Source organism: Humulus lupulus, chromosome 7 (assembly GCF_963169125.1).
Source record: "Humulus lupulus chromosome 7, drHumLupu1.1, whole genome shotgun sequence".
In the NCBI taxonomy this organism is placed as follows: Eukaryota; Viridiplantae; Streptophyta; class Magnoliopsida; order Rosales; family Cannabaceae; genus Humulus; species Humulus lupulus.
The window spans coordinates 75922372-75994270 of record NC_084799.1 but is presented as its reverse complement, the minus strand read 5'-3'; the positions used below and the strand labels follow the sequence as shown (position 1 = coordinate 75994270).

The 71899-nt window shown below is 39.0% G+C and overlaps 6 protein-coding genes across 7 annotated transcripts; 3 read left to right on the top strand and 3 right to left on the bottom strand.

Moving 5' to 3' along the window:
- Positions 1 to 17951: 17951 nt before the first annotated feature.
- On the top strand, positions 17952 to 19514 carry LOC133791863 (uncharacterized). The gene is made up of 2 exons (XM_062229772.1): positions 17952 to 18562; positions 18842 to 19514. The coding sequence occupies exons 1-2, from the start codon at positions 17952 to 17954 to the stop codon at positions 19512 to 19514; spliced, it is 1284 nt and encodes a 427-aa protein (XP_062085756.1).
- A 17096-nt stretch (positions 19515 to 36610) lies between these two features.
- Positions 36611 to 38540, top strand: LOC133788315 (uncharacterized). The gene is made up of 2 exons (XM_062225749.1): positions 36611 to 37745; positions 38205 to 38540. Exons 1-2 carry the CDS (start codon positions 37674 to 37676, stop codon positions 38538 to 38540), a joined length of 408 nt encoding a protein of 135 aa, XP_062081733.1. The 5' UTR covers positions 36611 to 37673.
- A 5913-nt stretch (positions 38541 to 44453) lies between these two features.
- On the top strand, positions 44454 to 46598 carry LOC133788312 (succinate dehydrogenase subunit 5, mitochondrial). The gene is made up of 4 exons (XM_062225745.1): positions 44454 to 44714; positions 45401 to 45711; positions 45805 to 45990; positions 46334 to 46598. Exons 1-4 carry the CDS (start codon positions 44543 to 44545, stop codon positions 46388 to 46390), a joined length of 726 nt encoding a protein of 241 aa, XP_062081729.1. The 5' UTR covers positions 44454 to 44542; the 3' UTR covers positions 46391 to 46598.
- A 589-nt stretch (positions 46599 to 47187) lies between these two features.
- LOC133788313 (uncharacterized) lies at positions 47188 to 48315 on the bottom strand. The gene is made up of 2 exons (XM_062225746.1): positions 47968 to 48315; positions 47188 to 47884 (listed from the first exon to the last, which is right to left on the bottom strand). The coding sequence occupies exons 1-2, from the start codon at positions 48133 to 48135 to the stop codon at positions 47432 to 47434; spliced, it is 621 nt and encodes a 206-aa protein (XP_062081730.1). The 5' UTR covers positions 48136 to 48315; the 3' UTR covers positions 47188 to 47431.
- A 1487-nt stretch (positions 48316 to 49802) lies between these two features.
- On the bottom strand, positions 49803 to 50847 carry LOC133788314 (uncharacterized). 2 transcript variants are annotated; one of them, XM_062225747.1, is made up of 2 exons: positions 50612 to 50847; positions 49803 to 50485 (listed from the first exon to the last, which is right to left on the bottom strand). In XM_062225747.1, the coding sequence occupies exon 2, from the start codon at positions 50394 to 50396 to the stop codon at positions 49962 to 49964; it is 435 nt and encodes a 144-aa protein (XP_062081731.1). In that variant the 5' UTR covers positions 50397 to 50485; positions 50612 to 50847; the 3' UTR covers positions 49803 to 49961. The 2 variants fall into 2 exon arrangements, with proteins under 2 accessions (XP_062081731.1, XP_062081732.1); XM_062225748.1 differs by having other exon boundaries at positions 49803 to 50408; positions 50612 to 50843.
- Positions 50848 to 53708: 2861 nt separating this feature from the next.
- LOC133788311 (probable L-cysteine desulfhydrase, chloroplastic) lies at positions 53709 to 56560 on the bottom strand. The gene is made up of 2 exons (XM_062225744.1): positions 55022 to 56560; positions 53709 to 54053 (listed from the first exon to the last, which is right to left on the bottom strand). The coding sequence occupies exon 1, from the start codon at positions 56397 to 56399 to the stop codon at positions 55026 to 55028; it is 1374 nt and encodes a 457-aa protein (XP_062081728.1). The 5' UTR covers positions 56400 to 56560; the 3' UTR covers positions 53709 to 54053; positions 55022 to 55025.
- Positions 56561 to 71899: the final 15339 nt, after the last annotated feature.

Sequence of the window (71899 nt, the reverse complement as noted above, 5' to 3'; positions counted from 1 at the left end):
TTGATCAAACTCGAAAAGAAGCCCTCAAGGCCAAAGTGGACAAGCAACTCTCCAATGGTTTTATCCGAGAAGGCCAATATCCCAGTGGCTATCCAATCTTGTCCTCGTGCCAAAGCCAAATGGCACTTGGAGGACATGCATCGATTTTTCGGACCTTAACAAGGCCTGTTCGAAGGACTGCTTTCCGCTCCCCAAGATAGACCAGATGGTCGATGCCTCCTTCGGTTACAAGTTGCTGTTGTTCATGGACACATACTTAGGATATAACCAGATATCCATGCACGTCGCCGATCAGGAGCACACTAGCTTTCGAACTGAAAAAGATGTCTATTGTTACATCGTGATGCCTTTTGGGTTAAATAATGTTGGGGTCACTTACCAAAGGCTGTTCAACAAGATGTTCAAACACCAGTTGGGGCGGAACATGGAGGTCTATGTGGATGATATGTTGGTCAAGTCTAGGACCGCCCCAGACCATGTCGGCAACCTGATTGAGGTGTTCGCGGTGCTTCGATGGTTTGGGATGAAGCTCAACCCCCAAAAATGCATATTTGGGGTAGCTTCTGGCAAGTTCCTAAGCTTCATCGTAAGTGCTCGGGGGATTGAGGCGAATCCCGAGAAGATCAAGGCTGTCTCCTCAGAAACATAAATATGTTCAAAGCCTAACAGGAAGAATTGCAACTTTGAGTCGTTTTGTCTCCAAGGCAATGGAGCATCATTTTCTTCAATGTTCTCCGAGGGAGTCGGAGGTTTGAATGGACGGAGGAGTGTGAACAAGCATTCCAACAGCTTAAGGCACACATGGAAAACCCTTCGATCCTGTCCAAGACAGTAGACGGAGAGCCTCTCCTACTCTACATGGCTGTTTTGGAAGATTCCATCAGTGCCGCTTTGGTAAGGGAAGAAAGTCGTGTTCAGCACCCCGTCTATTATGTCAGCAAAAGACTCCTCAGGGCAGAGTCTAGATACCCGTTAATGGAGAAGTTAACCTTTTGCTTAATGGTTGCCTCTCGAAAGCTAAGTCCCTACTTCCAGGCACATCCAATTAAGGTCTTCATGAACCATCCCCTCAAACAAGTCCTTCAGAAGCTTGAGTCATCAGGAAGGCTCTTAAAGTGGTCAGTGGAGCTGAGTCAGTTTGATATCACCTATCATCTAAGGATTGCCATAAAGGGTCAGGCACTCGTTGATTTCATTACTGAGTGCACCGGGAATCAGGAGAGGACTGAGTGCACCCTAGTGGTTGGACCAGCCTGGAAGTTGTTCATGGATGGGACTTTGAAAGAAAATGGCGCTGGGGTGGGACTTTTTTTGGTTTCCCTCGAGGGACATAGGGTGCATAGCACCCTGCGCTTTGGGTTTTGCACCTCTAACAGAGAAGAGGAGTATGAAGCCTTAATCGCTGGTCTCTGCATGGCACTGTAGCTTAAGGCCGAAGGACTCAAGATGTTTAGCAATTCCCAACTCGTGGTGAACTAAGTTCTCGAAGAGTACCAGGCATAGGGAACAAAGATGGCAGCGTACTTGGCAAAGGCTCAAGAAATGCTGCATAACATCCGAAGATTCACAATTTGGCAAGTACCGCGGGAGCAAAATTCCAATGCGGACGCCCTGGCTAAACTGGCCACGACCAAAGATGTTGAATTAATCAATGTAGTCCCCATTGACTACTTGAAGTCTCCGAGTATCTCGGCACCAGACAAGGTGGAGTCAATACAACCCCAGGATGGGTGAATGGAGCCAATAGTTAAATACCTTGTCTCTGGGAAATTTTCCCAAGATAAGAAGGCCCCTCGGAAGTTGCTATACCAAGTACCGAGGTACACAATTATGGATGATAGGCTTTACAGGCGAGGTTATTCTTTGCCTTTACTTCGGTGTGTATCCAAGCATGAGGCCGGTTTAATACTACGAGAGGCACACGAAGGTTTTTGTGGAGATCACGCTGGGGGGCAGAGTCTATCCAAGAAAATCTTAAGACAAGAGTATTTTTGGCCCACCATGAATGGAGATGCGATGAATTACATCAAGAAATGCGACAAATGCCAATGCTTCACCAACATCCCCCGAGCACCTTCAAATGAGCTTACTCAGATGACTAGCCCATGGCCTTTTGCTGTTTGGGGCATCGACCTTATCGGGTCCCTGCCTACAAGGAAGGGGGGGTGAAATATGCCATAGTGGTCGTTGACTACTTCACGAAGTGGGTTGAGTCCGAGCCGCTCGTCACAATCACATCCAAAAAGACTTTGGATTTTGTCATAAAAAATATCGTTTGCCGGTATGGGCTTCCAAGGAAGATAGTCTCCGACAACGAATTGCAGTTCGACAGTGAAGTGTTCACAAACTTCTGTCAACGACATGGTGTCGTCAAGAGCTTCTCTTCCGTGGCCCATCCGTAGGCCAATGGCCAAGTGGAAGCAGTTAATAAGACACTCAAGTCCACTTTGAAGAAAAGGCTAGAATAGGAAAAATGAGCTTGGCCCGAGGAGCTGCCTAGAGCATTATGGAGCTACCACACCACTGCCCGGACCTCCACCGGCCATTCTCCCTTCTTGATGGCCTATGGGTATGAGGCGATGCTCCCAGTTGAAGCAGTAATATCCACACACCGATGGGATACGTATGATTCGACCATGAACCATGCTTTACTTCGAGAGTCCCTGTACCTCGTGGAGGAGCTACGCGAAGCTTCTCAGCTTCGAGTAGTGGAACGACCCAAAATCACTAATAAGGCTTAAGGGCCTTGATTAGTATGCCGGAAGGGCATAATTGGTTTATGTGTGATTTATATGGTTTAATGCATGATTATGTGATAAGCATTCTTATATGATTATATGGATATGTGAAATGCATGTTTACGAGTATTAATATGCATGTGAGCCCTGTTTAGCTTATAAGGGTATATTTGTAATTTTGACCCGTTGAGGGTATGATTTTGATGTTATGTGCGGTGTTTCCGGCATGAAGCGATCCTATTCCACGGTTCTAGTTGAGAGTCACGACTGTGGTAAGTAGTGTTTAGCTGAGGTGGTAACTATTAGTAACCTTAGTGTTAGTGGTATTGGTGAAATAAGAAAGGAAAAGTGGTTTTTTGCAAAGGGTGGAATGACTAGGCTACCTTTGAGGTTTAGGAAGGAAGTGTTTAGAAGGAGGGGTAGAAAGGTCATTTAGGTTTTAAATGAGATAAACATGGCTGAAATTATCTTTTACGTTTTAGGCTTTTCTAGAGGAGTTTGGTCATTTGGTTCAAGGGTTCAAAGGGGAAAGGAGGAGCTGAATTTGAGCAGCTGAATTTCTTGAGGAATTTCGGAGTAGAATCAAACTTTGGAGGAGGATTTACAGCTAGCAATCCTTAGGAATTTCGAAATCAAGAAGAGGTAAGAAATTCAATTTCTGGTTTTGAATACTACTTAATGTTCTTGAGAGTTTTGGATTTTGATTTCTGAAATCTGGGTTTGGGATGAAGTTCTGAGGAACCTAAGCTTGAGAATATGAGAATTAAAGCTTGGAAGGACATTGAAGCAACCTAGGGTCGGATTCTTTCATCAGAGGTAACAATTTTTTACCTTAATTGTCTGGATTTTCTAGTTTTAGATGGTGTTCTTGAACTTTAGAGCTCAAGTTTGGGTTTCTGTGTTTGATGATGCTTTTAGCTAAGTTTTTGATTTTGTTAGGTTGTATTGGGTGAGCTATAGTGGTTTAAGGACTTGATTTTGAGTTTGGTGGAAAATTGGGAAGGATTTTTGGAGCTTTGGCTCGGGGAAGTTCGATGGAAAACCCAGAAAATATTGCATGTGCTGGCTGTAGCGCTAGGTAGGGAGTGCTACAACGCTAGGCCACATTTTCTGGGGGGCTTGAGTCTCTGACTTTAGCGCTGTAGCACCCACCATGTAGCGCTGTAGTGCTGCCCTGCCTGCAGAAATGGGTTTTGGGTATTTTTCTTAGGGTTTTTGCTTGGGGGCTCGGGGGTCGATTCCACCACCCCGTTTGGTGGAATTGGGCTTCCCGAGAGCTTGGGATTGGTTCCAAAGTTGGGTTACGGAATTGAATGTTAATAAGGATTCTATTTTATGGTTGTGACTAGGTGTACGCTAGGGCTCAGACGGGATCGTCTCGAGGGTCATCTCTATTAACTAAAGCACTCGAAATCAAAGGCAAGAAAATTGCACCCAGTTATGTGGTTACATTGGGACTAAGAGTTCCCTATGCTTGTATGTAATGTTGTATGATGGTATTATGCCATGTGAACATGAAATAAACGGCCTAAGAGTGCCAAAAATAATATTTGCTCACAAGGACGCAGCTCGGCCATTGGTAGCTAAGGTTAAATATATAATCACTCAGCTCGGCCTAAGCGAGCCGGAGTCAGTGGGATAAAAAGAGGGTGCGACCTAAGGGCGTCGACCTTGGATATTGTGTGATATGTTTATTGTTATTAATCTGATGATTATTGCATGTTTATTACCTGGATGATTGATTATTGGTTTGCAGATTGATGTCATTGATTATGTGAACAATGTGGTTTGTTGAGTATCTGGTTGATGATTTGTGAACTATTTGACTATTGTTTATCATTTATGCTCTGCATTATGGTTTTCTTGTTGGGCCTTGGCTCACAGTTGCTACGTGGTGTAGGTAAAGGCAAGGGCAAGGTGGACCAGTCCTGAGTTGGAGAGCTCTGGGGCAGAATGTACATAGTTAGCTGATCGGCCGCCACGGCCGAGGGATGGTACAGGGACAAGAGAACCTATAGTGTGTATTTTTCCATTAGAGTTGCTTGTGGTTGTACATAAACTTTGAAATTTTGTAAACTATCCTTTAAAACCTATTTTGGGATCCCATGTATTAAACGTTTATTTTAATGAGAAATTTTCTATTTATGACCAAAATATTTTAACCCTAACCTAACTACGACTTTAGGGTCACGTTTTCAACTATATGACTTGATTAGCAAGTTTTGCACCTTTATAATCACATTGTGTAATGACCTTGGTTATCCAGGGTGTTACAACTTGGTATCAGAGCATCCTAGGTTTAAGGGTTCCTAAAGACTAGCTGGACATGTACATTCGTTGCTAAAGACAAGCTCGACTCAGGGTTGGGTAATTGTGTATACATGTTTATATGCTTAAGTGATGGGAAAGAACCATGATTGTTGTTATCTATTTGATTAATAGGGAGCATGCGATACTAATAGGGCCTGGCCCTTGACTGTTGTGTGATGATATTGAGGTGTGCTTATTAGCTGCTGTTGTATGTGAATGAATATTTGGACAAACTGTTATATCTTGATTGCTTGTGATTGGTTGTGTTCCAATGGTGGATTATGGAAGGATTATTACCATGTCATCATAGTCTGATCACCGAGTCATTGATTGTAGATTAACTTGGATAGCTATGCGTCCAAGACGATCTACACGACTAGTCGAAAATAGGTCAGAGACAAGAGATGATGACCAGGGCCAGAACCCTCCGCCAATCCCTGAGAACTGGCATTAGATTATGGCAGATATGCAAGCCCGGCTCCAGAGCCAAGATGAGCAGATCCGACTTCTGAGACAACAGGCTCCATCAGGGAGTGCTGCATCCATTGTGCCACCTACAGTGGCACCTGTTATACAACCAGTGGAGGTTGGGAATAAATGGGAGTCGTTGTATGAGCGGTTCAGGAGACAGCTTCCTCCAACTTTTGAGGGGGGACCAGATCCACTAAAGGCAGAGCAGTGGATGAGTATGATTACCGCTATCCTGGACTTCATGAGGGTAGAGGGTCATGACAGGGTGGCATGTGCCGCATATATGCTGAGAGAGGATGCCTGCATTTGATTCCTCACGCCTGGAATGTCGAGCATCTTCGCTGGTATTACCAATAGTATGAGCAGCAAATATTGTCTATTTCTGTAATACCCCCTATAGCCTTCAGGCACATATAATGGAAACCGTGTATGTAAAACACGGTAAGAAATTTATTGTTTGCTTATATTCTTTGTTTTCCTTTACTTTCTATTAATGTTGTGTAAGAGCACCCGCTCACCTGGACAAGTGATTGCAGACTAGTCTTCGATCACTTGGGGGGCATGGAGTTAGGGCAGCACTACGCCTCATGTTTAACGCCCAAAATGTGACAACCACTAAGTGGTAGTTGTAGTAAAATCGGACGGTCGATCCGCAAGGAGGTAACCTAAAACCAAAAGATTAGTAGAAAATAACACAAAAAGTCAGTAACATGAAATAAATAAAAATGGAAATGAAAGAAGATTTGAGATTTTAGTGTTTCTTTTTTGATGAAATGATAAAATGAGACAAGTGAAATAAAAGTAAGGTGTAATCAAGAGTTTGAGAAATAGAAAGGTTTCAAGAATTATCCATATGCTTATTTGGTTACTTAGTTACTTGATTTACAAAAATACACAAGTAAATAGTTCACATTCCAACATTTACTTGGAAAATCTGACATTAAAGTCCATATTTTTTTCAAACAAAAGTCCATTTGAGTTATAAAGTTCTTTACTTTAAGAACACAATGTTAATCTTATGAAAAATCTAAAAATGACAGAATACCCAAGGACAATAATGCAATGGAAGATTAGACATAAAATTATGTATCAATATTACTTTTACTAATTAGAAGCACATAGAAAGAGCATGACTAATCCTATATACTATTGGCACAAGTAAATAGAAATAACAAAATAGATATGAGGATGAAAGAACATAAATAACTCAAATACATTATATTAAGAACATAGTAAATCAAAGTAGCAAAATAACATCACTAGCATATGGAATCATCCCTAACCTTCCTAGGAAGATTAGACTATTATGCTCATGATTCTCACAAAATTCTAAGAAGAAAATATGAGAAGAAAGTGAGTAGAAATTTTGCTATAGTTACTTTACTCTAAAAATTACATTTGCATGTGAAAGAAAGAGTCCCTATTTATAGAAGGAGAAAATGACTAAAAAGAAATTAAACAATAAATGAGGTTTACACAATAAATCTGAAATATTAATAATAAAATATGGTTTTGAAAAATCAAATCTTATTATTAATATTAACCTAGCTATTTTGGTGAATAATCAATTTGCCATTTTTCTAAAACACAAAAAAAAAAAGAGCTTTAAAGCTCAAAATGGGAGGTTCAAGGCCTAAAGTGCATAAAAGATTGGGCTGGAAGCACTATGGTAGTTGGAACACTTTCCCCCCCACCCTTTTTATTTATTTCCTCTTTTTTTTTTCTTTTTGACAAGAGGCAACACAAAAATAAAAGGAAATTACAAATAAAATAAATAGAACACAAATTTAAACTTTATTACAAAGACTCATTCTTATATGAAAAACATCTCTCTAGTAAATGTCATGTTTTAAATTCCAAAGATGAGACTTTACCAACTCAAATGATCAATAAAAGTTCAAAAAGTTGTTTTCTCAACTCTCACATCTCACCAAGAAATGAAAAACTTTAAACTTGAAATTTCTCTCAACTATTTGTGTTAACAACAAATTTATCACATGTTTGGAAAATGCACAAAAGAACTCTGAAAATCACTTCTTAATAGCTAAACATAGTAAAAACTGACTCAAACCAACAAGTTGTACTCATGCTTGGATAATTTAGAAAAAAATTGACTTAAAAATTCAACACGACAATAAGGTTTTCCAAATGAATGCTAATGAATAATCACCACCCCCAACCAAAAATCAGACAGTGTCCCCAATGTCAAAATGAATAATCAATGAAAAAGGTAGGAAAAGAGAACACCTGGATGATGACCATGTCCATGAGGCGAGAGCGTAAATAGCCTAATAACAATACCCCAAAACAAACAAAATACAAAAAACATACAAAAATAAAGAATGATGGAAAAATAAAAAACACAAACAAACCATTAAGAACTTCAGAGTGTATAAATTAGGTCCTTAAGAAGGACCTCCAACATGACACACTCTCAATGTAATGCTTCAGTCTTTGGCCATTGACTCGAAAAATTCTCCCATCGGTTGGATCCTCGACCTCAACAGAACCGTTGGGAAATACTTGCTTCACTACAAATGGACCAGTCCATCGCGATCGCAGTTTACCAGGGTGCAAATGCAAGTGCAAGCGAGAATCATACAGATGCACTTTCTGATTTGGCTCAAAGTGTTTTCATAGGATTTATTTATCGTGAGCAATTTTTAATTTCGCTTTATAAATCCTGGAATTGTCATATGCATCATTTCTTAACTCCTCAATTTCGGACAATTGGAGTTTGCAATTGATACCTGTGACATTTAGATCAAAGTTTAGGACTTTGATAGCCTAATAAGCTTTATGCTCGAGCTCGATAGGTAAATGACAGGATTTTCCAAAGACAAGACGATAGGGAGACATCCCAAGAGTGAGTTGAAAGCAGTGCGGTATGCCTAAAGAGCGTCTAGAAGATGTGTAGACCAATCTTTACGGTCGGGATTTACCGTCTTTTCCAGAATGTATTTTATATCCCTATTGGCTAACTCAGCTTGACCATTAGTCTGTGGATGATATGTATTTGCAACTTTATGAAGTACACTATACTTGCGAATAAGAGCTTCAAAAGACCTGTTGCAAAAATGAGTGTCTTCATCATTGATGATAGCGCAAGGAGTACCAAACCTTGATAACACATTTTCTTTCAAGAATTTGACAACTGTAGCGTTATCATTGGTTCGATAGGGGACAGCCTCAACCCATTTGGAGACATAATCCACAGCGAGAAGAATGTAAATGTAGCCAAAAGAAGGTAGAAATGGCCCCATAAAGTCTATCCCCCAACAATCAAATATATCGATAACAAGAATTGGGTTCAAGGGCATCATGTGCCGACGGGACAAGGAACCTAACTTTTGGCACCTTATACAAGAACGATAGAAATCATTGGTGTCTTTGAACAAAATGGGCCAGTAAATACCGCATTGTAGGATTTTTGCAGCGGTTTTCTTCACATAGAAGTGACCAACACAAGCATCATTGATGCATCTTCGCATGATTTTGTCAGGGCAATACTTGAATAAGTATGGGTCATCCCAAAAGAAATTGTGCATCTCGACCAGAAATTTATGTTTGTCTTATGAACTCCATTTAGATGGGAGTTCACTTGTTACTAAGTAATTCACAATGTGAGCATACCATGGTAACTTAGCAACAGAAAGCAATTTTTCATTGGGGAAATCATCATGAATAGGTAGACCATCAGAGGGATCGCTGAATTCAAGTCGGGACAAGTGGTCCGCGATGACATTTTCAATACCTTTCTTGTCTTTGATCGTTATATCAAATTCTTGCAAGAGAAGGATCCACCGTATTAATTGCGCCTTAGCATCCTTTTGGAAAAGAGATACTTAAGGGTGGAGTGATCTGTGAAGATCGTAATAGGTGATCCAATCAAATAAGATTGGAATTTGTCAAGGGCAAAGACGACGGTAAGTAACTCTTTTTCAGTAGTGGAATAATTCATTTGAGCACTATTGAGAGTTCAGCTTGCATAATAAACAACAAAGGGTTTCCCCTCCCTTCGTTGTCATAGCACAGCTGCCACAGCAAAGTTACTGGCGTCACACATGATCTCGAAAGGAAGACTCTAATCGGGTGACTGAATGATGGGAGCGGAAGTGAGTGAATTGACAAGCGTTCGAAATGATTCCTCACACTTAGGTGTCCATTCAAAAGTGACATCTTTGGCTAGGAGGTTGCTTAGCAGACGAGCAATCATTGAAATTTTTTGTATGAACCTCCAATAGAAACCAACATGAACAAGGAATGACCTAACGTCTTTGACAGTCTTAGGAGTAGGCAGGTTGGAGATAAGGTCAACTTTGGATTGATCAACCTTAATTCCTCTTTCAGAAACAATGTGGCCTAAGAATATGCTAGAAGATACCATGAAGTGGCATTTCTCCCAATTGAGCACAAGTCCTTTCTCAATAGACCGTTTTAAAACAGCTTCAAGATGAAGAAGACATGCATCAAAGGAGTTTCCAAAAATGCTTAGGTCATCCATGAATACTTCCATTGATTTTTCAATCATGTCACTAAAGATGCTCATCATGCATCTTTGGAATGTAGCTGGTGCATTACACAAGCCAAATGACATGCGTCGGAAAGCAAAGGTGCCAAAGGGACAAGTAAAAGTGGTCTTATCTTGATCTTCTAATGCAATCTCGATTTGATAATAGCCATCAAGAAAGCAATAGAATGGATGGCCAGCTACACGTTCAAGGATTTGATCTATGAATAGGAGTGGAAAATGATCTTTGCGGGAGGCGACATTTAATTTTCGATAATCAATGAACATGCACCACCCTGTCACCGTTTTTGTGGGGACAAGGACCCCTTTTTTGTTTTGAACCACAATGACACCCGATTTCTTGGGTACTACCTAAGTGGGACTAACCCACTTGTTGTCGGCCACTGGATAGATAATACTAGCGTCTAGCAATTTCATAACTTCATTTTTTACAACTTCTTTCATTGTGAGGTTCAGTTGCCTTTGAGGATCTCTTCGAGGGATAGCCTCATCTTCCAGATTGATTTGATGGGAGCAAATTAAAGGGCTAATACCTTTGATATCAGCAAGCGTCCAACCTATTGTAGATTTATACGTTCGCAATAACTCGAGTAATTGCAAATTCTTGAGAATTTTGCAGGTTTGACAAGATGATAACTGGAAAGGTTTCACCATCTCCCAAGAAGATATGTTTCAAACCCTTGGGAAGTTGGGTCAATTGAACAATTGGAACCTCTTCGGCTAAAGTTCTTGGCTGTGCTTTCTCACAGGTAGCTCTTCAAAGTGAGGTTGCCAAAACTGAGTCCTTCTATTGCGTGAGTCTATGTGATCTGATATTGCGTGAGTAGACTCAATAGAACCGGGACTTTCATTTTGAGACAAAAGGAGGAGTTCATCAATATTATCGAAGTTGCTTCGCAATTGAACCTCCTCGGGAATTAAAGTGTCAATCATGAATGTTTGATAACATTCATCATCTTCTCGAGGTTGTTTCCTAATGTGGAAGATATTGACTTCAAGAGTCATGTTTCCAAACGATATCTTCATTAGGTCATTCCAACAATTGATCAAAGCATTTGTAGTAGCAAGGAATGGTCTTCTGAGGATAATAGGAATTTTTGACTCCATGTTTACCACAGATTGGGTATCAAGAATAAGAAAGTCCATGGGGTAATAGAATTTTTCAATTTGAACTAAAACATCCTCAACAATACCCCTAGGCTATTTGGTGGAACGATCAGCAAGTTGTAGCACAACAGATGTTGGCTTCATTTTTCCAAGACCGAGTTGCGAGTATATAGAGTAAGGCATGAGATTTACACTCACACCAAGAACAAGTAAGGCTTGGCTGACTTCATGGGTCCTAATTTGGCAAGAAATGGTGGGACAATCGAGATCTTTGTATTTGGCGGTGTCTTTTGTTCAATCACCACACTTACTTGCTTAGTTAAGAAAGCAGTCTTCCTGACATGGTGCTTCCTTTTTGCAGTGCATAGATCCTTGATGATTTTGGCATAAGCCGACACTTATTTTATGATGTGAAGGAAAGGAAGATTAATCTTCACTTGTGTCAAGTGCTTAAGGATTTCAGCTCGATTATCAGGAAGTTTCCCAACAGGTTTCAAAGCCTGGGGAAATGGTACTTTTGGAGAGGCATTGAGTGGTGGATTATCGAGAATAACTTTTGGAGTACTGAGAGAGTTGGATTTTATGGGTGGGTCTTGCAAAGTTTTACCGCTTCTAGTCGTGATGACATTTACTTCCTTAACATTTCGATCATTAGAATTTGAAGATTGGGCCATGTGTTGGCCTTGCACATTGAATTTTGGTTGGGAAGGAAGTTTGCCTTTTTCCGGAATGGCCAAGGATTCAGTCAATTTTGAGAATTGACATTTCATTTCCTTGATTTCTTCCATCATTTGGCAATTTAGTTTGGATTGTTCCTCTATGAATGCATGAAGGGTATTCTCGAGAGAATTTTTTTGTGTATGAACATTGTATTGAGATGCATAATACGCCTTTGATGGTTGAACTTGTTGCTCATTTCTCCATTGCCCTATAGACAATTGAGCTTGGTTGGAGTTCTCCAACTGAAATTTGGGTGGTTTCTCCAACCAGGGTTGTACGTATGGGAGAATGGCTTGTTATATGCCCCAAAGGCATTGAATTGCTCCTCATAAACCCCCCCTCATTTCATTAAAAGCTAAGCAGTCCTTAACTAAATGCTTCGTCCCTCCACAAACAAAGCAAGGTTCTTGTGGTTTCGCTTGAGCAATCATGTGTGGTTTTTGGCCATTTTTCATCATTAAGACCTCAAAATTATTTTTCAAAGCTTTGAGTTGGGCCTTAATACTATCCTCTTCTCGAAGTTGATAGATCACAGATGGTTTGTGTCGGTTGGTGTTATCAATAGCACTTGGACCAGTTCAGGTGTGAGATTTTTTTTGCGGTTTCTTCGAGATATTCAAGAGCACCGTCTGGCTCTTTTTCGAGGAATTCACCATTGCATAGCATTTCTACAAACTGGCACTCACGACTCGTGAGGCCTTCATAAAAGTAACAGACCAAATGCCAGTTCTCATAGCCATGGAGCCGGCACTGATTCAACAGATCTTTAATTCTTTCCCATGCTTGATCAAACGTTTCATTGTCCTTTTGGGAAAATGTGGAAATATATCGTTTTAGACTGTTGGTCTTATGGCTTGGAAAGTGTTTCAGAAAGAAGGATTTGGTCATTTCCTCCCATGTTCCAATAGACCTAGGTCTCAAAGAGTATAACCAGCTTTTGCCTTTGTCCTTCAAGGAGAAAGGGAAGAACTTTAGTTGCACAGAATCAACATTTTTGGCTCGGTTATAGAACATGGCTACTACCTCCTCGAATTCTCTAATATGCACGTATGGGCTTTCGTTTTCCATTCCATGAAATGTGGGCAAGAGTTTAATCATGCCAGGTTTAAAGTCTAATGCGAGCATATTAGGAGGGAAGATAATGCATGAAGGTGTGGAAGTGCGAGTAGGATGGAGGTAGTAATTGAGAGTTCTTGGTTGGATTTCATCATTGCGAGCCATTGCGAATGGATTATTATCAACTAAGGTTTGTGGAGAAACATGATTGGTGGAAGGAGTTCCGGAAGGAGTGGTGGATGAATTGGAAGAAGTGTCACTAGAAGTTTCGTGATGATTCATCCACTCTCGGAAATCATAATTAAATTTATTTTATGTTTTTATTTTTTTTACTTTTTTGTTGAACTTGTTCCCAGGTAGATTTGGAGGTTTTTGGGTGATCTCTAACGCCTTACTAGAACTCCCCGAGGTTACTGAGTATGTATGGTGGATCACAAGTTAACCTTTTCGACCAAACAACCTTTAAGCAGAGTGAAATTGTTTATTTTGACAGAACAAGCTTTATTTTCTTATAGTAATCAGTTCAACAACGTAATAGTGCAAAGGTATATGCTCGAAATATTCCCAGGCTGATTGGGAAGGTTGCCAAGGTACCGCTTTAGACCCACACTTGTCTAGACAGAACTCCCCGGGGCTCCCATGTAAGTGTGAGGGGTAATGCCATCACAAACCTTATTTAACAACCAATCTTTCTAGACAAAACAATATCGGTTTCTACCATTTGTAATATTACACAATTGTTCCCAATACTAAGCGTTTTATGATTGAAATTTTATGAACAATTTTATGCAATTTCATTTATTTATTTTGGAAAACCTAAATTCTAAGGAAAACTAAGGCAAAGAAAAAGAAAAGCCTAAACTAAGGAACCTAAAGCAACAAAATAATCAACACAAAAATAAAATAAAGAATAGAGAATTGAAGTGACAATAACATAGCAAGTTTAATCTCTTTTTTTTTTTTACAAATATTTATTAAACTAAAAAAAATAAAAAAATAGAAAAGAAATAAAAAAAGAGAAATGGAATAAGAATTAACTAAAAAGAAAAAAAAAATATATATTTATATAATTCTCTTTTTATTTTTATGTAATAAAAAGAAAGGAAAAGAAAAAATAAAAATAAATATATATATTTACCTTTGTCTCTATTTTTTTTTGTTATATATATATATATGAATATTAATATATATATATAATTTTCTTTTTTTTTTGTTTTACCGAAAGAGATAAGAGATGTATAACTATTTTTTTTATTTGTTTTTTTTAATAATAATATTCAAATTAACTAAAAATTAGTAAATAAAAAGAATACAACCCACAAATACAAGAACACTATGCTAACACAATATTCATACTAACAAAAATACAGATAAAGTTACAAACCTTTTGATAAAAATTTCACTAACTTTTGAAAACTACCTCCCCGGCAACGGCGTCAAAATTTGTTTAACGCCCAAAATGTGACAACCACTAAGCGGTAGTTGTAGTAAACTCGGGCGGTCGATCCACAAGGAGGTAAACTAAAACCAAAAGATTAGTAGAAAATAACATAAAAAGTTAGTAACATGAAATAAATAAAAATGGAAATGAAAAGAGATTTGAGATTTTGGTGTTGTCTTTTATATGAAATGATAAAATAAGACAAGTGAAATAGAAGTAAGGTGTAATCAAGAGTTTGAGAAATAGAAAGGTTTCAAGAATCATCCATATGCTTGTTTGGTTACTTAGTTACTTGATTTAGAAAAATACACAAGTAAATAGTTCAGATCCCAACATTTACTTGGAAAATCTAACATTAAAGTCCATATTTTTTTTCTAACAAAAGTCCATTTGAGTTATAAAGTTCTTTACTTTAAGAACACAATGTTAATCTAATGAAAAATCTAAAAGTGACAAAATACCCTAGGGCAATAATGCAATGGAAGATTAGACATAAAATTATATATCAATATTACTTTTACTAATTAGAAGCACATAGAAAGAGCATGACTAATCCTATATACTATTAGCACAAGTAAATAGAAACAACAAAAGAGAGATGAGGATGAAAGAACATAAATAACTCAGACACATTATATTAAGAACATAGTAAATCAAAATAGCAAAATAACATCACTAGCATATGGAATCATCCCAGACCTTCCTAGGAAGATTAGGACATTATGCTCATGATTCTCACAAAATTCTAAGAAGAAAATATGAGAAGAAAGTGAGTAGAAATTTCGCTATAGTTTCTTTACTTTAAAAATTACATTTGCGTGTGAAAGAAAGAGTCCCTATTTATAGAGGGAGAAAATGACTAAAAAGAAATTAAACAACAAATGGGGTTTACACAATAAATCTGAAATATTAATAATAAAATATAATTTTTAAAAATAAAATCTTATTATTAATATTAACCTAGCTATTTTGGTGAATGCTCAATTTGCCCTTTTTCTAAAACACAAAAAAAAAAAAAGAGCTTTAAGGCTCAAAATGGGAGATTCAAGGCCCAAAGTGCACAAAAGATTGGGCTGGAAGCACTATGGCAGCTGGACCATTAACCCAACCGTGGCCAATAGAGGCGCGCCACGTGTCCAGGCTAGATGAAGGAAAGGGGCAATCGAACCGGATCAGGCGCGGGTCGCTAGGCTGGGGTGCGCGACGTGTGGCGCTCCAGGAGCGTCCTAGGTGGCACGGGTCAGGTAGGCCTCCAGGCGGCTAGACTGGGCTTCTCCTTCGGACTGGGCTTCGACTACTAAGGACAAACAACAAATTACTCCTTAAAATTGCCATCTTTAATTAATTCTTTGCATTTTTCCTTTTTTTTTCTTTTGCTTTTATTAAGTCAAAATGCAACATACTTTATGAAAATTAAATTAAAATTAATATTTTCCATTAAAAAAATATAACGAAATAAATTCAAGGAAATATTAATTAAAACTTAATTTATTTTATACTTTAAGCTTAGTAAAATGCCATTTTTAAGCACTAATCACCTCACAAGGAACGACCTATGAAACTAAACTTGTCAATTGTCAAGAGTAAGCCTAGCGTCGCCATCCCAAGAGTAGAAAATCCTAAGAAACTAGTAACGTCTAGCCTAGAAGGCAACTTGTTCAAGGTAGAACTAAGCTTAACACCTAGGAGATAGATAACTCAAGTAGTGCGAGAGTAGACTATTCTCACCTCCCGTGGACACTGGGCCTGAGGAGCTCTGGCTAAGTCTTTTGGTCTCGAGGTGCGAACGGAAGGCCGAGTACCCTGTACTGGGCCTCGGGATATCTATGACAGGGGAAGCTTGGCTAGTCGACGAGCGAGGAGCCCCAAATGTCACTATATCCCATATCTAGAAAACCCCGTGTAGCACAGACTAAGAATTTAGGTTACCTCTCGAGGACAGCGCGCGCCCGAAGAGTAGTAACCAAATCCTAATTTGTGCAACACGAACGGATACCCAGGCAGCCTACGCCTGGGCGCTTCATTAACATCACCTCCCGAGGAGGTGTAAGGTGGTATGTGTTGACGGTGAGAACTCGTCAACAATGTTAGGTCGGAAAACTCAAAGGTAAGTATGGAGATTGCTATATCAGAACTTAGAATAGACTTAAGGAAAAATAAATGCATATCAACAATGGGGTAAACATTCGTATATTGCTTAATAGCCTGAATATATAATGAATTTTTCCAACCCCTTATTCTGAGGAATGAAGATCTATTTATAGTTGGGCTCTAATGGCCCCTTATACATGGTGGTCCTTGGGGACAAAATAGTTCACGGGTACACCGTCAGAGTAGTAGCACAAGTGATAGTGGTGTCGGAGGAGTGGTGGTCAGCTTTAGTACGTGTCAGGGGTCTACAAAAGTACTTCTGCCTTGGTACCATATTATACCTCCACTACTTGTCGGGTACGGACCTCATAAGCGTGTTGAGGAAGTCCTTACCATGTACCCCTCTATTACTGCCACTACTTGTCTGGCGTGGACATCGTGTCCGTACTCTAACTCCTCTTGGTTTATAAATGTATTCCGTACCATTCTTGACTTTATACCGTATCATTGTGAGGCCTTCCCTAACCTTCCTTGAACACATGTTCAAGAGGTCCTTGACTCTACATCTCATGAGACCCACAAGGAAAGAGGTGCCTCGTTGGTGGTACTTATCTCAGGGAGAGAGATAAGACCTCTTCAACGAGGCTTGCTGCATATGCGATGAGACATGGTGCCCATGTGTGAGATGAGAGTCTCACTTTGCGAAACCATTGCCCTGCAACCCCCATGCGCGAGACCCTCTTGGCGCGAGGCCCCTCTGAGACGCGGGACACCCTCTAGGCGTGAGGCGCTGGCATGGGCGCATGAATTTTGGCTCGATAAAATTAACTTTTTGGGACATGTTGTGTCAAAAAGTGGGATTTTGGTAGATCCAGCTAAGGTGGAAGCAGTAAAAGGATGGTCCCAGCCAAGGAATGCAACTGAAGTAAGAAGTTTTCTGGGCTTAGCTGGATATTATCGACGATTCATAGAAGGGTTTTCCAAAATCGCAACCCCACTTACGGCACTCACTAGAATGAATAGTCGATTCATATGGACGGAAGCTTGTGAGAAAATTTTTATGGAATTAAAGAACCGACTAACTAATGCCCCAATCCTCACCATCCCGAATAGTACAGACGAGTTTGAAATTTTCTGTGACGCTTCAAAGATGGGACTAGGAGCGGTGTTGATGCAAGAAGAGAGAGTAGTAGCTTACGCCTCCAAACAATTAAAGGATTACGAGAAGAACTACCCCACACATGATCTAGAGTTAGCTGCGGTAGTTTTTGCCCTGAAAATTTGGAGACATTATCTCTATGGAGTAAGATGTAAAATTTTTACCGATCACAAAAGTCTGAAGTACTTCTTTACCCAGAAGGAACTTAATATGAGACAAAGAAGGTGGTTAGAATTAGTCAAAGACTACGACTGTGAAATTTTATACCACCCTGGTAAAGCTAACAAAGTAGCGGATGCATTAAGTAGAAAGACGTCGACAAGCTTGATGTTCCTTCAAGCCTTGTCCAAACCGCTACAAGAGGAAGTAGTAAGATCGGGCATAGAAGTAGTAATCGGAGGATTGTCCAATCTGACGTTGCAGTCGACTCTACTGGAGGAAATAAAAGAAGGTCAAGAATCAGATCCTCACCTAACCGAGGTCAAAGCAGAAGTCAAAGAAGAAAAAATGAAGAATTTTAATGTTTCTGACTCAGGAATATTAAAATTTAATGGAAGAGTTTGCGTACCTGCAAGAGAGGACATTAAAAATAAGATTATGAAGGAAGCTCATAACACTCCATACACGGTACATCCAGGCTCAACAAAGATGTACAGAAGTTTGAAGGAACACTTTTGGTGGCCTGGCATGAAGAAAGATGTAGCCCAATATGTAGCTCGATGCCTTACTTGCCAGAGGATTAAGGCAGAACATCAACGACCTGGAGGAGAACTACAGCCTTTGGAAATACCAGAATGGAAATGGGAGCAGATTGCAATGGACTTCGTTATTGGACTTCCACGAACAAGCAAAGGATATGATTCAATATGGGTCATCATCGACCGATTAACAAAGTCTGCTCATTTCCTTCCGGTAAAGGTGACGTACACAGGGGACCAGTTAGCGGAAGCTTATGTGCAAGAGATAGTACGATTGCATGGAATTCCAATTTCCATAGTGTCAGATAGAGACTCAAAATTTACTTCAAAGTTCTGGCAAAGCTTGCACAAGGCTATGGGGACAAGATTGAAATTTAGTACAGCTTTCCACCCACAAACAGATGGTCAAACAGAAAGGACTATATAGACTCTTGAAGATATGCTAAGAGCGTGTGTCCTGGACTTTGAAGGATCGTGGAGTAAATATTTACCGCTGATTGAATTCGCTTATAACAACAGTTATCAGGAAACCATAGGGATGGCACCCTATGAAGCGTTATATGGGCGGAAGTGTCGATCTCCTATCCATTGGCATGAAGTGGGTGAAAGAAAGTACGTAGAGCAACAAACTGGACCAAATATGGTGACGTCGACAACGGAAGTCGTTTTTAAAATTCAACAGAGGATAGCAATAGCCCAAAGTCGACAAAAGTGCTATGCAGACAAACGAAGAAGACCATTAGAGTTCCAAGTCGGAGAAAAAGTATTTCTGCGGATAACACCAATGAAAGGTGTTATGAGATTTGGACAAAAAGGGAAATTGAATCCAAGGTTCATTGGACCTTTTGAAATATTAGACCGAATTGGAAAAGTGGCCTATAAATTGGCACTGCCACCAGAGTTGTCAGATGTACATGATGTATTCCATGTGTCTATGTTGAAGAAATACATTCCTGATTCCAGTCACGTGTTGAAACATGAAGTTATCCAGGTGGACAAAGACCTTACTTATGAGGAAAAGCCTGTCCAAATCTTGGATCGAAAGAATAAGGTCTTAAGAAATAAAGAAATACCTTTAGTCAAGGTATTGTGGAGAAGCCAGGCAATAGAAGAGGCTACGTGGGACCGTGAGGATGAGATGAAAGCTAAATATCCCGATTTATTCTATATTTTCGAGGACGAAAATTTATAAGGAGGGTAGATTGTAACTCCCATTTCTTTTTACAAATACATTACAACAATTGTGAAAAATAAGAGAAGATATTTTTATTCATACTTTTGAGTGCATTACAATGCTAACCGAATGTTAGAGCTATTAAGTAAAGTGGAAGAATAACTAATGAATATGCAACTATAACATTCATGGGCATTTCATTAGTATAATACCCATAGAATGATGCTAAATACAAGAATTTTATCTAGAAGGTTAAGAGATGAAGAAGTTGTGCAAATAAATGGTCAAAGGAACAAGTATTTATAGGACAAAAACTAGCCGTTTATGACCGTTGGTGAATAGTGATCCTGACCGTTGGGGATATAGTTGTTTTCTATTATGGGATTTTAACAATTCTAAGTTGTTGAAGTAACCAACATGTGGGAATAATTAATTTATGGGTGTTAGAGAAACATTTTTCAGAAAAGTTTGTGAGTCAAAATGTTAAACTAAGTAATATAAGAAGATTGAGAAATTTTCATTTTTTTACTATTCACCGGGTACTATTCATAGTGGGTCCCACAGTGGGGTCCGCAAGGGTCCCACAGCGGGGTCCACCCCATGGTTCCCACATGATGATGCAGTAGTGATATAAGGATGACTTTAGCAAACCACCATGCTTATATTTTGAATATTTTATTTTTCCACTATGCTTATATTTTAAATATTTTATTAGCATAGTAACCCAAAATTTTCCTATAAATAGCCCTTCCAAAACTCATCTTGAATCACAAAAACCTCATTTTCTTTCTCTTACTCTACCCAAAAATCTTCTTAACACCCTTCTAAAGTTCTAAACCTCGGCGAAGTTCTGTCCGTAACGCTAGCCTACGAAAACCTTTTAGGTAAGCTCTTTCCCGAGCCTTTCACTTCAGTTATTTAGTTATTATATATACACAGATTATTTTACTATGCCGTTATAATGCCAAAATATATATAGATTGTTTTACTATGCTGTTATAATGCCAAAATTTATATATAGATTAATTTACTATGCCGTTATAATGCCAAAAGTTATATAGATTATTTTACTATGCTGTTATAATGCTAAAATTTATATATAGATTATTTTACCATGTCGTCATAATTTACAATGCCAAAAATTGAAATATAAACTATTTTTTTATGTATCGTTATAATACTAAATTTTTATAGGCTATGGTCACACTTTGGACTATTTGGACTTTTATTATATGACCTTATTCCCTATTATTATGGACTGATACTATGACCTGGACATTTCCGTATGACCATGACCACGACTTTTAGACCGGGATCTTGCCATGGACAATTATAGTATGACCATATGCCTGGACATAAAATAAACAATAAAATAAGAAGAAAAGAAAAATAGAATAACAACAACTATAAACTAAAATTACATCATGTAGATTTTATGTAAGTTAATAGTTTGTGTTTTTATCAGGAAGCTAACAATTTCGGTTGTTTTATCAAGACGCAAGGTAAGTAGAATCCTCATCTACAATACAAGTCTTTTATGTGTCTTATGTGCATTTATATGATTTATATGTTATCCTGCCATGTTCTTATGCATAAGTTATTTTCAAGAATGTTATATTTATTATGCATAAGCACGCTTAATGTTCACAAACAAGTTATTGAAAGCGTTAAAGTAGAGGTGCTGCTTGGGAGACCTAAGTCCCAAATAAGTAAGGAGGGAGATGTACGTCCCTATATAATGAATGTTTATGAGGGAGAAATTCCCTATTATCATGTTTATGTTCAGGTGGGAATGTGATTCCCTATGTAATGCCGGCAGCAGCATCCTCTAGGGCCCAAAAGAAAGGAAAGTGAAAGAAAGAAAGAAAATACATAGCATGTTGCACGTTTATTTTAATGCATATGAGGTAGTTATTCTGCTTACTGAGCCTTAGCTCATCAGACAATGTTTTGTATTGTAGGTAAGAGGCCCCAAATATAAATTGTTGATGAGTATACGTGGAGCCAACATGACTGTACATATGGGGCTGACCTGAAGGGAGTGGAGTTCTGCTATGCTATTTTATAAATAAACGAGAAACTTGATTTTATAATTATATTTCATTAAAAGTATTTTGTGAACTTTATAATTTACTTAAAGCTTTAAAAGTATTTCATGAACGTTGTAATTAACATAAAGCTTTTCAATTTATCGGTTGGATACATCTTCATTTCTACGTTAAGGTGTAGTAACGCCACAAAAATTATTTATAAAAGTATTAAGATTTGTATGTAAGATAAAGTTTTTATTTAGTTGTGAGTATTGTATGGTTTGAAGTTATGAACATTAGTTTATGTATTGTTTAATAAAGTTTTTGTAAATTCAGAATTTCAGTATTGTTATATTCAGATAAAACTTTGTTTTTACACTATATATATGTATGTTAAGAAAGGAGGTCGTTACAGTTTGTCATCTTTTTCATGACTACAATACTTGCATTATACTTGGAGGCATATAAGGCATCAAAAGATGTCATTCAACACTATTGGTTGATGAGGACCTCGCTATGCAAGATGGTCTCACACAGTGAGACCCTCTCACATGGTGAGGCTTGCCTCCTTCTCTCATTGGAGTGAGACTTTAAGAAGCCATTATTTTTTCTCTTTTTTTTTTCATATGAGGAGCTTTTTTTTTTTTTCTCTTTAAGAAGTCCTCATGGTCAATAGTTTTATGTTGAAAGGGTTCCCTTTGGGACCCCTCTACTACGTGTGATTCGTGTCTGTTGATGCACCTTGATTACTTGTAAGGATATGTTGACCCTTTGGGTTCTCGCTATCCTTTTATATATTTTTTCGTGCGCGCTTTATTTTGTGTGAGAAGCGTCCTTCTCGTCATTAGGCATAGTCCTATTTTTGCAAACGTCTTCTTTGAGACCCTTTTCATAAGCGTCTTCTTTGAGACCATTTTCATAAGCGTCTTCTCTGAGACACTTTTCATAAGCATCTTCTTTGAGACCCTTTTTTGTTTTTTTAGGGTGATCTCCCCTCGAGTCGGGACCTTTATAGGGTGATGGTCCTTGTGAAACTTCGCGAACACCTATTTTTAAGGCCCTTTTTCCCTTAGTAAGGCGACTTAGACGATCTTGACTTGGGGATCTCTTTGGGCTCCCCTTTTGTCTTCTACGATGCGGTCCCTTTGCAGGATGGGTTTGTTCATGAAGAGGTCATTTTTTAGGGACCTTTTGACTTTTTTAGATTCTATAAGGGTAGCTAGTCCTTGTAGATTCAAATGTTGTCTCATAAAGTTCACCACTTTCACATATATGTATCATAAGTACTTTTATGTATATATATATATGCCACAAGGCCAGATGCCTGTTTCGCACTTGGCCAAGCACTTATTGAGGCTCATGAGGCTAGGCGCCTATTTTGCACATGGCTAGGTGCCTGCTGACGCTCACAAGGATGGGCACCCATCTTGCACATGGCTAGGTTCCTGTTGAGGTCGGGTATAATACCTCCTAAGTGGTTTGTGGGGTCTTCTTGCCAAGTACTTTGTTTTTCATTCTCTTTGATATGCCTTGACATTTCTAGATCTCTGGAATCAGCTGGGCGACTTCTTTGGATCTTTATGGGGGTCAATCGTGATGATTTGATGAATTCTACTAGCTTCTTCTTTGAAGCCTTTTTGTAGACTTCTTCCAATTTTCAACTTGATCGGTGACTCCTTTCTCACAACATTATCTTCTACACTGAATCTTCAGATGTATTGGTAGAAGGGTGATTGGAAGAAGGTTTGCTTCCCCCAACACGCAAGTTCTTATGGCCCTCTTCCACACGTATATACTTCTGCGCTCTTTCGAAGAAGTCATCTTGGTTTGTAACCTCTCTCTTGAGCATGTTACCCCATAACTTGCTTCCTGGACGAACTTCGATTGTAACAGCCATCTTGAGCTCCGCTTTAGTTGAACTTCCCAACTTTGTTGCTTCCATATTGAACCTATGGATGTAGATCTTCAGAATTTCATTCTTGCCTTGTTTTATGTTAGCGAGGCTGGTAATGGGCATAACGTAATCACAAACTGCATGGTGTTGTTGAAGAAATTTGCCAGCGAATTGCTGCCATGACTTAATTATTCCTGACCTTAACCTCTTGAACCACTTGTATGCAACTCCTTTAAGTGTAATGACAAAGCAATGGCACTTTGCTCTGCTGTTGACCCCCTTTAACCTCATCAAGTTATTGAAGAAGTCTAAGTGATACTTTGGGTCTGTAGTACCATCGTACGGAGTCATGTGAGGCTCTTTGAAGCTGGTGGGGAGTTGTTCAACCTGGATCTCCCTTGTGAAGGGTGACTCGTAGTTGAACTCTTCATCGATAATGTGCCCCCCAGACGCTGTGACGATCTTACTTTTTTGAAGACTCCTCATCTCGGTGTCCAGCTTCTGTCGTCTCTTATTCCAGGAGTCTCTCAGCTTAGTAGGGTTTGCCTTTCTCTTATCTTTGCCCCTCGAAGGGGCTATAGGAGGTGTCATCCTTACTTCTGACCTTTTCCCATTGAGCTTTTCTCTTAGGCCAGAGGGCGCCTCTTTTGAGGTGACTTCGGCTTCGTTCTTACGACCATCGTCGTCCCTCCGCCTTTGCTTCTGGGGGTAATTCGCTGGCCTAGGTCCCTTATGGTACTTTGTCTAGGGAGTGTTGCTGGTGGAAAGTCGGGCTCTCCCATCATCTACGGGGATAGTAGTTTCCCCTCTTTCACGCTCTTTCTCTTTATGCTTCGGAAGGGGTAGGCTCGACTTTCCTTGCAGAAGGTCATTTAAAACCTCCTGCATGTTCTCTAACGTGGTTTCCAGCCTTCAATTCTTTTCATGTAACTCATGAATCTCATCTTCATAGAAGCGATTCCTTGAGCTAGAACTCACCGAGTGTACTCGGGGACTCTTGCCTAGCCTGTGTATCGAGGGACCCGGGTCTTGGTGGCCAGAGCGCGGAGGACGTGGGTGCGCTGGCGGCTCTAAATGACCTCCGTCGGGCTGGACAGCCAAGGATGATGCTTCATTCTCCTCCCTTGGGGGAGGACGTTCCTCCGGCACATCTTCATGCTTAGGTAGAGGATGGTCTTTCCTGGAAGCCCTCAATTGTTCTCCATCCAGGTGAACCTCAACATCTTGTAGTTTTCGTAAGCGTTTTGAATGCCATGGCATTTTTCCTTGCTGGAAGTGATGAAAGAACGTTGGCTTGATGCTTGTTCTTCCCACAGACGGCGCCAAACTATTGACGGTGAGAACTCGTCAACGATATTAGGTCAGAAAACTCAAAGGTAAGTATGGATATTGCTAGATCAGAACTTAGAATAGACTTAAGGAAAAATAAATGCAAATCAACAATGGAGTAAACATTCGTATATTTCTTAATAGCCTGAGTATATAATGAATTTTTCCAACCCCTTATTCTGAGGAGTGAAGATCTATTTATAGTTGGGCTCTAATGACCCCTTATACATGGTGGTCCTTGGAGACAAAATAGTTCACGGGTACACCGTCAGAGTAGAAGCACAGGTGACAGTGTTGTCGGAGGAGTGATGGTCGGCTTTAGTACGTGTCAGGGGTCTACAAAAGTACTTCTGCCTTGGTACCATATTATACCTCCACTACTTGTCGGGTACGGACCTCATAAGCGTGTTGAGGAAGTCCTTACCATGTACCCCTCTATTACTGCCACTACTTGTCTGGCGTGGACATCGTGTCCGTACTCTAACTCCTCTTGGTTTATAAATGTATTCCGTACCATTCTTGACTTTATACCGTATCATTGTGAGGCCTTCCCTAACCTTCCTTGAACACATGTTCAAGAGGTCCTTGACTCTACATCTCATGAGACCCACAAGGAAAGAGGTGCCTCGTTGGTGGTACTTATCTCAGGGAGAGAGATAAGACCTCTTCAACGAGGCTTGCTGCGTATGCGATGAGACATGGTGCCCATGTGTGAGATGAGAGTCTCACTTTGCGAGATCATTGCTCTGCAACCCCCATGCGCAAGACCCTCTTGGCGCGAGGCCCCTCCGAGACGCGAGATACCCTCTAGGTGCGAGGTGCTGGCATGGGCGCGCGAGGTGCTTGCATCACGACATGGAGGCACCTGGGCAAGGCGAGGCGGGCAGCACGGGCATGCGACACCATAACATGGAGGCTCCTGTGCGAGGTGAGGTGCACCTCGCTATGCAAGGCCTCAACGTCTCGCGAGGTGCTGGCATGGGCGCGCGAGGCACTAGCATCACGACATGGAGGCACCTGGGCGAGGCGAGGTGCTGGTGCGCTGCATGGGCATGCAACACCGCGGCACGGAGGCTCCTGGGTGAGGCAAGGTGCGTCTCGCTATGCGAGGCCTCAATGTCTCGCGAGGTGCTGGCATAGGTGCGCGAGACGTTGGCATCACGACATGGAGGCACCTGGGCGAGGTGAGGTGCTGGTGCATGACACGGGCACGTGACACCACGGCACGGAGGCTCCTAGGCGAGGCGAGGTGCACCTCGCTATGCAAGGCCTCAACGTCTCATGAGGTGCTGGGAGGCCAAGGTATGGATACGCGAGGCACTGGCATGGGCGCGTGGGACCATGGTGCGAGGTCTTTGATGAGATGCTCTGGTGTTCAGCGAGGCGCAAGGGTACGTGGCACCTGGGCCCAAGGCGATTTGGTCTTCAACAAGGTAGAGGCCTCATGAGATGCATGGGAGCAAGACTCCTAAGAGCTTGGCACTTAGGTCTTCAACCAGGTAAGGGTCTCACGAGGCACATGGACGCCTGACACCTGGGCACGAGGCGGGGGCCGTGCAAGGCCCAGGAGTGCGAGACACACAAGTGTGTTGTGAGCCTTCGAATCTTCAGAGACCTACGGGGCACCTTGTGAGTGTTGGCTAGAACGTGGTCTTGTGGAACCTTTAGGCCTAAGCGCGATAGCAGGACTAAGTGACCCGTAGCCATGTATTTCAACCAGGGATCAGAGATTTTTTTCCGTGGTGGATTTTTGGCATCCACAGTATGGAAATGATAAGATATGCACTCGAAGAGTAGTGTTGAAACCCTCGACCTCTCGAATAGTGCATACTCGGGGGACAGGTGGTTTCACATGCTAGGATCCCTAAAAGCACAAATCTTTGGATTGCGGGGGCATAAGACGCCGAGTGAAGACCAATAGTGAATTCTGCGTCAAAGTTACTTCTAGGACTATGGGCCTACAAGAGACTAAACGTGGGAGCCACCAGTAAAGTAGTTTGAGTTCTTATTCTCATGACATTCGTGTTACGTTGAATTTATAGAACCAAGTGTTTAAAACAATTTAAGTTCTTATTCTCGTGACATTTGTGTTATGTTGAATTTATAGAACCAAGTGTTTAAACAGTCTGAGTTCTTGTTCTCATGACATTCGTATTACGTTGAATTTATAGAACCAAGTGTTTAAAACAGTTTGAGTTCTTGTTCTGGTGACATTTGTGTTACATTGAACTTATAGAACCAAGTGTTTAAAACAATTGAGTTCTTGTTCTCATGAGATTCGTGTTACATTGAATTTATAGAACCAAGTGTTTAAAAAGGTTTGAGTGCTTATTCTCGTGGCAATTTAAGTTACGGTGAATTCATAGAACCAAACCAAATAAAAAGCAGGGCAAGCTGCATAATTCTTAAATGGGTGAATAATTACAACTATGCTCAGGGGCTAGAGCGATTGTTTGTCTATACCCCAATAAGTTTATGGCACACAGGCCTAAGTGCAAAAATTATAATAAGTTTTTGGGAACCTTCGCCACCAGTTCAATGATCAGATCTCCACTTGGGGCACCCCCTGCCTGAGCCGTCTCGGCAGTTGGGGTCACCTCAATTGGTTGAGTGGCCTCGGTCGATGGGGTCGCCTCAGCCGTTGGAACCACCTGGGTTGCCTTAGCAGCTTAGGTAGCTCGGAGGCGCTTGTTGAAAAGGAGCTTGTACTTCTCAGGCTCCCTAGTGAAGTCCAAGTTCATGTCCTGGTTGTGATAGCAAGCTACATAGAAGGCATCCTCGACGATAGACTCGGTCTCTTGTTTGAGCTTCTCCACCTGACACCTAGTAGAGCTGTTCATCTCCATGGCTTGGAGGGCCTTCCTCTTGGCTAGCTTAGCCCACTCGATAGCCTCCTTAGCTTGCTCCTGAAGTTGGGAGTTTTCTAGGACCACTCGGGCGATCTCGGTTGTGGCTTTCTTAGCCTCCTCCTTGGCTCGTTGCATGTCCTTAACGGCCGCCTTCATTTCCCCTTTGGCTTGCTGCATATCCTCGGAGGCCTTCTGGATGGTCTCCTCAAGCTCCCGAGAGCGTTTTTCGCTCGACCTCGAGGGCAGCTTTGGCTTGGGCAAGTTCTTCCTGGGAGCCTTTCATTTTCTCCTTAAGAGAGACAATATTATCCAGGGATTTCTGAAGTTCGTATGACTTCTCCATCATGATGTCTCCCAGGCGCTGGCAGGCCAAGGCGGACTACAAAAAAAAAATATATATAAATAAATGTGTTAGCTTAATAACACCTTATTAAGTTGAATTCAAACACGAGAATGATTAGTTTACCCAGACAGAGGCATACCGACACGAAGCCACGAGAGATGCCTCGTTACTTTTGCCGAGTTGGGAGAAGCTTCGGGCGGTCAACTAGCACATGGTGGAGCTGACCCCCTGGAGGAGCTCGACGGCAAGAGGAGCAACAATCTCCCCTAGCACGGCAGAGAACAAAGTCTCCAGCTCGGCTCGACCAATTGGAGGGACGAAGGGCCTCTCTTGGGGTGGTTTGAGTTGACGAAGGGCCTCAGCTCTCTCGTGCAAGGCTTTGTTGCCTTCTTCGACCTTGCTTCAAAGTGTTGAAGAATCTTATTGTACTGCTCCAACAAAGCCCCCTCATACTTCTCAGGGTACACTAGGAGACGGACTTGGGGTGGCACCACCTCCTGCTCTGAGTCTTGAATTGACTCTTGGTCTAGTTCTGGGACCTCCTCCAGCCTTGCCTCTTGAACCACCTCGTTTGACCCGGGCGAGGAGGGGATCTCCATTGCTAGGGGCAAGCCGATTGTAGGGACCTCCACGGGGGGGGGGGGGGGGTGGAGACTCTCTGCCTCTTGGCTGGAGGAGAGGGTTCAGGTTGCTCCCGAAGATGCGATGACCCCTCTCCTGCCGAAGAGCTAGGGGCGCTTCTAACCTTAGCACAGATCAGGCAATGTCCGTTAATCCCATGTGAGTTGCAGGAACAAGTTAAATAGTTAGCGTACATTCTACAAAAAAGGACAATGCAATAAAATAAGCTACTCAGAGGCTCACCATGAGTTAAGCCTTGGTGCAAACAGTGACGGTATACTATCCTATTCCCGACCACACAGCTAATGTTGGTCCCATATTGGAAAAACCACCTCGAGGTGAAGGACTTCACTCGGTCTAAAGGTATGAACCCATGAGAGGTGGATTGCCTTCTAGGGTGGTGGAGATAAATGTCTACAAGATCTAGGTAATCCTGGAATTCTTCCTTAGTCCAATGCCGATGTGAGATTTGACCACAACGAAGGAGTGCTACGGAAGCCCAGACATGCTCGAGACTTATCCTATCACCTACCCAGAAAGCAGAAGTCAGAGCGAGTGGTGATTTACCTGAGTCCAGGTGGGAAGCTTCCATCCCTGCTTGAAGCTCTTCCTAGAGCTCCCGATCCTCTTAGGCCTTTCGGGTCTCTTCTATAGAATGCGTGTTCACCAGCCTTTCCTCCGCCAGCCATTTGTGAAACGCTTTCTTGGCCAACCCTTCTATGTAATTGATATGACGAGATGCCAGCTCCTGAGACTTTTTGGACTGGCGGTATTTGGTCAGCTCCAGGTTGCTTATTCGTTGTTCTACGCTGAGAATCCCTGACCTAATAATATTTGCCTCTGTTATTAGGATGCTAAAGTCCACGTCCCGGTCGGGGAGAGCCTTCATTGCCTGAAGATGATTCTCGAAGAGCTGGACATATGGAGTTCGACGGAAAGGACCTATTCAAAAGGAAATGACTAAGTATCGAATACAGAAAGGCCCTAGTGAGGCAAAGAATAAGCGTGTTTGGAAAGATACTCTCCTACTCGGGTGAAGTCGAGAATTAAGGTCGGGTTACTACGGGTCGGGAAGCCGTCCTTAAAGAAGGCATCCTTGTAGTCCCAAACATGATTCTCGTTATGGTGGGGAACCTTGTGTTGGGAAAACTTATACAGGATCTTTATTTATTTTCATATAGATCTAATATTAAACAAATTAATATGAGATAACCTAGAACATGTTTCTAAAATTGAATTCAAAGAGAAATAATGATAAGAATACTTACATTATACGCAGCAGAATAATAGAGTCATTCCTTAAGTTTCTCTAACCCTTGTATCCTTTATGTCGCAGAGTATTACTAAGAAATTGAACCGATCTTCAATTTTCTTCACAGTCTTCCAAAGTATCCTTGGAATAACCTAGACTAGGGTGGGCAATTCTCAACACATGAGATAGATACAGAGAGAAGAAGAGAGAAGAACAATAAGGCTTAGAAAATGACTTATGTTTAGAGAGAATCTAAAACCTATCAGAAAACTAGTGTCTGTCATCTGATTTCAACTCTCACTTAACATTCCTTTTATAGACTCAATTAGGTCATTTATTTAATTAAAAAATCAATAAAATAATATCCAATTAACAGCCCGTGAAATTTCCCATTTGATTATAAGCCCATTGGACTTAAAATCAAGGCTTGTATTATTTTCTATTCATTTAATTAATTAAATAATTATTTAAATCCTTTGTAAAATTAGTTATTTATAATTTGAACCTTGATTTAAACTTATTTATTAATTTAGATACCAATTTATCTTAATTAATAAATCTGCCATAATTTCTCTTTTCTTCTCAAAATTATATAACTCTGTGAAACTATCCAAAATTGACTTGGTCAACTTTGATAATTCTAATTGATAATTAAATTAATTAATTGAGACTATCTAGATGATTTTATCTAAGGTACAGTGCAGACCATGGGCCTATGAAATCAAGCTCCCATAAGTTATCATAAATCTAACAAATAAATTTACTAACTTATTAATTCCTCGTGACTCCACTAAAGACTCGGAATTGCACTCTTGAATACATAGAACACTCTATAAAAAATATAGATACGTTATTAATTATCCATTATTACAACCATAATTGTCACTCAATCCTCTATAGACAGTCTACAATGAGAAGGGACTAAAATATCATTTTACTCCTCATTGTATTTTATCATTAAAACACTTAGTTCCTTGTAAATGATATTTCAGTAAACTAACTTAATTACTGAAATGAGATCTCTATCATTTGACACCTTGAACCAAACTAAAAGGAAACCATAATTTCACTTCTTCATCAGAAGTTATAGATATTCATATCTATGATTAACACTCCTACTCAATTATACTACAGAGTTCCCAAGATGTAAGTATGGGCTAGTTCGTAGGGTAAGCTGGTAACGAACAAGTCAAAGAACTCAAATAATACAATCAGTTAGAATACTAACCACTCAGAATTGAAATTGAATTGACCTATGGTCAACTATATGATATGACTAGAATAGATAATAACAGTATGTTTACTTATCCTATCAACTGTCAATATCGGTCCAGTCCAATGTAACAAATACATTCGATCTTATCTACTTTACTAATGTTCTGGATAGAACATAACACTACAAAGTGTAAGTAGATCATAACATAGATTGGCAAGTCAGTGTAAATCTTGTGCACTGACTAATCTTAGGACTAACTTATTTTGAACATATAATCATATTTATATTCCACTGTGATTACGTCACTATAAATACGATTAGCTATATGCTCAGGATTTAATAGAAGTTTATATTAAACAAATAATTATGAAAATGAAACATGTGAGAAAAGTGATTGACCAAGTCAAAAAAAGATTTCTATTCTTTTATTGATAATAAATGAGATTACAAAGAAATTGAGTTTTAATTAGGGCATAAAACCCTAACACCTTGTACCTGAGTCATGAAGCTGGGTACTTCGCCAGGGCATAATATCCATCTCGCTTGGAGCCTTTCTTCCGAGGAGTGGTTGTGAAACTGTAGAAATAGAGAATCTCTGCTGGTGACGGCCAGGCCATTTCTGCTTCCAGTACAAAATGTACATCCCCGCGAGCACTCTACAGCCATTGGGGGAAAGATGGAAGGGGGCTATCCCCACGAACTTCAGGAAGTTCACAAAGTATTGCTTGATGGGTAGGGTAGCCCCTGCCATCAGGTGGGCCTGGCTCCAAGCACCCAGGCCATAGAAGCTGCGATGTGCCCTCTCGAACTCCCGACAGAGGCGGATGAGGCATTTGTCTCCGACCGAGTAGTACTTCATGATCGCCTCGAGACCATTGGGATGTCAAAGTAGAGTGTGGTAATCCTCTGCTTCGAATGCATCACCCTCGTATATCTGTGTAGGGTTCAGAGTGGGGGTCCTGTTTACCTCCTCCATAGTGAGCCCCCCGGTCTTCAGGCATTTTGGGCCTCGCCGCCACTTGAAGGTCGGGGCGAATGACTAGCTCCCCGGTCGACTATTGGTTCCTCGTCCTTACATTGCTTTCGAAAGCATCTTGTGCTCGGGCCATATCGGAGATCTCCTGGTCGAAGAGATAAAACCCGTGTTCGTGTGGTTGATAGAGTTCCTCAGACATCTAAGACAAAAAACCAAGCAGTTAGTATTCTGACCAAAGGAAAGATGGCCAAAATACGAACGACTCTAGGAATACTGCTCAGGAAGGAAAAGAGAGTTTTTGAAGTGCGAGGTATCCCCGACGCCTAAGGACAAGTCGGAGAAGATGAACCTACTGGAATCTGGAAAATTCCCAGATTCCGGTCACAGGCTCAGAAACGCAAAGTTGATGAAAAGACTCTTGAAGGTCGTTTCGAACGAGCCTAATATCAAAATGTGACTAAAATGACTCGTGAAAACAAGAAACAGACCCCAAAATTCCATACTACTACCATTCCTAAACATATATCGAAAAACACCAAGCACACACCAAAAACAGAAAAGTGGGTTGAAGGTACTTACCCAAGATAAAGCGAAGGTAAGTGCTGGGGTGAGTCCTAACCTTGAAGTACTGTTTGCCGTTTGACCAGAAGTAAGAAGATTCACGCTAGTCGTCCAGAACGCCGGGAAAGGGTTGAAGATGAGAGGCAGACGAGAGAGGAAAGTGCGTTGGGAAAGTTTTTTATTTTTGAATGGTTATAGTATGAGACTGAAGGTTTCTCTGGGTTTTTATACCCAATAAAACGTATTAGGGAAGAAACTTCCCCACAACTGTCGAATGGCTTGCCTTAGTAAGTTCACGAAGGCGATCCGACAGTCAGGGCTCAAAAGGTGCGGATCGCAATCATTGTTTCTTTGGGAAAAGATGCCTCGGGTGCAGAGTGGATGTTTGGGATATCAATTTGACTCCTAATTAAATGCACAGACTGATGGGCCCAGCAATGGGGCGTTGACACATGGTTTTGCTTTTTAGAATGACATTAGCAGAAGTCCAACTGTTTCCCATTCGAGGTAATTTCGAAGTCTTCCTCAGTTTGAAGTCTCCATTGTCCAAGAACAAGTAGAGACTTGGGGGGCAAATGTTGTCCGTATTTTCACCTCCAACACGTGGCAACCCCTAGTGACTGGCCTGGACGTTCGTAGGCATCCTCAGGGCATGTTACTGCCCGAGGCCTTTAGTCGGTGCAAGGGTCCTCTTAGGTGAGACCTTGCCTTTGACAGTGGGTCGTGGGTGCCTTAGTAGATTACTCCCCGATGTTCGTTCTCGGAGTTGGAGGTTCTCCTGCTCGAGCAATTAAGGTGAGGGGTCTCGTCTCCTAGTCATCTCCCAAGTCCGAGGTTCTGGCTCTCAAACCTAAGATAAGACGCAACGTGTCAGTAAATGCGGGTTTTCAAAGCTAGAGGATCGTCTGACAAACTTTATGGGTGATCCGTCAACAGTGTTGTTGAGTGTACGACTCAATAATTCGCACACCCACTACGCCGCCTGACATGGAGGTACTTACAGCACGCCGTGACAGTACCTGTGGCATGTTCCCTATAAAGTAGGTGCTTTTCGGCAGTGGACCCTGCAAATCTCGTTTGAGCCATGGTCTCTATTCAATGCAGCCCAACGCATTGAATTGGTATTAATTCCCCAGTAATGGGAAGAATGTGTATTGATTACTTATGATTAGTATTAATGACCCCAACCTCTATAAATAGGGCTTTGAGTCTCATTGTAAATGGTTCGAATTTTTAGAGAGAATAGGCCTTGTACTCAAAGCAATTTAAATGTTGCCTGAGAATACACCATTGGAGCTTGCAATCACAAGCTTACAATCATCTTAATACCAGAGACTCATGTACTAGGGTTTTTTTATAACCCGAACCATGTAAAAATCATTGTGTTCTTATAGCTGATTTCTTTAATCTCTCTTATTAAGGTTGATAGCGAAAAAAGACACTCAACAAAGGGAAAATACCATTTTGGCCCCTGTGTTTTTCCCGAATATGCAATCGGCCCCTGTGTTTTGTTAAATGACAATTCAGACCACGTGTTTTACAAAATTGATCAAAATAGTACCCTAGACCCGATTTTGGTAGAAATATTTTCAATTATAAGATCAATTACCGGGTCGTTAGTGATGCGATGGGTTAAGAGAAGCAAAGAAAGTGGTCGAGGAGCCGAGAATAAAATATTATATTTGAATTTTTTTTTACCAAAATCGGGTCTAGGGTACTATTTTGATCCATTTTGTAAGACATAGGGTCCAAATTGTCATTTAATCACATGAGCTGATCGTGTATTTCGGAAAAACACAGGGGTCAAACTGGTATTTTCCCATAAATAAATAATTATTAAATTAATAAACAAATAATTATTAAATTGTGTGACCGAATATTACTATTGGTCTCTTTGTTGTCGAGCTATGTTTGGATTTAATTTATAGGGCATTTTGACTCATTCTTTCGGGATGAAACTTAGGATAGGGAAAGAAAATAAATGTTTGGATTTATGTTCTTGTAGATTTCTATCATACCCTTCTTATTTTACCATTTTTATCCACAACACAAATTTTTTTTTTTGACTTTCCAATCTTCATCTTCCTATACTATCCTATTCTTTGTCTTCTCTACAAGCACTTCCATTTTCATGCCAAAAAGAAAACATACAAAACCAAAAATCTTAAAAAAAAAAATTAAAAACCCTAAGCAAATGCTCTCCATTATTGAGCATGTTACAAATATTTAGTACATATTTTGTGTACACATATTATTAATTAAAACCCATTTAGGCCTTAGCATTTTTTTCATTTCTCATTTGATGTATCAAATTTCATAACTTATTCACATTTTTAAGTTTGGTATCCAATTTGGAAAAGTATCTCTAATTTATGTCCATCTCACATAGATGAGTTGTAGATGCTCTTTGGAGAGTAGAAAGCTTCAATATTTTTCTTTGGAGAAATTTGCTTCTTTTTTTTCTTTTCTTGATCATGAGACGGTATATATTTTTTTTTAAGGATATTTAATTAATTATTGCCAAAAATATATATATATATTATTAGAGCCTAGATTATCTAATTTTAAGTTTATATCTTTTTGAATTTTGAATTTTAAATCTTGTATTTTGTCTTATTACATATTTAGACCATATATTTAGAAAATTTATTTTTTAGATATTTTGTAAAATAATTTAATTACACTCCTAAACTCAATTTTATATATAAAAAAAAACTTTAGTTCAAAAAAACTTTGATGAAGTTGATGGTTATATTTGAATTATTTTATTGAACTATTTTACAAAGGGAAATTTGATAAATCATGCTTACATTAGCTTAATAATTAAAATTTGAACCAAAGTTAACCACCATATGATAAAAATGCTCATCTTTCATTTAATACCAAAAATACCCCCCTCATAACAAAATCCCATACCTTTCCTCTCTAAAATATTGCAAGAAAGATACACATGGGTAAGTGATTTTCTTTGATTCTTGTTGTTGTTGGTTGTTTTTATGATTTAGAATGCTGTTTAGATGTTGGATCTGTAGTTTGTTGGTATTTTTTGCTGTTTTTTGGATGAAAATCGTGGTCTGTGAAAATCTGCGTTTTTTTGGGTTCCTTGAGTTTTTTTTCTAAATGCCCGATAGTGTCCGATAGAGGCCCGATGCAGGAACGATAGTTGTTGAGTTTCAAGGTTAGGGATGAGGTCCGATGGCCACCCAATGCTTGCCCGATATGTTTGGTTACCCGATGGTCATTAAGGTTCGATGGCTACCCGATGGTTGCCCGATTATTATTTTCAATCTACACACCCTTTTTAAGTACGATAATGGATCGATAGTAGTCCGATGCATGCCCGATAGTTGTTATTAAGTTAATGCGGACCTATTAGTACGATTATACACGATGGTACCGATAAGTGCCCGATGCTTGCCCGATAGTACGATGGTACACGATAGTGATAAAAAAACGTAAATAAAAACCGTACCTTTCGGCTTTTCCCCTGCCCATTTCCCGTTCCCTCCCAAAACTCTTCACTCCCACAAAACCATCGAGCAACATAACTACTCACACCCGACGCTTCTCTCTCCCTCACCCACCATCACCCGATGCTTCTCTCTCCCTCACCCGACGGTTAGAAAAACCCCCACCGGAGACGAAGAAAAACCAAGCCCCAACCCCCACTGGAGACGAAGAAAAACCAAGCCCCAACCCCCACCGGAGATGAAGAAAAACCAAGCCTCACCGGAGAAGAAAAACCGACACCCCATTACGCAAAAATGTCTAGGGTATGTGTTTTTTTTAATTTCTTTTCCATTGGAAAATGTTATAGTATGTATTGTTGAATTTGACTGTGTGAAATCTGACTGCGTGAAATCTGATAAACCGTAAAATTTTGAAAAAAATTTATGGGTTTTTTAGAGGTACGATAGGGTACGATAGTGGGTCGATAGGGGTACGATAGTATTTGTGTTTCTCATAACTTCAGGTTGAAGATGATTGTACGATAGGGGTACGATAGTGGTTCGACGTTGGTACGATAGGTTTGTGTTTTCTGATAACTTGATGTTGAAGATGGAGGTACGATAGGGTACGATGTTGGGTACGATGTGTGCCCGATAGTGGGAACAAATGGTTGTGTTGTTATAATCCGATGGTGTACGATGTGAGGTACGATTGTGCACGATAATGTTATAGTTCCAGTTTTTCATTGGTGTCCGATATGGTGCGATAGTGTCCGATAGTTGCTCGATAGTATATTGCAGAATATAAAATTTGATGTTTTTTTTTGTTATTCTATTTAATTGGGTATTTATTTGTTTTATGCAGAACTTAAGACCTCCACAACTGATAGTTCCAGTAGAGGAACATTTTACGGGACGTATCACTTGGCGCGACAGTTGGTACTTTCCAAAGATTAAAGCAAAATTTATACAGTGTGGTTTATTGGATAGGGTGAAGGAATCCCCTTTCAAACAGTTCTTCATGGCGGAACCATTAAATTTTTCTGGTGCCTTAGTCCATCAGCTGTTGTTGCACAAATTCAGAGGGGAGAAGACTGACGAAGTCCAGTTTTATATTGGGAAAAAACGATGTAGATTTAGCCAATTGGAGTTCGCTTTAGTTACTGGTTTAAATTTTGAGGCCGGACCGTCTGAAGCTGAGATTAAAGCGAAGACCACTTCGGATCGGTTGATTCTTGAGTACTTCAATGGTCATTCCCCAGTGAGCATAGGGCAACTGCGCAGAACTTTTGAGAGTTGTCAAATAGTTGATGATGTGTACAAGATGGGTTTGTGCTTATTAGTTGAGGGTGTTTTGAAAGGTCGTGAGGAGAAGTTGATGGTTTGGACTGACATGCTGAAGATGGTAGACGACGTTGACTTCTTTTTCCAGTACCCGTGGGGGAAGATATCATACCAGAAGTTGTTACAAACTTGTCAAAAAGACTTTGTTGAAATGAAGAAGCATTTACAGAAGAAGATTGAGAAAGGAAAGACTCAGAAGGAGGCCAAGTACTCTATTTATGGGTATGCTGCAGCATTGTAGTATTGGGCTTTTGAGTCCATCATTGAGTTGGGTCAGGATTATGCTGTGAGATTGGGCCAAGGCATTCCAAGAATGATCAACTGGCAGAGCAAGGAGAAAGTAGAGATACACAAAGAGCAACTTATTAAATTGTTTGCCAAAGAGGTGAGCTTTTACTTCACTTTTGAATGTTCTATATTTTTTTTTCTAGATATGCAATTTTATGGGTACTGCACGATAGGAATACGATAGGGTACGATTTGAGTACGATTGTGGGGTTATTTTGTGGTTTTTTGTCAACTGTTTGAAAACTGGCTAAGGGGTACGATTTGGTACGATGATGGTCCGATGGGGGTACGATATGCATTCTTTATTAATGTAGTTGTAGAGGTACGATATTGGTACGATGTTGTACGATGATGGTACGATAGTTAGCAAGTAATTCTCACTTGCGAGTACGATATTGTTATGTTATGGGTACGATATGGGTACGATAATTGCATGATATGGGTACGATATGGTACGATTGGGGTACGATAGTGTACCATTTTTCACCGATGACAATTACTTATTTTTTATATTGTTTTACTTTCCAATCTAAATATGCATTGTTTTTTGTGGCAGTTGACAGTATACCCCTACCTGTGTGCCCGACCTGCTGAAGAACAGTATGTGAGGACCCTTACAGACAATGAAGCCCCATTGTATGTGGACATGGGGTTAGAGGAACTAGAGGTGGGTCCCGATGGACAGCCTACACAGGAAGCCTTACAGAGCCAGGCTGAAAAGCTTGCTGAAAAGTTAGCTGAGCAAGCAGAAGCAGCAAATATTTTTAAGGAGGTTCCACCAGCTCAACCTGAGGCACCTGAGGTTCCCCCATCAACACCTCATGCCAGCACCTCCTCCCAAGCTGAGCAACCAGGCTACTCTATGATTTTTGGCCAGGTTGGAAAAGGTTGAAGGGAAACAAAGTGCCCTTATTAAAGGTCAGTCCGAGATCTTGGGTCAATTGCAGAAGCTGATGACAATGATGGAAGATCTTAGTAGGCCAGCTCCAGATCCACACCCTCAGTCCACTGAAGAAGGCCCTCAGTCTCCTGTAGATGAAGACATTCTCCCTAACGATTACAGACCTGATGATGTAGATGATCACATTTTTCGCACACCAGAGGATATGCAAATTACTGTAATCGGAGATACTGAAGATTCTGAAGTAAAATTCTTAAACATAGCTCCACCAGCACCGGAGAAGAGGAGAGAAAGAAAGAGGCCTAGGTGGTTCGATGAGTACACTGCAATGAGGAAAAGGAATAAGAAATCGAAGACAGCAGTGAATGTGGATCCATTGAGGGTTGTTGATGGTAAATTACTTATGACCTTTCACAAGTGGTTGCTTGGCACCATTGGGAATAAATATCCGAGGGAATGCTTCTCAGGGACACACGATGCTGCTTGGTTCCTGAAACTGCATACTCCGAGGACATGGCTTTCTGACTCTGTAAGTTTTCTATAACTTCATAATTAAATAATGTTGAAAATTTATTTAAATGTTTCTATATGTAGTGGTACGATATAGGTACGATTGGTGTACGATGGTAGTACGATAATTATAAGTGTCAAATTATAAACTGTTTATATGTCAATGGTACGATGGTGGTACGACATTAGCACGATAGGGGTACGATATAATTTGTTAAGTAGTTACTATTACCATCGTAATTTTAGAATTTGTAGTGGGACGATATAGGTACGATGGTAGTACGATAATGTACGATGATGGTACGACAGTGGGACGCTAGTGGGTACGATGGTGTATAATACTAGTTTTTGCCATAAAGGTACGATGATGGTACGACATTAGCACGATATGGGTACGATAGAAGGTTTTATTGTTACTATATTCATGTACGATTGGGGTACGATTATGGTACGATTGGGGTACGATAGTTACTATATTCATGTCTGATAGTTTTTTGTTTATTTATTTTGGTACGATAATGTGGTTACTGACTTAATTTTCCTTTAATGTAGCATTTAGATGCAGCATTCCATCTCATGAGGAGGCGTCTAGAATTTTATCCTAACGTGTACCCTCAGAAATGTGTTGTTATGCCTACAATTTTTCCCGAATCATTGAAGGGTCGGTGGGACGCTTTTCCAGGTTCTGACTACTCTAGATTTAGTTGGGATGACAGTATATTGGACCTGGTTAGGGGTGATGCAGTCCAGTTCTTACCGAGTTGGCAGAACAAAGAGTTCATTTATTTTGCTCTCTTCTTGAAAGACCAAATGCATTGGATAGCTGTAGAGGCAGACCTGAATGGGTGGATGCTCAACATCTTTGACTCCAGTATTGGATCAATTTCCGAAAACGATTTGATCAGCTTGATGGTTGACTGGTGTACCATTTTCCCGTCGGTCTTGCGACAGTCCGGTTTATTTGAGAACCATGACGTTATACTCGCGCCTCAGTTGACAGCATCAGAGAGCTAGGTCAGACCCTTCGATTGGAAACTCACTCCACGTGAATTCGTACCGCAAACAAAATCCAGGTGAACTTTATTAAATATCACATATTAATTATTATTTCTTAATTACAAAACTTTATTAAATTATTGTTTATTTTCTAATGCAGTGGCGATTGCGGATGTTACATAATTGAGCATATTGAACATAAGCTTCTACAACTACCATTTGATAATGTAATTGACAATAATATGAAACTTTTTAGGCAAAGGTGGTGTGTAGACTTATTCTACCAAAACTTATGTTGAACGGTCTTAATTTTTTTGAATTGTATAATTTTTTTGATTGCTCTTTTTGTAATTACTACATTTTAATGTGCTTAATCTTTGCATCGTACTATCGTCGATCACTATCGTACTCTATCGTACCCTCACATGCCTCACAAATTTCACGAAACTGTACTGAAACCATACCATCGTACCATTATCGGACCAATATCGTACATTATCGTACCCTAATGTCGTACATTAACTATCGTACTACATCGAGCAACGCCGTACCATATTGTAAGATACATTTAAATAATCATACAACAAACAATATCGTGCATTGTCGTACCGGCATCGTGCACTATCGAACCAACACTGGATTATTACATATTTAAGAGTTTCATAATGGAGAAAAAAACAGAAAAAAACCTGCAAAATCCAGCACATAACAAATATTACTAGTTCAAGCAGAAATAAAACATAATAGGTCAACTAGAATACAAACAAAACAATTTAACCTCGGTACTTGCAATACGCTTTGTTGTGCCCTTTACCACCACACTTGCTACAACATCGTTGTATCACAACCTTGTCTCCATTAGAAGGATATCGATTTTTCCTAATTCGTCCGACCTTTTGCTTCTTCGGTCGGCCTACAGGTTTCTTCTCAATCGGTACTCCAACTTGGATGTTCTTAATGTCTTCAGGCAATTCCCAATCATCCTCATCACCAACTGGCATAATTGTCCCCTCATATGTGCTCTTCCAACTCTCTCTTGTGTAATATTGAGAGCACAATGCGTACATGCTAATATTTCGTTCTTGAGCAGCAGCACATGCATGTGGACAAGGAACCTTCATGATTTGGAATAGGCCGCAACTGCATTGTCGTGCCTCCAAATCAACTATACCACCGCTCTGAACTGTTCCTCCGGGGTGGACATTAAATGTATAAGGTCCAGCTCTGTCGACGCTTAAGAACCGAGATTTCTCAAATTGACATGACAAGTCCCCCTCCATAACTGGTGATAGAGTCGTGCTACACTTTTCAGCGTTTTCCTTTCGAGTAGCAAACCATGTTTGAATAGTAAACCTGATGAATTCAACAAAAGCAGTGATCGGGAAGGCTCTTGCGTCCTTAGTTTTGCTGTTGAAACTTTCAGCCCAATTACTTGTCATTACATTGTAACGGTCCCCTGGAAAGTACGCACGAACCCATCTTTCAAATCCAATGCCCTCAAGATATAGTGCAACTCGAACATCCATTGCTTTTATCTTCTCAAATTCTCTTTCAAAATCTGTCTTCTTATACGAGTATGCACAACTGTAAATATGATCCGTGAAGCAATCAGTCTTGAACTTGCTAGCCACGTTCATAATAATGTGGTGGTAGCATGCGCCATGGGGTGCACCAGGGAAGACAAGTTCCAAAGCATGAACAATGCTTTGATGCCTATCCGATACGAATGCTAAGTTCTCAACATCACCAATCGCTTGTTTCAACTTCCTCATGAAATAGGTCCAAGAGTCGTGGTTCTCACTGTCAACTATTGCGAAAGCAATCGGAAATATGTGGCTGTCTGAATCCAATGCCACGGCACACAACATTTGGCCACCATACCTAGTTTTCAAGAAGGACCCATCAATACATATAACAGGTCGACAAAACTTGAATCCCCGCCTACAAGCACCTAGAGAAAAAAAGCAATACTTGAAGCGACCCTCGTCTACCTTGAAATCAGTAATGGAATCGGGATTGTTCAACTACAGCATGTGCAAGTACCCAGGTAACTTCGAATATGAAGCTTCAGGCGTACCCCTAACTATGTGGAGTGCTTTCTCTCTGCATCTCCAAGCCTTCTCATAACTCATTTCGATCCCGAAAGAATTCTTCATATCTTCTCTTATTTTGGAGGCTAAATAATCTGAACCGTTAACTGAGAATTTATCCTTGATCAGTTCGGCAACTACCAAAGGTGATGCTTGACGGTTATCTTTTTTTCGAACATCGAGGGAACATGTGTGTACATTTTCAAATGCTGTTACCTCGAACATGTTAGAAAGTTGCTTCTTCTTCCCTCTTAATCTCCATCCACAATCAAGATCCTTGCATGTAATGTACCAAACATCAGTACCAGACTTCTTAACTATAAAGTCGAATCCCTTCTTCATTGCAAACAAGCCAGCAACCTTCTTTAAATGTTCCTTGTCTCTGAAAAACTTTCCTAAATGAATCTCCCCGCCCGATGTGCCACCCATAGATATATAGTGACTATTATCCTCAATGTCTTCTCTTGTAAACATCTGAGCTTTGAATTTACTATAATATGTCGAAGAAGAGAGTGGATCACTAAATTCTCTAGCATCATTTGTTCCGTCTGGACGACTACTACTAGTACCAGGTGTTTGGCGATCTTCTCTACGGGGTCTACTTCTATATGTTGTTTGCCTCGGTATTTGGTACGACAGTGGACTCAGGCTCAAAGCTTGAGAACGGACCTCTGTTTCTTGGTTGTCTCTTACATCTTCATTGCAATCAAAATCAGCATCAGGTTCAGGATAATCAAGAAAATCGTCATTGCCCTCAAAATCATTTTCAAGGTCAGGACAATCAGGAAAATCATCATGAAATGACATCTGTGCTACATGATCAACTGTCAGTATGAAAGGGTTTGATTCAGGTACAGCAGTGGCTACCAGCACCTCCGGATTTGTTTCTGGAACATAAGTCCCAACCTCACTACGAGTATCCTTAACAGTACTTGGTGGAGGATTACGATCAACAATGATATCCTTCTCCACCAAAGTCACAAAAAAGGGAACAAATTCATCTGGCTTCTTCAAAAGCATTGACAAATATAAGCTTACACCCTTGTCATTCCTTATAAGTTCATGCCGATACATTAACCCTTTCATGTACTTATAATTCACTTCTAATTTCAGGTCATACTGCACTTTGTCAACCTCCAGCTCTGAGTACAAAAGTTCAACAAGTTGTGAGTAAGTTATGTCCTTCTCCAACTCGAACGTTAAATTTTCGGCTCCATTAAAAACCCAATCTCTACCTTCACGCTCCCAAACACCATTATACATTAAGTACGCGAACAAAGTTGACCCTATCATGTACAAAGAAAAAAAAATCAGTAAATGGCAACAAAATGTCGAAATTTAGTTCAAATGTTTTGGCATCGTACCAGTATCGGGCCATATCGGGCGGTATCGGGCAAAGTTTTATTTATGTTTTTGATCACTTAAAACACTAATGTCGGGCAAGTATCGGGTAACATCATGTACCATCGTACTATTAGGTCCGCAGTAACTTAGTAATAACAATCGGGCATATATTGGACTACTATCGATCCATTATCGTACTTAAAAGGGTGTATAGATTTAAAATAATAATCGGGCAACCATCGGGTAGCCATCGTACCTTTATAACTATCGGGTAACCAAACTATCGGGCAACCATCGGGTTGCCATCAGACCTTCATCCCTAACCTTGAAACTCAACAACTATCGTGCCTGTATCGGGTCTCTATCGGACACTATCGGGCATTTAGAAAAAAGCTCAGGGAACCCAAGAAAACGCAGATTTTCACATAACACGATTTTCACCCAAAAAACAGCAAAAAATACCAACAAACTACAGATCCAACATCTAAACAGCATTATGAATCATAAAAGCAACCAACAACAACAAGAATCAAAGAAAATCACTTACCCATTTAATCTCTTCACTATGAGCAAAAATAACACAAAGCTTGGTGTTTCTCCTCAAACAATCCACAATGTCCAAATGTGTATCTTTCTTGCAAGATTTTAGTATAAAAATCTTGTGTGTAAAACGTATGGTTAAGAGAGAATGAGAGAGAATGTATGGTGAAGAGAGGTAGAGAGGAAGAGGGAGAATAGAGAGGAAAGGTGTTATGAGAGAGGTATTTTTGGTATTAAATGAAAGATGAGCATTGATATCATATGGTGGTTAACTTTGGTTCAAATTTTAATTATTAAGCTAATATAAGCATGATTTATCAAATTTCCCTTTTACAAAAACCAATCCAAAATTTATAAAAGTTTTTTCCGTAAAAACAATAAATAAAGATACGGCACGTCACTCGGGTAGTCTTCCGACTTTACCCTTTCTATCTTGCCCTTCCATTTTCTTTGTTCCAAACTTCTCATTGTTATTTCTCCTTCCCAACTCTCTTCCTCTTTCGCACGAGAAAAATGGAGAAGATGATACCTCTCAGATCACTGTACCGCTCACTGTGGTGTAGATCTTATCACATGGCCGCCGTCAATCACCAAATGCTCCGCCATTACTACGCCGGTCGATGCCTCCCCAATTTTTCATCCCCGCCCACCTCAGTTACTTCTCGCCACGCCCTCGTCTCTTCTGGTACTTTTTTATTCTATTCTAATTCATAATCCAAGCTTCATTTGATTTCAATAGCTTCTTTTTTCTAGCAGATCAATTTTCCTCGAGAAAGTTTTTATTTTGAGTGAAATTATTTTTTGGGTTTGTGTTTACTTCTATAGAATCATACATCAAAATTTTCCGTCTCAAGTTTCAATTAATTGTAGTGTTATATTTATTTTGGATTTTCGTAGGAGCTTTGAGCTGGGTTTATGCTTTATATGTTTGATATGATTAATTCATACTTGTCAGTACGGATTTTTTTCTTTTTATACAAAAACAAGATTTAAGAAATAGATATAGGTTAAACCTTATTCTAAGCTAGTGGGCTCATAATATGCTGTGCAATTGCCCCGCTTCAGATAATTGAAGATCAAAAAAATATCAAGCATATGCATATTCAATTTCATGTAGTTAAAGATTAAAAACTGAGCTAAGTTAGAGAGTGTTAGCTTTTATATGATTCTATTTCTACTTCTGTTAGATCAATATGATGCAGTGATACATAATCCATTTTAGTTATACTCTCACATTTCATGGACTTTGTAGCTATGAAGTACGCTGTTGGTAACCATCATGTTCATTGTCTTAGTCAGATTCACGAAATTTTTCCTTTTTTTTCTATGTAAATGATTCCTTTGTTTTCCCCTATTTTTTGAACTATATAGATTGCAGGTCTCCTCTTTCATTGGGTTTGGGAAGTACACGATCTTATAGTGAAGATGTAACTCACTTGCCTGTCATAACGGACCCTGATCTACATAGGGCTTTTAAGGATTTGTTGGCTGCTAATTGGGATGACCTCCCTAATAGTCTTGTCTATGAAGTAAAGGCTGCGTTGTCCAAGAGTACCGATGACAATGCTGGAAAGGAGGCTTTAACAAATGTTTTTCGTGCTGCTGAAGCATCCGAGGAATTTGGTGAGATCATCATGAATTTAAAGATGGAGTTTGATGACACTGTTGGAATGAGTGGCGAGGTATTGCTGTGTGCACGAAGTATATTTTTCTGATTATTTGCTACATTTTGTAGTCCTCGTACTCATGAGTTTGATGTTTGAACTTGTTTGCAGAATATAAAGCCCTTGTCAAAAGAGCATGCGAATGCACTTCAAACAATTTTCAGTCGCTACAATGCCTATTTGGAAGCATTTGGGCCTGATGAGACCTATTTGCGAAAGAAAGTGGAGACAGAACTGGGATCAAAGATGATATACTTGAAGATGAGATGCGGTGGCTTAAGTTCTGACTGGGGAAAGGTACTCATTAAATCTAGAAAACCTTTGGTGTTTTCTTTCTTTACAAGTATCATTTGCATAATATTATCTCAAATTCTCAAGTCCTAACATTATGACACTCCACGAGTTCAAGATGAGAATCCTTAGAATGTCGTACAAGGGAGAAATTAGTGCTGTTTAGGATGTATTAGTTTTTGCGAACCTACATTTTCTATTAATTCGTCCCTTACTGTTTTTTACTTTTTTTTTAAAAAAAAAATAGTGGGAGTTAGAAAAGGTGACTAGAAATGCTTCTATTAAGAGGTTTTTATTCCTGGAAAGCTAGTTGCTTGGTCCCTAATATTTTTTCATGTGCTTAATCCAGGTATCAGTTCTAGGAACCTCTGGGCTTGCTGGGTCATATGTCGAGAAAAGAGCTTAACTCCATAGCTTTGACAATTTTCAAAATAGTTGTGGGTTTTCTTGTGTTTGAAATCGTGTTTCTGAATATTTGGAGGAAGATCGATGTATCCTTTCCTCAGAAGCCATAATTTTCAGGTTGATAGCAGTTCAGTTCAATAAGAGCTTATCTTTGTCAACGATAATGCAATCTATAACAGTTGAGTTCAATAAGAGCCCATCTTTGTCAACGATAATAGAATTCATAACACCTTGGTTTTCATTATAATAATCTAGAATCGTACCGAGTATTATTATTGCACTGCTGCACTGCAGCATCGAGTGGGCATACACTGATGTCCCCGGTAGAGGATTTCAGAACAAAATGCATTAATTCATAATACAGTTGTGCAATTTATCATTTTATCTCATTTGCAAGCTTAATCTCTTGCACTATAATAAATATTTAACTTTGAGAAAATCTTTACCGAGTGTCCCACAACAGATTTGCTGCGAAGTAACTTTCTGTCTTGACTTCTAATGCCTGAAAATCAGGGGGTACTCATTGCTTAATTCCATGCCTTAATATAGCTGCGAAGTCACACAATTCGTGCTAGTGCTAGTGTATCGTAGCTGATCGACTGGTTGAGGCAATTTCTTCTATGTGATGACGACCTCTGAGTACACCCAAAATAAAACTAATAAGATTTAATTAAATTGCTATGTTGTTACATGATCAAAGTCAAACTAGTATCCCTTGGCCAACTTTTGAAAGCTTTTTATTTTCATGTGAGTGGGCACGCTCTCACATCCACCATTGTAAGAAAGGCAATGTCATCATTTGCAAGACCACAATGTTCGACTAGAAACCATTACTCAATCGGAATCACCCAACTTTGATTCTCTTATACATTGAAAAAGTAAAACTTAAAAAGAAGATACGATTGAGAAGAAAAAAAATTAAAAATTAAAGTTCATACTGTAAAATTTAACCCCCATAATGCATTTTATATAACTTTAGTGGCAAAAAAAGATACACATTTTGAAAACTAGAGAAGAAAAAGTTCTCAGCAGCAGCTAAGTATTAAGTTAGCTTAACCATTTTAGTGCCTTTATGCCATGACCACGATTCAGAGGGTGACTTGGGCAGTGGAGGAAGCAACACAACCTTACGGCAGAGACCAAAAGGCCACCCTTCACAGTGACAAAACTCTTGAATTATCGAACGCCTTTGATGCTCTTTCAAGTCGAGCCCATTTAGACTTGAACAACGAGAAAAACTTGATTTGACAGAAAGAAATACGTCTTTACTCGCAGCACTTGAACAGCAAGAAAAACAGCTTTTCACTGATAAAAACTCTTCTCTTTCACAGTCTTCATTACTATCACCCTCTTTCTGTTCGAGTCCTTTCGAGCTTATGTATAGTTGTCTGGTTATTGGAGAGTAATAAACCCAAGAAAAGCTATCTGAGCTCATAAGGATAGGCTTCTTCTTCAACTTTTCTATTGCCCCGCTTCGAATTGCCGAAACAACTTCCTGAGATGAGCAAGAAAAATGAAAGAATAGATTCAGAAAAAAGAACACCAATTAAGTTTTTTTGAGTTTGGAAAAGTTGGTACCTCTTCTTCATCATCAAAGTCACTTGTTGGGTATTCTTCATCTTGGCCTAGAGTTGAAATCCGTCCTCCAAAGTTATGGCAATTGGAAAATGCTTCCTTTATACAAGCAGCCAGAAATTTACATCTCTTGGAAGGATTTGATTGCTCTTCATGACAGCAGACAGTCATTTTTTTTTTTGGGAAGACAGTTGAGAAAGAGAATTGGTATTGGTTTTGTGGGCACTGAGATATATACAGCACTCTTGTTAGATAATTTCAACTCTTTTTTGATGTCCAATTTGACCTCCTTTACCTTTATGTGATAGTGGCTTTGCATCTTATTTGACAATGCTTGGCTTCTATCCTTTGGGGTAAAGCCAAAGTTAAAAATATTTATATACAATTATAAATGAACTAATCTTTAAATTGGTTTAAGATTCAAACTCTTGCATCAACGCTATTATCAAACTAAGAAACTGACTTTGTTTCTTTCTTTGATTTTCTTTGCTTAAGGGCTTATTTCTGTAGTTTTCAGTGGTTCACTTCAAGATAAAGTTATGGTTGAGCTACGACATATTACCAAACCAAGATTGCCATTTGATAATGCAATTGGACAAATATGCTAAAAATAATACTCCTTCCGTTGAGGTTAATATTAGATACAATTTTTTTTTAAGAGGATAATATTAGAAACAAACAAGTAAACAGCAGCCACTACGCATCTGGGCCCCACTTTCACTTTCATGGAACAAAGACTTATCTAATAGAAAAGTGCTTAGCCCAGAAAAAGAAATAGCACATAATATAACAGGAAAGGTGAACTATTGATTTGCAGGGTAGCCTTATCCCCACTGGCATATCTGATTTCTTATAAAAAGGAGCTTGAATGTAATGCTTAATGATTTATATTATACTTGAAACTACACCACTTTTTATGGATCGTAATAAGACCAAGGCTATGAAAATTGCATATCACTCAACAGTACCGATCAGATGAACGGAATTGCAGCCAATAAAAAAGTCATGTTCCATTGTATAAAATAAAGTTTCTGTACAAGGAGAAGTAATGTTATAATGCAACTCAATCAGTCATAACCAACACGAAACATTATTCCGTTCTGGTAAAACACCAAATTTTTCATTTCTTTTTTTATCAAGAGGCAACAATTATAGACATACAAAACTAACAAAAGTGTTGGGAAAATAGAGAATTTTCAAGTTCAGCAAAAATAATTATAAAAAAAAAGAGAGAGATTTAATTCACTAATAACTTCAATATTACTTATATTCAAAACTTTCTCAATCTCTTTACCTGAATCTCAAAACACCCATTGGCTATCTCTTTTCACTCTTTTCACGACTCTTAACACTTTTTTAGTGTCACGCACTTTACTCTTCCAAAACCACACGAGTATACTCAAATATTACCTATTTTTAGAATTGTAAAACTTGTTGGACTTTACACAAATTAATAGTTACCCAATTTTTTTCAAAATTACCTATAACTTACCGTAATAAATTAGGAGTATACTCATTTGTTAATATGTGTTTTAACAAAATACAATTTTGATACTTTATGTGAGTCCTTGTAATTTGAAAATCAATATAAACTGATATCTGCTATCAGTACCTGTAATTTGTTACCAAATTTAAGCCCAGTACCGTTTTATACCGATTTGACCAAAGCTGAATTTGGCTAAAACACTGTTACCACTTACCAACAGGTATATTAACGTGAATCTCCAACAAAAAGTTAGCTGACTAAGTGAAGAGTTAATCAAGAAACCAGATTCTGCTAAAAGGACTTGGTAGAAACTAACACACTTTTTTACCATTATGAATCAACAAGCAGCATATCCAGTAAAAAAAATCCTGTAATTTCATGTAGATGTCGAATACAATACAAAACACCAAGATTTGAACTTGGTCACACACACACACACGAACTTAAACACTTGAGTTAACATCCAAGAATAAGTGTTTAGAAAGTAGAGAATTGACAAACCAATAAGTCATCATTTGGTGGATTTCAGGAGTTGCTTTGAAGTTATAGAGATAAGAGACTGAAGTTTAGTAACGGCGGAGGTCTGATAAGGTGGGCACTTGGAAAGAGAAACGTTCAAATGGTGAAGAGCCTCATCATGCTTGCCTGCATTGAAAGCCGCACACCCTGCCGTAAACGCTTCATCAGCCATTCGAGCATCGTATTGCTCAACCACTTTACTCGCATCACAGCTCTTCTTTTTAGAAGGTGAAGAAGAAGAAGGAGAAGAAGAAGATGGTGACCGTGACTCCAACAGAACCGTGGCCCGTGAAAACTCGAGATTACATATGGCAGAGTTAATGTCTACCATTAGAGCTTCTGGGGATATTGGGAAATTTTTAACACCATCAAAGACGCTCCAATGGGGGCTTATTCTTCCTTCTGCTGAACCAGGATCATAACCCATCTCTCTCTTTGGCTGGGATTGTGAATAAAATGGCTTAGAACAAAATCTAATCAAGAATCATCATTACTTCAATCTCATTTGCTACATAGCTGAATCAAGTTTTTTTTTTAAAATAAAAAATAAACTGCAATTAGTAATTGAATACGGCGACTATTGAAATATATATGATTTTAATATCAAATTAACAACCCTAGTTTTCAAATTTGAGGACGTACCGGAGGAGTAATTGGAGTTAGACCAGTTTCTTTTGTTAATTCTTTAAAGTCTTAATTGGCGGCAGAAGCAAGAAATGTGATTGGTTATGGTTCGTCGAACTATTATGTAATCAGTTCTGCATTTTTTATGCTTGAGAGTTGATTACAGGACGAGGTCTGGCTAATTGTGAGTGTTTTGGGGAAGAATGGAATGAAGCAATTTTTGGGATCATCTGTACTGGAGGCTAGATAATCTAATATGGACCCATTAAATGGTCAATTCTCATTGGTCACTGTTAATAATTTATGTATACAAAATAATTTTAATCATTCAAAATTGTCAATTGAGATTAATCGCATTGTAAACTCTCTTTAAAGATCATACAAGATTATGTGAAATTACGCACTTTCACTCTCACGGACCAAGTCCATCAACATGCCAGATTATATTTTCTCAACTTTTCCTCGTAAGATTTAATTCAAGTCATGTTCGATAAAAGGCTTTCACGAGGAAAATTAAGGGTCTGTTTGGCATTGTTTTCTGTTTTTTGTTTTCAAAATTTTGTTCTCAGAAATGATAACAGAAAACTATTTTTGTAGTTTTCAAAAAATAAGAGGTGTTTGGTTAATGTTTTCTAAAAACAATTTTTTAGTTTTATTTTTTTTTAAATCTTAAATAAAAAAATTAACAAATATATTTACAAAGAGAAAAATATTTTAAAAGTTTGTAATAAATAATGAGATAAAATAATTTGAAAGAAAAAATGATGAAAAATAAGAAGTAAAGTTATGAAAATTTTTTTGAGAACAACAGAAAACAACTTTTTGTTGTTCTCAAAATTTTCTGTTTTTCGTAACTTTGTTTTTAAAAATTGTTTTCTGAAAACAATGCCAAACACCCCCACTTGTTTTCAGAAAACAGTTTTTAGCTTTTAAAAACAAAAAACAGTTTTTTAATTAAGGTGCCAAACACCCCCTAAGTTTTTAGCACAATCATCTTTGTTTTTGATATTACACTTGTCGTTGCTTTTGATGTCACTGCCACTGTGGCTAGGGATGTTGATGGGGACATGACCTTTCTCCGAACCCTGTTACATTATAATTTTATTTTAATTTATATTTTTAAGATAAATATTATTTAAAATATATAATATAATAATTTATATAAAAATATATATTTCTTATTGGTGTAATTTATTATTTTTTAATTATTTTATTAATTTTAGAAAAGAAATTAAATATTTTTATTAAAGGAATACCCACATTGGGGCTCCGACCCCGACTAAGGACGAAGATTGGGGAGCCATCCCCGTCCCCGCCCCGTTTACATCCATAATCGTGGCCGCTTCTTCTCTTGGCTTAAATATTCTTCCACATCATTTTTTGATAATGATTGAGCCAGAGTATTTTTTTTAAAATGCCTAGTTAGGTATAACAAAAACAATCAAGAGACTTTTTTACTATTTTTAAAAAAAAAAAAACTATTTTTAATATAAAAATACAAAGGAAACAAAAACTCAATGCACCTCATGTTGGAGGAAGCTAAATCTTGTTATATTATTTTAAATAATATGATATTGGTTAAATAAATAAAATATTAGTGTTATCACAAAGATTTTGTAACATTCACAATGAGTTACAAAATTCTTGTAATATAAGTGTGGGAGTTATAAGTCTGGTAACCAATAGTTACATATTTGTAACTTATGCTTTAAATGTGTAAAAGAATTACAGTGACTAAGAAAGAAAAAAGAAAACTCTAATATTTAAGATCATATCTCATTGATTGTTTTTAAGATGACTTATTTAAGAAGGAAACATTTGCTCATTATGTGTTTGATGGCTTTTTTAGCCTAACACTCTACATTCCTTAGAAAAAAGTCAGATTTTTTTAGAAAGACAGAAGTCTTTGATTGAAATGGCTTAAGGATGGAGACCATAATACCTTATTCTTTTATGTTATGTCTAACATTCCTCACAATAAAATATCTAGTATCTATTTTTATTATGAAGAATATGTCATAATCAAACAATCTATTATTATTGAAAGATCACATTCTATCATTAAATAAACTATTTTGTTGGTTATTTTTCCAATCTATTATTTTTATTGCCAATTCTAATGATAACAATATGCCCCATTCACCTCTAATGGTTTTGTTTTGTTTTTTTTTTAGTTTTCTCTTAAATATATTTTTTTTCTTTAAAATACGTACTCAAGTTTTTTATTATAAAATAAATAAATAAAAAAAAATATATATATCAAAACAACTAAACATCAACTCAAAATAAATCTAAAAAATATGTGAAAACAATAATAAAAAAAACCCTAAAAATGTAAAAATTTATGTGTAAAATTGAAAAGAAACAAAATAGTTTGACAGAAAAATGTAATTTATTTTAGCAAAATTAAGTATTATTTTTTGTAAAAATTTCTTTTTTTTTTTTTTACCTTCGATGTTAGGATGTTATTGGGATCACACATTAATCTGTGAAACATTGGTGTTGAGATTTATCAAGTTATAGTAAAAGAGTAATAATATGAGCACATATAATTTGCATCAAAATGTTACACATTTATTGATGTCAAAAGAAAAACATATAACTACATTTATATAGTTATTTGCAAGTGTAATTCAATATATATTATTTTTTTAAATGAAGAAAAATATTATTTATTGCTAATGGGATGTTGGAAGGCTAGGCATTTCATTTTTTTTTAAGAATGGATGAACACCATTAGTGCCCCTCAGCAATCACAAGTTGTCAAGTACGATTAATAGTCATACTTATATCCTAATACGATCCATTTAACACCCCTACACGTTTATGCTATTCACTAATGCAGTGTTTTTTTATTTATCAGAACAATAATGCTAGTTTTAGATATTAATATTATTGTTCTCAACCTTTCTAGTTCCAATAAGCTTTGTCTTAAAACTAAAGAAAATAATCTCAATTACGTGACATTCATTAATCGACTGTTCCAAAAAAAAATTACAATATAGTATATGATTATTTTCTCTTACCACTCAAGTCATTCAAATGTAGCGTTTCAAGTTACATATCTAGATATAAAATACAACAAGAATAATATGGACAGCAAAACAACGAAAAATTCAAGGCATTTAAGGGATGACATTTTTAAAATCACGATCTTTAATTAGGTCAGGCTTTATTTGTACACTGAATAAGTCTTATTTCAGTCTCCAAAGCAGCATGCACTTACAAGTAGTTATGAAACATTTTTACAACAAAACTACGGTGGGTCAACTCGACGGACTAGTTATCATCTCTAGAAAATAAAAAAGAAAATTATTTCAGCCCATAAACATGCACTTCTGCAGTTCAATTTCTCTGCCAGTGATCTTGGCTTTAATGGTACCGAAACCATTGCAACCAAATGATGCAGAGAAACATGGCTGTTATTCTCATACAAAAGACTTCTTCATGCCTCATTGAGCTACAGATAAACCGAAAATCACATGTCAATGGCAACATACAAGTAACAAAATCTTTCGTGTGTGCTTTCTTCTTGCAAATGCAAGTAGCGAATTTGGATTCATACACATTTCAAATTCTCAAGAATTTTGCGTCTTTTCCAGTTCCGGTAGTCGGGTCAATATACAAATGCTCATTTCTTTTTGGCCGAATGGTAATCATGGACTACTACTCCAGGGTTATAGCCTAATCTAATATATATGGTACACCTACTGTAGTTTAGCTGAGCATTGAAGGTGGGGAGATACAAACTATATAAAGACAGATTTTTCACTTGCATGTCATGAACAGTAGGAAAATGTCTAGAGAAATACCTTGCAAACAAAGGACCTTGTAAAACTTCATACTCATGTTGAATACAAATGGAGCCCAGAACAGTCAGCTTTAATTGAATATTCAAATGACAAAGCACATGTATGATTAAATTTTCCTATTTTTCTTTGTCAATTTTTGTGTCCCACTATTCATTGCTTAGAGAATGATGATTGACGTGTGATGGTTGTTTGTTGCCAAAAGGTAAGTATCTTACGAGAGTTTATTTGAAAATAGTTCGGATTTCCAACTGTAATCTTTTTTTTATGTGGACCATATGATAGGGCTACAACGAAAAATTAATCTAAAACCTGTACAATTCAGTCATGATAGCCTAGAAATTTTCCTCGCCACTTTCGATCTCTAGTGGTGAGTGTTAATATAATCATAATGGGCAATCCCGAAGAGGGAAATTTTATCATTTCATGAACAATTCAACGAGATAACGCATAAAGATTCAAATGACAGTTTTTTATGCTGACAATTACACATCATCCATGTTCATACGACATACTAAATCAGAAAAATTGTAATAATCAAATTTCCGTTTTAATTTTATCAATGCAAATTCATTTCATCTCCACAACTGTATTGAAGAATGGATGAAACAGAGCATACCTCATCATGTGGAGAGAAGAGAGCAAGTGAAGCCATCAGATACAAGCTTGTTAACGGCATCTCTGAATTTAATATAGTCATCAACTTTGTTATACACCTGATGTGAAATGCGAGCATACCCAGTTATGGAACCAATCTCTCCATCTTTAGGAGCCCGGTAATAAAGAGGAACTTCAACACCAAACTCCTCCCTCAAATGGGTCCTCAACTTCATAGTATCTTTCTCACTAGAAATCCCTACACAAGCAGGCAAGCCAATCATTATCATGCTTGCACACATCTCAGGAGGGCACCCAAGATGGGTTCCCCACGCATTAGACAACATCTTCCCCATTTTAACAACTTCCTCATGATTTCTCTTCTTAATCCCCTCTATACCATCTTCGAACCTATTGATGAACTCCAAAGCCGAAGGAACCACCAACTGAGGACTGTAGTCCCTTGTTCCAATCCAAGCACTTTCTATAGCCAATCCATTACCATACTCATGAGACACAACAGGGTGGTGCAAATCTACAACCTTGGGAGACTTTCTACAATACAACAAAGCAATAGAAGGTGGACAAAAGAACCATTTATGTAAATTACTAGCATAATAGTCAGCTCCAATCTCTTTCATATCAACCCTTGTACACCCAATACCATGAGCAGCGTCTACAAAAACCTGGTCAACACCTTCTTCCCTACAAATCTTGACCAACTCTTTAATGGGTATTACCACACAAGGCATTGAGGTGACATGGTCGATTACAGCGAGTCTAACCCTCTTACCATTAGCCTTGCCTCTCTCTAAAGCTCTTCTAAACTCAGTGACAATCTCTTCATTCGAGTTCACAGGAAAAGGCAAAGGCACCTCAATCACGTGCCCGCCGGCCCGTGTGACGTAAGCCTCGATGGACTTCTTGACGGCACCGTAAGCGTAATGGAGCATAACTACGGCGTCTCCTTTGTCGTATTTTCCCTGGGAGAAGGCCCAGGAGGTCTGCTGGAGGACGATAGCGGCGGCAGTGGTGGCGTTATCCACGATGGAGACCTCATCCACGTGTTCGGCGTTGATCAAGCCCTTAATTAAGGTCCTGGAATGAAGAATCCCTTTCTTGAGTCCGTTGAAGTAAAAATCGTCAGGCTGAGCCAGAAACCTGCGCTGCCATACTCTCTGGGCTTCGATGACGAAAGCCGGGCAACACCCAAAGCTACCGTTGTTGATTCGGGCAACAGCCGGGTCATGGTGAGCGAACTCGGATCTAATTTCGGATTCTGTGATGAAAGAAGATAGCCTGGGCTTTTTGGTAACATGGGTTTTGCCGTCGCCGTTGAGAACGAGATGGTGGTTGTCGTCGTTATGTTCGTTTTGGTGGTTGTGAGGCGAGGAAGCCATGGAAGATGAAAGAAGAAAAAAGTTGAAGAGGATTGGAGAATTAGGGTTCGGAGAGGCCGAGGAAGAGGATGATGGTGAGCATGAAAAGGGTGTAACTGTGTAAGGGTATGATTGGTGAGGTTTTACGGTAATGGAATAGAAGGATGAGATTGAAAAGTTCTACATGTCTCAACACAGTGAAATGAATTAGAGAATAAAGTAAGGGGTTTTAAGTAAAATAGATTGCTAATATTTTTTGAGTTTTGTTTATTAGTGAATTGTTTTTAATTTTGTTGGATGAGAAAGAAAAGCCAAAATTGGTGCGTTTAGAACTTATTTTTATCATTAATATTACTATTTAAGATTAATATTTTTATTTTTTTGTTGGATGAGAAAAAAGGGACAAAAGAAATGGAGCGTTGGAGTCAGGAGACTCAGGACAAGTGGGAAGCAATGGCATTGGAGGTACCATTATCTGAATTACAGTAAAGTACTCTCTCTCTCTCTCTGTCATACGGTATTACAGTCATACTCGCATTTATTTTTATAAAATATAATAAATATCTACCGCATACACCACAATATTTACACGCACGTGACCTTCCCATTCCTTCTTTCTGCTGCTCACGTGATTTTTAGTTTATCTTCTTCACTTTTGAGAAAGTTATCACATTACGTGTCCAGTGCAAACTACAAAATAATCTCAAATCTCAATCAAGTAATGGCTGTTTATTTTGAAAAGAAAAAAAAAATCATTCACTGTTTCATGGTTGACAATTGTATCACCAAATCAATTTCATTTTCTATCACTTCAATTTTGGTATTTTCTTTTTCTTTTGCCCACTATTAGAGGGGCTTCGGTTAACTCCAATCGGACTACATCTACTATTTTTATTATAAAAAATATATGAAAATCAATTCAACTGCTATTTTTTCATTTGACATATGAAAATTGTGAGTAATTAGTGACGAGCCTCAGAGTCCTCGGGATGCGAGTTCCGTGATGTAGTCCAGTCTGGCCCAATTGAGGAGGTCTCCAGGTGAGGCTATGTCCTGAGGTATTCACATAAACGAGGATGTCTTCTGGGAGACCACGTTTCAGGCCAGTATTCGAAGTATGAATACCCACAGGTGAGGCCACAACCCGAGGTCTTGGCTCGGGTCTTGGCTTTGGGTAAGGATGTCTCCAAATGAGGTCACGCCCATAGGGCTCCTTCTAACTTAGCCATTCTCCAAGTCCAGGACTCTAGTCCTCGGGCCTAGGAGTAATGCTAGGTGTCAATCACTGCAAGTGTGGGCCTTGAAAGGATCATATGACAACTTTTGGTGATCCTCGATTAGTGGTGTCGAGTTCGTACATTTGACAATCGACATTTCCCACAACACCACCTGACATGGGCAAATGTGCATCGCACCCTAACAGTCACAATTATGTTCCCCATAAAGTTGGTGTGTGACTTTCTGCAATGGGCCTCGTAGAATCTGCATGGGCCATAGTCTTTATTGTAACTGTGATAGTTAGAATCCCGTGATCCACAGGGGGAAAGACCGGGTAAAAGCTATGCAATTCCACATCGCCTGGGGAAGGTCAAGTGTGATGATTCTAAGGTGTGTAGGTATGAGACTACACAATTGAAGATGGCTTAAATGAATTGATGGGTACTACCTATGCCAACAAGATGCATCTTCTTTTCGGTATCCCATCACTTGAGAACTCCAAAGTTAAGCGTGTTTGACCTGGAGGACAAAGCACGCTGGAAAGACTCGTGTTAGTTTGCAGGGCCAGTCATCATTCCAGAAAACAACCATAGTGACGTGGGGCGTTACAGTAACACAACCCTTTGTGTATTAACTTAACATTAATATCCTAATATTTATGAGAGGTGATTAGTGTTAATGATCCCAAACTCTATAAATAGGGCTTGGGTATCTCCTTGTAAATGGTTCCGTTTTTTAGAGAGAGAAACTCTATACTCAGTGGAATATATACGCTACTTAAGAATCACCATTGAAGCTTGCTATCACAAGCTTTAAGCTCACTAAATAATAGAGGCTTGTGGACTAGGTTCTTTTATAACCTGAACCACCTAAAACCTTGTGTATTTCCCTGTTTATCCTTTAATCTCTCAAATTAAGTTGGCAACGAAAAAGACAGTCAACATTTGGGTGCTTTCATTGAGAGAGGGAAACTTGGAAAATAGTCATGGTGACCACTCGAAGGAATGCTCCAGATGATGTTGCCTCTCACATCGCAATTAAGGGAGAAGAAAACAGTCACATGCCGTCGCAAAACCACCCAGACGCAGTGGAGGACTACGACGAAAATGTCGAGTACAATGGTATGGACGACGACATGGATGACGGGGGAGACAATGGATATTATGAGGAGGAATATTTTTATCCCATGGACGCAGAGGAGACACCAGAAGTTGTGGCGCTCCGTGATCAGGTGGCCACTCAATAGCAGAAATCGACACCCTACAGGAGATGGTTAGCGCCATGAGGGCTACTCTGGCGGCCCAAGGGCTGCGAGTGGACCCCCATGGCGAAGCACCATCTGGGCAGCCAGCTGGTGTGCTCATGTGCCCCCCATTGGAATGCCACCTGTCGCTCCAGCTGGTGTGCCTCCCGAGCACTCGGCTAGGTTGGCGCGAGATCTGCCAGCTGGTGTGCCTCCCAGGCACCCAACTGGAGATGGAACCCTACCTACACCACAAGACTGTGGAAAAGGTAAGGTTGACGATAATGTTAGATTAAGCTTATACATGATCTTTATTTATTTTCATGTATATCTAATATTAAACAAATTAATACGAGATAGCCTAAAACATGTTTCTAAAATTGAATTCAAAGAGAAACAATAAATAGAATACTTACAGTATACGCAGCGGAATTAAAGAGTCCTTCCTTCAGTTTCTCTAACTCTTGTATCCTCTCTGTCGCAGAGTATTATCAAGAAACTAAACCGATCTTCTATTTTCTTCACAATCTTCCAATGTATCATTAGAATCACCTAGATTAGTGTGGGAAATTCTCAACACATGAGATAGATATAGAGAGAAGAAGAGAAAATAACAAAAAGGCTTAGAAAAGGACTTGTGTTTAGAGAGAATCTAAAACTATCAGAAAATCTGACTTGTGACTTATCAAACTTCTGTTTTGACTTCTCTCTAAGCACTCATTTTATAGACTCAATTAGGTCATTTAATTTAATTAAAAAATTAATAAAATAATAGTCATTTTAAAGCACTATGTCGAAATTATCATGGGCTTTAGGCCCGTGAAATTTCCCATTTGATTATAAGCCCATTGGACTTAAAATCAAGGCTTGTATTATTTTTTATTGATTTAATTAATTAAATAATTATTTAAATCCTTTATCAAATTAATTATTTATAATTTGAACATTGATTTAAACTTATTTATTAATTTAGATACAAATTTATATTAATTAATAAATCTGCCATAATTTCTCTTTTCTTTTCAAAATTACACAACTCTGTGAAACTATCCAAAATTGACCTGGTCAACTTTGATAATTAAATCAATTAATTGAGACTATCTAGATGATTTTATCCAAGGTACAATGGGAACCATGGGCCTATGAAATCAAGCTCCAATAAGTTATCATAAATCTAACAAATAAATTTACTAACTTATTAATTCCTCGTGACTCTACTATAGACTCGGAATTGCACTCTTGAATTCATAGAACGCTCTATAACAAATATAGATACGCTATTAATTATCCATTGTTACAACCATAATTGTCACCCAATCCTCTATAGACAGTCTACAATGAGATAGGACTAAAATACCGTTTTACCCCTCATTGTATTTTATCCTTAAAACACTTAGTTCCTTGTAAATGATATTTCAGTAAACTAATTTAATTATTGAAATGAGATCTCTATCATTTAACACATTGAACCAAACTAAAAGGAAACCATCGTTTCACTTCTTCATCAGAAGCTATAGACGTTCATATCTATGATTAACACTCCCACTCAATTATACTATCGAGTTCCTAAGATGTAAGTATGGGCTAGTCCGTAGGGTAAGCTGGTAACGAACAAGTCAAAGAACTCAAATAATACAATCAGTTAGAATACTAACCACTCAGAATTGAGATTGAATTGACCTATGGTCAACTATATGATATGACTAGAATAGATAATAACGGCATGTTTACTTATCTTATCAACTGTCAATATTGGTCCAGTCCGATGTAACAAATACATCTGATCTTATCTACTTTGCTAATGTTCTGGAAAGAACATAACACTGTAATGTGTAAGTAGATCATATCGTAGATTGGCAAGTCAGTGTAAATCTGGTGCACTAACTAATCTTAGGACTAACTTATTTTGAACATATAATCATATTTATATTCCACTGTGATTATGTCACTATAAATAAGATTAGCTATATGCTCGGGATTTAATAGAAATTTATATTAAACAAATAATCATGAAAATAAAACATGTGAGCAAAGTGATTGAACAAGTCAAAAAATGATTTCTATTCTTTTATTGATGATAAAATGAGATTACAAATAATTTAGGTTTTAATTAGGGCATAAAACCCCAACAAACTCCCACTTGCACTAATTGAAACCAATGCCTTAATTCTACTAATCCCATCTCCTTGATATGCTTATCAAATATAGCTTCTGGTAGTGTCTTTGTAAACGGATTCCCAAGATTGTCTTCAGTTGCAATCTTCATAACCTTCATATCTCCCCTGGCCACATACTCTCGAATAATGTGATACTTCCTTTCTATATGCTTACTCCTCTTGTGACTTCGAGGTTCTTTCGAGTTGGCTATTGCTCCTGTATTTTCACAAAACAACACAAACGGTTTATCCATTTATGGAATAACACCAAGATCCGAATAGAACTTCTTTAGCCAGACTATTTCCTTAGCTGCTTCTGACGTGGCTATGTACTCAGCCTCTATGGTGGAATCTGAGATTGCAGACTGCTTTACGCTTCTCCAAATCACAGCTCCACCCCCAAGAGTAAACACCATTCCAGAAGTAGACTTCCTGTCATCGACATCAGTCTGAAAATCTGAATCGGTGTAGCCTACAGGGTTCAGAACACCACCCTTGTAGACTAACATATAATCCCTAGTCCGTCTCAAATACTTCAGGATATGCTTAACTGCTATCCAATGTTCCGGTCCTGGATATGACTGATACCTGCTCACTACTCCCACTGCATAGCAGATATCTGGTCTAGTACACAACATGGCATACATCAGACTTTCAACTGCAGATGCGTAAGGAACTTTTCTCATTGCATCTTCCTCTTCAGGAGTCTGGGGAGACTGCTTCTTTGAAAGATGAATTCCATGGCAGGACAGTAGACGCCCTTTCTTGGAATTTGTCATTGAGAAACGTTCAAGCACTTTATCAATGTAAGCTGCTTGAGATAGAGCTAAAAGTTTGTTCTTTCTATCCCTGATGATCTGGATACCTAGAACATAACTTGCTTCACCCAAATCCTTCATCTAGAATTGAGTGCTCAGTCAATTCTTCACATCTGATAATTTCTTAACATTGTTTCCAATGAGTAAGATATCATCTACATAAAGAACCAGGAATACCACTATTTGATTTACCTTCAGTTGGTAAACACATGGCTCATCAAATATTTTGTTCAAAGCCATAGGTCTTGATTATTTCATCAAACCTAAGATTCCAGGAACGGGAAGCTTGCTTAAGTCCATAGATGGACCTATTCAACTTGCAAACTTTTCCTTCTTGTCCAGATACTTTAAATCCTTCTGGCTGATCCATATAAATGACTTCGTCAAGCTTTCCATTAAGAAAAGTTGTCTTGACGTCCATTTGTTAGATCTCATAGTCGAGAGTGGCTGCTATGGATAGGAGGATGCGAATGGATTTGAGCATGGCTACCGGACTAAAAGTTTCCTCATAGTCCACGCCTTCTCTTTGGGTATAACCCTTTGCCACTAATCAAGCTTTATAAGTCTTGATATTTCCATCAACACCTCGTTTCTTCTTGTAGATCCACTTGCACCCAATGGCCCTAAAGTCACTAGGTGCTTCCACAAGATCCCAGACGAAATTTGAGTACATGGACTCCATTTCCTGTTTCATAGCTTCGAGCCATAGTTCCTTTTTAGGGCTAGCCATTTCCTGTTTGAAAGATAACGGATCATCATCACTAGTGTCACCAACAACCATATTGGTTTCACCATCTAAACCATAGCGAACTGGGTTTCTAGAAACCCTCCCACTACGACTAGGCTCCGTGACTGTTTGCTCAGGAACAGTGGCACTTTCTTCATTTAAATCGACTTGCGTCAGTTGGACGTGAAGAGTGGGAATTTCATCATCAACTCGCGTTGATGACAATGGAACATTGGTTGGAGTCAATTCTTTAACCATATCCTCTAAAACTACTTTGCTGCGAGGTTTAAAGTTCTGGACATAGTCATTTTCCAGAAAAATAGCATTTGTAGAAGTAAACACTTTCTTTTCTGAATGACTATAGAAAAGTCCACCCCGAGTACCTTTAGGATAGCCAACAAACATGCAAACTTCAGTTCACGGTTCTAGCTTTCCCTCGTTTTTCCTCAGGACGTGAGCGGGACACCCCCAGATTCTATAATGGCGTAAACTAGGTTCACAATCATTCCAGCCTTCTAAAGGTGTTTTGGGGATTGATTTTGATGGCACGACATTGAGAATGTCATTCGCAGTTTCAATTGCATGTCCCCATAACGAAGTTGGTAGAGTTGAGTAACTAAGCATGCATCTAACCATTTCCAATAAAGTTCTATTTCGGCGTTTTGCTACACCATTTTGTTGCAGAGTACCTGGGGCAGTAAGTTGTGATAAAATCCCAAGTTCAGTTAAATGATCTTGGAACTGCATATCCAAATATTCTCCACCCCTATCAGATCGCAAGATCTTTAACGTTTTACCTAATTGGTTCTGAGCCATTGCTAGGAATTCCTGAAGCTTTGAAAATGTTTCTAATTTCCTATGCATTAGGTAAAGACATGAGTATCTAGAGTAATCATCAATGAAAGTGACGAAATACTCAAAACCACCCCTGGCTTGTACATTCAAAGGTCCATGTTGCGAAATTTAAAGCTATGCAAGTGCACACAGTCGCAACTCGTAATAAAAATGGTAAAAACCGAATATCGTCCTCAAGGACTGATCTATCAATTACCAATCAATTAATCCCTTAATTATATTTGATTAAGCAATTATCAGAGATTTTAAACTAAGAAAAATACTAACAAAGCGCAGTGAAGAATTAAACAAATTAACAAAGAAAACACAATTAGGACAATTATGATCCTCTATTTTTCCACCCTGTTATTTCCTAATGCAAGCATCTATATCTCCTTCTCTCTATTCAAAAATAAGTTGCAACAACAATTCATAATCTGGTCAAGACTTATGAAATTCAATCTAAATGACAACTTCCTATATTTCTATGGTAAGTTGAATCATGTAGAGGGCATTAGCCACGCAACTCAGAAAATAAGCAAATAACCTAGATACTTTCGTTCTAAATTAAATTTGCATCCAAACAATCAAAGCATATCAAATTTCACTTTTCAGATTTCAATTTGATTCATAAAATAGCAATTAGAGGTGATCAATCAATAATCGCACAATTAACATAGATTGCAAGGAATTGAAAGAGATGAAGAAGAATATCAATTTTGCATTAAACCATAACAAGGGTTTCCAAAAGATTCACATAAAAGCCCTAAAAGAAAATTTAGCCTATGATATTCATTCTAGCAATAAGATAATTCAATTACAAACATGAAAATTGACAGAAAAAGATGATGAAAACTCAGGGACGAATCCTCCAATATGGTGTTCTTACTCCAGCCGTCGTCGTCTCCTATTAGCCTCTCTCAGTCGCCTATATGACTCCCAAAAAACCCTACTGAAAATTTCCTCCCGAAAAGACTGAATTGCCCATAAAAAATAACCAATTATGCCAGAAATCGCGACCCCAGCGCTATAGCGCTAACATCGTAGCGCTGTAGCGCTAAACTCAGAAACAAAACGGGGAAAAAACTAGGCACCAGCGCTGTAGCGCTCTTTTGGTAGCGATATAGCGCTAAAGTCAGGAACTATCTTCCTGAAAACTGCTTCCCAGCGCTGTAGCGCTGATGTTGTAGCGCTGTAGCGCTTAAGTCAGTGCTGAAGCTCTTCAAGAATTCTTCCTAGCGCTACGGCGCTCCCAAGGTAGCGCTGTAGCGCTACTTACAGAAACACCCAAAAGTCACTAATCCGTCTCGATTTCATTCCATTTTCGCTCCTTTTCAATATTTGCAACACTTAACGTCAATTACCCTGAAACAAGAACAAACGAGCATAAATCCGAAATAAAACAATCCTAACTAAAGAAAAATAACCTAAAAACTAGAACCATAAACGAGCCTAAAACTCGTTTATCAAACTCCCCCAAACTAAATCTTTACTCGCCCTCGAGTAAATCCTAACTTAAACTAACAAAACGAAACAAACACAAAACGAACACATTAAACCATCATTACTATCTATACTACTTTGCCAAAACTCATGAACTCTCAATTGCAATAACAATAACCAGAATTTCAGCTCAATTGCCTTAAAGTCCGATTTGTAAAGTTCAATTAGGGAAATCACAAATATATCATGAAAATTACTGCAACAATTGGACTCTATCATATATGCTCAACTCCTTTCAGACAATTCCACAAACCAAATTTTCAATACGCTTTGCATCACTTGACCTTCTTCACTAAGGTCAATAACATGTGTTTTGAAATCAAGAGGACTTTCACAGGTTATAGCTTGGCTTAGGCAGGGGTAGATAAAATTGTCATTTAAGCTCAGTCGTTACCATAAGCATAAAACCTTAAAACCAACCAAATTTTTTTTTTTTACCACACCAAAAATCGCCCTTTTATACAATTAGAGAGAGAGATGACAACACTTTTCATTATTTTTCTTCTTTTCTTTTTCTAGACTTATCACTTTTTTTTTTTTTTTTTCAAATCACACTCCCCCAAACTAATTATTTTCTATACATATATATGATCAAGGAGTGTGACAAAGTGATAATATATATATATTTTTTTTTTCAAAGACTTCTCTCTCTCTCTTTTTCGTTTTTGTACAATCATACTGTATTCCCATCATACCAACTTCTTACTATTTTTTTCTTCTTCTTTCCCACAGATTATATGCTTATGATAACAAAAGGAAAGGAAAACAAAAATAAAGAAGTTAAGAAATTCATTCTCAAAAAGTATGATCAAGAACAAAAAACAAAGTTTAAGGTTAAAAAAAAGTGACTAAGGATAATAATCAAGGTTGGCTTGAAAGGCACAATCGATCCAATAAAATTGCCTAAATCACTTTTCTAAACACATGTCATCAAGGATTTCGCCTCAAAGGCCAAACAATGCAAGTTCTATCAAATTCAAATTGTCATACCACCAACCCTAGTCCAACATATATAATAAACTCCAAAATGTTGCATTTTCAAAACATATTAAAAATTTCCCAAAAAACCTTTAAATTAAACGCTAAACCAATTGAACCAAGCACACAGTTGAACTCAATTTCCTTTTCATGAACAAAAACAAAGCAGCAACAGACACGAATGATGGTTTAACGATAACACTACAACTCAAAAACAAATAAAAACAGAAAAATAAAAACAGCATAAGCCCCCCCCCCCCCCCCCCAAACTAAAGATGCACATTGTCCCCAATGTGATAAAAAATAAAAACAGAGGAAGAGAACTTACCTGACCAGCCACATCAGTATGGCGGTGGTGGTGGATGGAACGAAGGGCCTTCGAAAGGCTGAGATTGCGGAGGTTCAGGTGCAGGAAAACCAGCAAAAGACGGTGGTGGAGGCGGAGGGTAAAACGGAGAGTACGGTGGATAAGGTGGAGGTGGAGCAAAATACGTGCGATCTGAATCATCTAGCGACCAGCGGTTCACCAAATTGTTTAGTTGAGCCACATGACTCACTTCATAATCATAACGCTGGCCTAAATACTGATTCACCATATGCTGCTGCTGAACCACATATTGATTCTGTTGGATTAGATAATCCAACTTCTCATTAACTTGCTGCAAGCTTGAATTGCTATCGCTACCCACTAAAGTTGGTTCATCGTCCTCCTCCACAGCAGCTTCCATACGGCACTTTCCCTTTTTTCTTGCTTGTGGCACATATAAAGAAGGCTCGGGATAGTCATTCATCAGATTAATGGATAATGGTTGCTGCAGCGAATGATAGATATCAGTAACGAACTCTGGGACACCAGCCTTACAGCATAACATTGTGATGACTGATCCATGGGCCAAACCACCAGTAGTGTGCCCTTTTTCAATGAAATTGATGTTGGCCTCAATCCAAATACCCGGATTAACACTCATCCCCTGCATCAATGCGTACATTAATAAGGCTCGATCCTTAGTCATATCAGATACATGACTAACAGGCATGAATCGAGCACAAACAAGGAACGCCCAAAATCTCGCCTCCCTGTTAAGCTGGCATGATGCTATACTTTTAGGGAGGCTACCAGATAAATTCCAAGGGGCGCCTTCAAAACACAGTTTATCAGCCACGGCCGCAAAATCTATAGAACCGCCCAAGAATTGGGCATATTCCTCCTCCTCTTGTTTGATATGCGGGACCTTGAACACCCTATTAATCGCTTCAGCAGTGAAGGGCACACGTTTCCCTCGAACAAAGACTGTGTCATTGTGTTTATCTCGTAGGTTGGCATAAAACTCATACACCAACGACACATTAGCCTGAGCCAGCCTTGTTACAAAATCGCCCCATTTCCTATTCATGAGATTCACCCGAACCCGTTCAAAGATCGGATGAGCAAACGGTTCAGACTGAAATTCTACTTCTCTCTCGGAGATCAAAGGTTTCCTGACAAATTTCTCATACCGCTCCTGAGCCTGGAAATTGATAAATCGAGTCTCATCATACTCATGCTCAGAACTTTCTTCCCTGGATTGAGACGCAGAAGCTTGCCCCTTCCCCTTGTTTCTACCCGCTCTTTGCTTGGGTGCCATTATCTCTATGATCACCAAACCACAAGACAAAATTTTTACAGCACCTCCCCTCTTTATGGACCTTTTTCCTCTTTACAAACAGTAGCAATATTCAACCTTTCAAGCAAATCAACTAGAATCCCCAAACCCAAACCACAGAAAGGATTTACCCTCTTCAATCAAACAAGGCCAGCCAATCCCAAATATCACAGCAACACAAATCGTAAGAGAGTAGGAAAGAAAAACACTTACCAAACCTTGGCAATAAATTCCCTTACACTTGAATGTGAATACCCCCTTCAGAATTTCCTCTTTTTGCAAGAATTTGGATCAATGAAATTCTAGGGTTTCAAAATAGATTTGGGGCAAAATTGAAAGAGATTGGAATGGAAGGGAAGAAAAAAAAGAAAATAAGATGAAGAATGAAGGAAAAATGAAAGGTGTGTGGGGAAATTTCTGGGAAAAAGGCTGTAATGGCAAGGCTATGGAGGGATGGAGAGGATAGGAAGAAAGAAATAAAGATGAAGAAAAAGAAAGAAGAAGAAATGAGGGAAAAAAAATCGCACCTTTCTGATTATTAAGTGGTTCACTGGGCTGAGCGCTATAGCGCTATAGGAGTAGCGCTATAGCGCTCATACGCGATTTGGGAGTGAGCCTCTGGAACCAGCGCTATAGCGCTGGTTTAACAGCGCTGTAGCGCTTGTTGAACCTCGAATCTCCTGTTCCTTTCTGAGAAGAGCGCTATAGCGCTGCAAGTGCAGCGCTGTAGCGCTATAGCTCCTGAAATCACCACTTCTTTTTTTTTTATTTTTATTTTTATTTTTTATTATTATTATTATTATTATTATTATTATTATTATTTTTTTTTCACAAGGCCAACATCAATTTCATTGAAAAAGGGCACACTACTGGTGGTTTGGCCCATGGATCAGTCATCACAATGTTATGCTGTAAGGCTGGTGTCCCAGAGTTCGTTACTGATATCTATCATTCGCTGCAGCAACCATTATCCATTAATCTGATGAATGACTATCCTGAGCCTTCTTTATATGTGCCACAAGCAAGAAAAAAGGGAAAGCGCCGTATGGAAGCTGCTGTGGAGGAGGACAATGAACCAACTTTAGTGGGTAGCGATAGCAATTCAAGCTTGCAGCAAGTTAATGAGAAGTTGGATTATCTAATCCAACAGAATCAATATGTGGTTCAGCAGCAGCATATGGTGAATCAGTATTTAGGCCAGCGTTATGATTATGAAGTGAGTCATGTGGCTCAACTAAACAATTTGGTGAACCGCTGGTCGCTAGATGATTCAGATCACACGTATTTTGCTCCACCTCCACCTTATCCACCGTACTCTCTGTTTTACCCTCCGCCTCCACCACCGTCTTTTGCTGGTTTTCCTGCACCTGAACCTCCGCAATCTCAGCCTTTCGAAGGCCCTTCGTTCCATCCACCACCACCGCCATACTGATGTGGCTGGTCAGGTAAGTTCTCTTCCTCTGTTTTTATTTTTTATCACATTGGGGACAATGTGCATCTTTAGTTTGGGGGGGGGGGGGGCTTATGCTGTTTTTTTTTTTTCACGATTTTCACGGTTCAAAAAAATACATAAAAAATAAAAACTAAATACAAAATCCCATCATTGTTCAAAACCAAATAAAATAAAATAAAATTCACAATTGAGAACTGCCTTCTCAAAGCGCTGTCTTTAACGTCATTTAGCCGGACGCTGGATCCCTCTTCAAAGAGGCTTCAGAAGAAGGACAAACTTTGCTTGATCGAAAGTACCACCCAAGTAAGGTTTCAATCTCTGGCCATTGACTTTAAATAAAGCACCTGAATTGCCCCGAACTTCTACAGAGCCATATGGAAAAGCTTGAACTACAGTGAAGGGCCCTGACCATCTTGACTTCAATTTTCCAGGAAACAGTCGAAGTCTTGAATTGAACAGAAGTACCTGCTGCCCTGGTTGGAACTCCCTTCTGATTAAGTTCTTGTCATGCCAAGCCTTTGTTCTTTCTTTATAAATCTTGGCATTCTCATAAGCCTCATTTCTGAACTCGTCAAGTTCATTCAGTTGCAACAGCCTTCGTTCACTAGCAGCATTCCAATCAAAATTCAACTTTTTCATAGCCCAGAATGCCTTGTGCTCCAATTCAACTGGTAGATGACACGCTTTACCAAACACCAACCTGTAAGGAGACATGCCTATCGGTGTTTTGAATGCAGTTCTGTATGCCCAAATCGCATCATCTAACTTTTTCGACCAATTCTTCCTCGAACTGTCAACGGTCTTCTCCAGGATGCTCTTGATTTCTCTATTTGAAACTTCAGCTTGCCCATTTGATTGAGGATGGTAAGGCAAAGCTTTTCGGTGACAAACTCCATAACGAGCCAACAATGCATCCAGTTGCTTATTCACAAAGTGTTTCCCTTCATCACTAATCAGAGCTCGGGGAGTACCAAATCTAGTAAAAATATGTTTCTGCAGAAAATTAAGGACAGTTTTTCCGTCATTGGATCTAGTTGCTGCAGCCTCCACCCATTTAGATACATAATCCACTGCCAATAGAATGTATTCATTGTTGTAAGATGGTGGAAAAGGCCCCATGAAATCGATGCCCCATACGTCAAACAGTTCTACCTCAAGAATCCCTTGTAGAGGCATTTCGTTTCTCCTCGAGATATTGCCCGTTCTCTGACATCTATCACAAGCCTTGACAAACACATTGGCATCCTTGAATAATGAAGGCCAATAGAAACCGCTTTGTAATACCTTAGCCGCCGTTCTTGATGCTCCAAAATGCCCTCCGCATTGTTGAGTATGACAGTGATTAAGAATGGATTGCATCTCTTCTTCAGGAACGCACCTTCTGATAATCTGATCAACACAGTGCCTATAGAGAATAGGTTCCTCCCAATAGTAGTGTTTCACCTCAGAAAAGAATTTCTTTAATTGCTGCCTTGACATTTCAGAAGGCACAATCTTGGCAACTAAGAAGTTCACTATATCTGCAAACCAAGGGACAGCTAAGGTTTCACTTACCCCAAACAACTGCTCGTCAGGAAAATGATCATTGATTTGCACTGCTTTCTTATTTTCAGTCTCCTCCGCCTCAAGTCTAGAGAGATGATCAGCTACCACATTCTCGCTGCCCTTTTTGTCACGAATCTCCATGTCAAATTCTTGAAGCAACAGAATCCATCTAATCAGGCGGGGCTTGGCATCTTTCTTTGACATCAAATATTTAATGGCAGAGTGATCAGTGTAGACAATCACCTTGTTGCCAATCAGATATGGTCTAAATTTGTCGCAAGCAAACACAATAGCTAGCAACTCTTTTTCTGTGGTGGCATAATTAAGCTGAGCATCATTTAGAGTCCGACTAGCATAGTAAATAGACCTGAATACCTTGTCAATCCGCTGTCCCAGAACTGCCCCCACTGCGTAATCACTGGCATCACACATCAACTCAAAAGGCAATTCCCATCTCGGAGCTATCACAATTGGAGCAGAAATAAGCTTTTCTTTCAAGAAATTGAACGCCCTCAAACATTCGTCATTAAAATCAAAGACAACTCCATTCATAAGCAGATTCGAAAGAGGCTTAGACACCTTTGAGAAATCCTTGATGAATCTTCGATAGAACCCAGCGTGACCAAGAAAACTTCTAACTCCTTTTACTGAAACTGGTGGAGGCAGCCTTTCAATGGTAGAAATTTTCGCTCTATCTACCTCAATTCCCTCACTTGAAATTTTATGGCCAAGAACGATCCCCTCTTTTACCATAAAATGGCATTTCTCCCAATTCAACACCAGATTAGCCATCTCACAACGACGCAGCACGTTCTTCAAATTACCCAAACAGAGGTCGAATGATGAGCCAAAAACAGAGAAGTCATCCATGAAAATCTCAATACACCGGTCTACCATGTCTGAAAATATGGCCATCATGCACCGTTGAAATGTTGCAGGGGCATTGCATAGTCCAAATGGCATTCTCCTGAAAGCAAATGTGCCATAAGGACATGTGAAGGTTGTTTTCTCTTGATCCTCTGGTGCAATAGCAATCTGATGATACCCAGAATACCCATCCAAGAAACAGTAGTAGCTGTGGCCTGCCAATCTATCAAGCATCTGATCAAGAAAAGGCAAAGGAAAATGATCCTTCCTTGTTGCCTTATTGAGCTTGCGGTAGTCTATACAAATCCGCCACCCCGTTACAGTCCTTGTTGGAATGAGTTCATTGTTCTCATTTTTCACCACAGTCATTCCACCCTTCTTAGGTACCACTTGCACAGGGCTCACCCATGTACTATCAGAAATTGGGTAGATCACCCCAACATCCAACCATTTAAGAATCTGGTCCAATACTACATCCTTCATGGCTGGATTGAGTCTTCTCTGGGCCTCTATGGATGGCTTGCTATTCTCCTCCA

Excerpts from the sequence above, each read along its gene's own strand:
- LOC133788311 (XM_062225744.1), bottom strand. The coding sequence starts at position 56,399 with ATGGCTTCCTCGCCTCACAACCACCAAAACGAACATAACGACGACAAC.
- LOC133788313 (XM_062225746.1), bottom strand. The coding sequence starts at position 48,135 with ATGACTGTCTGCTGTCATGAAGAGCAATCAAATCCTTCCAAGAGATGT. Across the intron at positions 47,885-47,967 it reads ACTTTGATGATGAAGAAGAG|GAAGTTGTTTCGGCAATTCG; the intron begins GTACCAACTTTT and ends TGCTCATCTCAG.
- LOC133791863 (XM_062229772.1), top strand. The coding sequence starts at position 17,952 with ATGTTCCTTCAAGCCTTGTCCAAACCGCTACAAGAGGAAGTAGTAAGA. Across the intron at positions 18,563-18,841 it reads GTGACGTACACAGGGGACCA|TTATCAGGAAACCATAGGGA; the intron begins GTTAGCGGAAGC and ends TTATAACAACAG.
- LOC133788315 (XM_062225749.1), top strand. The coding sequence starts at position 37,674 with ATGATCAACTGGCAGAGCAAGGAGAAAGTAGAGATACACAAAGAGCAA. Across the intron at positions 37,746-38,204 it reads TTAAATTGTTTGCCAAAGAG|TTGACAGTATACCCCTACCT; the intron begins GTGAGCTTTTAC and ends TTTTTGTGGCAG.
- LOC133788314 (XM_062225747.1), bottom strand. The coding sequence starts at position 50,396 with ATGGGTTATGATCCTGGTTCAGCAGAAGGAAGAATAAGCCCCCATTGG.
- LOC133788312 (XM_062225745.1), top strand. The coding sequence starts at position 44,543 with ATGGAGAAGATGATACCTCTCAGATCACTGTACCGCTCACTGTGGTGT. Across the intron at positions 44,715-45,400 it reads CCACGCCCTCGTCTCTTCTG|ATTGCAGGTCTCCTCTTTCA; the intron begins GTACTTTTTTAT and ends TGAACTATATAG. Across the intron at positions 45,991-46,333 it reads TAAGTTCTGACTGGGGAAAG|GTATCAGTTCTAGGAACCTC; the intron begins GTACTCATTAAA and ends TGCTTAATCCAG.